Source organism: Mauremys reevesii, linkage group 1 (assembly GCF_016161935.1).
Source record: "Mauremys reevesii isolate NIE-2019 linkage group 1, ASM1616193v1, whole genome shotgun sequence".
Lineage (NCBI taxonomy): Eukaryota > Metazoa > Chordata > Testudines > Geoemydidae > Mauremys > Mauremys reevesii.
Genome location: NC_052623.1, coordinates 99,195,721 through 99,251,666, shown reverse-complemented (window position 1 = coordinate 99,251,666; position 55,946 = coordinate 99,195,721). Strand labels below are relative to the sequence as shown.

General features: G+C 45.1%; 1 protein-coding gene across 1 annotated transcript; it reads left to right on the top strand.

The window, feature by feature from the left end:
• The first annotated feature begins 305 nt into the window (after positions 1-305).
• DCT (dopachrome tautomerase) lies at positions 306-34,618 on the top strand. Its single transcript, XM_039491636.1, has 8 exons — positions 306-618; positions 13,476-13,775; positions 18,681-18,781; positions 19,488-19,654; positions 23,303-23,482; positions 23,599-23,734; positions 31,882-32,083; positions 33,272-34,618. The coding sequence occupies exons 1-8, from the start codon at positions 306-308 to the stop codon at positions 33,451-33,453; spliced, it is 1,581 nt and encodes a 526-aa protein (XP_039347570.1). The 3' UTR covers positions 33,454-34,618.
• The last annotated feature ends 21,328 nt before the right edge of the window (positions 34,619-55,946 follow it).

Below are 55,946 nucleotides of genomic sequence, written 5' to 3'. Positions count from 1 at the left end.
GCTAATCCTCCTAATGAGGGCTTCTCCCACCCTTTATATAAATCCTTCAAATCTTGGCAAGCACCACAGAGCAAAGGCCTTTTGAACCACATTCATGGCAGTTAGAGTCAAGGATTAAACAAACACCCCAAATGCCAACATCATAAGCAGCGAGGGAAATTATCTCAGTCAGTCAGTCAGAGCCCAGTCTGCTGAGAATCTGGGAAAAAGTGCAGTCCTCCTCTTGTCCAGAGGCTGTCCATGAAACACCCTCACTCCTGTCATTGATTGCTGGAAGCCAAAGCCAGAGCATGGTCCCTGCAGCAATGACCTCCCAGCTGCAGTGGGTGAGATGGCTCTGCTCTGCTCTCCTGGGCTACCTGAGCTGCTGCTACGCTCCGCAGGCTGAGGCGCAGTTCCCCCGTGTCTGCATGACAGTAGAGGTGCTGCTGGCCAAGCGCTGCTGCCCAGCCTTGGGGCAAGAGCCAGGCAATGTGTGTGGCTCCCAGCAGGGCAGGGGATCGTGCAGGGAGGTGCAGGTGGACGCCAGGCCATGGAGCGGCCCATACACCCTCCGCAACGTGGATGACCGGGAACGATGGCCCCTGAAGTTCTTCAATCAGAGCTGCCAGTGCACAGGTGAGAGGAGGAGGAAAGGGATGGACTAACTCTGCTCCAGAGAAGAGCAAATCCCTGATTCTGGAAAAGGGATCAGGAAGGGTGATCCCTCCCAGCTGCACTACAAATATGGCCAAGCTGTATTCTACCGGTGAGAGAGGAACATGAGCTGGCCTAGACACCAAACAGGGTTAGAGCATGGCTCCCTCTCATGCTTGAATTTTGTTTTTTCCCTCTGTACTCACAGGTCAGGAACTCCCCGCCATTATTACATGGTTTGGCCATAAGGCTGTTCCATCTCCTCTCTCCCCATATTTAAATCTGTTTTGTTAGGTAGGATAGACAGGGTTTGTGACTGTAGAAATGTGTATGGATGAAGCTGTACACCTGTATGAGCACAGGTTGAGTTGGGATTAATTACTGCCAGAGTAATATTTTGCCCTGTCTGCCCTGAAAATGTCATGGATGTCAGGGATCCCAACTGGTAAACTTAGTCCTGCTTTGCAGTGCTGACAGGACCTAATGTTAAGAATTGTGCTAAAGCCAACAGGACTTAGTAGTGCTTTAATAATAGTGCTAAAATCTGGACACATGCCGGGATTTAGTACAATGCTTACAAGATAACTGAGTCCCGTCAGCATTGCAAAATAGAACAGTGGTTTAACTTTGTGGAGAGAAAAACTGCACGGTAGCAGCCTCCAATGCAGTCAAATTTGCAGTGCAGACAGAACCTTAGATAAGCAGTCCCATTGACTTCAAGTCCTGAGTACGCTATATGAACATCAAGCCCTCAATATCCTATAGCACACTGACTTCAACGGAACGATTCACCTGACTAACGACTGCAGAATTAAGCCTTAATCCTGCAAACACATATGCATGTGCCTAACTAACTGTATGTGCATGCATAAGCTTTTAGAAGACTGGGGCATTTGACGATGAACTCTTGTCTTTTTTCCATGCTATTATATAGAACTATGTGTAAAAGATAATGTTAACAGAACACTATTAAAGTTGAAAAGTCAGACACTCGAAAGTTAGGAAAATGCCAGAATTAAGTTTGCCTGTGCAAACTTAATTTGCCCCTCTTGTGTGTATGCTTTATGATATAGTCTTTAATTATATGATCACATACTAATTTTTCCACAGGACCCCTGCATCATTCTGTGCACAGGATAGATAGTGCTCACTGAATGATCAGATAGTCAATATGTTGGTATATCTTTGTTGTTCAATGTGTGGTCTTAGACCTTATTTACTATACATCATTCAAACCCTTCACTGAAGACAGAATTATTACTTTCCTCATGGGCCTGTCTATGGCACTCATCACTGTAGTATCTGAGTGCTTCAGAAACATTAATTAAAGTTTCTCCCTAACACCCCTGTGAGGTGTGGGGAGTGGTATTATCCCTATTTTACAGATGGGGAACTGAGGCCCAGATCCAAAAAGGTACTTAGGCACCTATGTCTGACTTTTAGGCTTTGCCGTGATCCACAAAACCCCTGCTCACTTGTCGACTAAATTTCTACTGTTGAAGTTCCTTAGGTGCCTAAGTTTGTGCTGCTGAGCACATGCACTGCTGTCTCACTTGTATGTGGATGCCTATTTCCCACCTAAGCCCTAGTGAAGTCCACAAACTGGGGGAAGATAAGCAGAGGAGTGTGTATCTCACCTGTGGGGCTCAATGTGGTAGGTATGCTCAGAGGCTGCCTACTGGACTGGGTTCCATTCAAAATCCAGCCAGTGGAGGGGGCGCCCCCCCCCCCCCATAACTTTTAGCTCACTGGTTAGACTGCTTGCCCAGGATGTGTGAGACCCAGGTTCAATTCCCCCTGTGGCTGATGAGGAGAAAAGTTTTGAAGAGGGGTAACCCACCTCTCAGGAGAGTACTTTAACCACTAAACTATGGGAGATTCTGATGTTTGGGTCTCTCATTATCTCCTGGTGAAGTTGTTCCACTGTAGAAAAATGACAAGTTATTGGAACAGGGAGATTGACCCTAGGTCTCCCTCCTTTTAGGTGAGTACCCTGACCACCAGGCTACAGAGTCATTCCTTCTCTGGCTCCTTTGTTGAGCCAGGCCAGAGAGATTAAGGTTAAAAGTATCCACTAAGTCTGGGTGCCCAGGTTGAGATAATTGAGACCTGATTATTCAGAGTATTTGCATTATGTAGCACTTTATATTTTCAAAGCATAGCTCCCAGTGACTTCAGTTGGAGCTGCCAGTGCTCTGTGCTCCTGCAAATCACACATCCAGAAAATGGAATACACAGTTAGTGACCACCTGTGAACTGTCTGGTTTCTGACTTGCCCAGCATTATCCAGGAACTCTGTGACAGAGGCAGAGATAGACTCCAGTTCTCCAGGACAGCATTCAACTGCCTTAGCCATGAACCTGTCCTTTCTCTTTTTTTGGTTCCCTGCCTCATTCACTGCACACCTTCCACAACAAATGAGACAGAGCTCCTACAAACAACAGCCTCCTTAACTACACAAGCCTGCTCCTTCCCCAGAGCCGGTCCATCCTGAACACTGAATCAGGCAGGGGTACTATGGAAAAGATAGTGTGTGATCATGTTTATAAAGTCTGTATCATAATACACATGCACAGGCAACCTTAACTCTGGCATTTCCTAACTTTTCTAGGTATTTAAAACCCCCCAGCAATTCCATGATGTGGAAACCCACATGGGCCACCAGCAGGAGTAGAACCTTTAGATCCACTGCTCAGCCTCTGCTACTAGAGCTAGCAGAGTAATTTATAGCAGTTGTAGCATGTCATCCTCTATGAGGGCAGCACTAGCGGGTGATGAGAAGCTCACTAGGCCAGTGGAAGCAGCAAAGAATCCTGTGGCACCTTATAGACTAACAGAAGTTTTGCAGCATGAGCTTTCGTGGGTGAATACCCACTTCGTCGGATGCAAGCAGAGGCCAGTGGGTTTCACAGATATTTGCTGACAGCAGAGGAATGGTGAGATTCTGGAATCTTGGGTTCCACTCTAGGCTGTATAGGAGAGTGTTCTCTAGTGGGCACAGACACTTCCACCTGTTCCCCCCAAGCTTGACTCCTGCTGCCCAGCCTCCTTCCCCAGCTAGTCCCAGTTCTTCCCTCATAGCTCCTCATCCAACCTCTCTCTCTCCACTCCAAACTGGTTCCCAGTCTCAGTCATGCTCTGGACTTCTCATCCATTCTCACTGTTCACCCCACTTCTTGCTTCAGTCTCTTTGTCCAAGTTCACCCACTGCACCATAACTCTTTCACAAATCTGTCTTGTCTCCTCTCTGCGCGACCCCATTCAAATTGGAGAATTGATCTGAAACGCACAAGATGAAATTCCATAAAGACAAGTGCAAAGTACTACATTGAGAAAGAAAAAATCAAATGCACAACTACAAAATGCAGAGCACCTGCTAGGTGGTAGCACTGGTGGAAAGGATCTGGGGTTATAGTGGATCACAAATGGAACATGAACCAACAATATGATTCAGTTGCAAAAAACGCTACTATCATTCTGGGGTGTATTAACAGGAGTGTTGCATGTAAGACATGGGAGATAATTGTCCTGCTCTACTTGGACTGATGAGGCCTCAGCTTGAGTACAGTATCCAGTTCCGGCTGTCACACTTTAGGAAAGGCACATCCATGACATAAAGGCCATTCCCCTGCCAAATTTCAGGTCCCTGCTCCAAAGCATGGGGGTGCTAGAGCTGTCCAAAAAAAAAAGGATGGCTGAATTTTTTAACATGAGAAATACAACATTTTTCCCTAGCCTACCCTCATTCTCATTCAAGGCTGAAGCATTTTGTTTGAATATTTAAAAAAAAATTCAGCCTGAGGCAAACATCTGGCATGGAAAATTTGAGTCCAAACAGTTGAAATTTCACAAAGTTATAAGCAACTGAAAACAGAGGCTTGTAATGGGAAGTGTTGAGCAAACTTAATAATTGGTGGCGCTACCAGCCCTGTCTAAAATAATAGAAGGCTTATCAGTATAAATCAGTTTTTGTCTCTTGGTCTTTGGCTAGACTGATAATATTAATCCAAGTATCGGGGGCAGCTGTGTTAGTCTGTATCCACAAAAACAGCAAGGAGTCTGGTGGCACCTTAAAGACTAACAGATTTATTTGGGCATAAGCTTTCGTGGGTAAAAAACCTCACTTCTTCAGATGCATATTAATCTAGCATTTCATATTTTCAAAACACTTTACAATAATAATAATAAATTACATTACTACCTCTCTTTTTATTTTGAGAGATCCCCAGAAGCTTAGCAAACTAAATGCAGGTGTCATAGATAGTCATCTGGATCGTGATTCAGGCAAGCACTTGGGCATGTGTTTGAGTTTAAGCAAGTGCTTAAATACTTTTCTGTACAGGCAGGCTTTCCTGGATCAGGGCCCTGGTGCACAGCATGCTTAATTATATTCAATGTGGGGGGTGCACATGGGGAAATGTGAGAGATTGTCTGTGTGTGTGTGTGTGTGAGAGAGAGAGAGAGAGAGAGAGAATTCTGGCCAAGAATAGCTTTACCAATCTGACTCTTACTGCAAATACCATGGGATTTTAAATGTGCTTGTAGAAAAGAGAGGATCTTGTTTTCTAAGATCTCATGCAAATTATATAATGATTTATCTGCTTTGGTTAGGAGCTTTGTCTTATATAAGCAATTATATCCCCCTGAAAAAAAACTCCCAATTGTTCACACTTGCTATTTGGTCACCCTAGCTGTGATAGAATATCTAAGTTGACTGAAACCTTTAATTCTAAAGAATTTAAGTATTCAAAACCTGATGCTTTAAAGTTTAAGGAATCAAGTCCCCAGTCCTACTCATATGCTTAACATTACGTGTATGAGAAGCCCCATTGAAGTCAAATCCAGTTGATGTTGGACTACTTATGGAAGTAGGATTACCAGATAGCAGCTGTGAAAAAATGGGACACGAGGGGTTTGGGGGGTGGTGGTAATAGGTGCCTATATAAGAAAAAGTCCCCAAAAATGGGACTGTCCCTTTAAAAATGGGACTTGTGGTCACCCTATATGGAAGTAAAGTTAAGCATTGAGTAAGTGTTTGCAGGTTTGCGTCCTAAGCTAGCTGACTTGAACTTGACATCGTTTAATCCTTTGTTCTTTCTTTGGAGCAGTCATTTTCCTCACATCTTTACATCCAGCTTTTCTCTTTGCCTTTATTACTGCACTATTTTGCCTCTCTTTTATCTTAGGTTCCTTTATACTCCTCCTCTTTACAGTTTCCATTCTGTAAATCAGCAGTGATCAAACACAAAAACAGGAGCAACATTTGCTACTCAAGAGATGACTTTAAGAGAAGTCGTCTGGACTCTATTTATCATAGAATCATAGAATTCAAGATCAGAAGGGACCATTATGATCATCTAGTCTGACCTCCTGCAAGATGCAGGCCACATATTTCGATCCACCCACTCCTAGCAGCGCCCCCCCCCCCCCCATGCTTCGGAGGAGAAAAAAAAAACCTCCAGGGCCATTGATCTCTTCCTGGAGAGAAAAATTCCCCCCCCCCCGGTCAGGCGAACCAGCTGAACCAGCCGAGCATGCGGCAAGACTCTCTCTCCAAAAAAAAATAAAAATATCATATACCCATTGCACTATTTACCAGTTACCAGTGTGGCTGAAACTGACTAAGCCTGACTGATCCTCCTATCCTATCATCCCATCATAACATCCTTATTAATCTTATCTTAATTAAGGTTTCTCACCCCCACTGTTTCCTCCAGTGTTTGTTTCCAGTATTGCACTCCCCTGATGGTTAGAAACCTTCCTTTAACTTTCTGACTGAGCCTGCTGACTGACACTGACTTCTAGTTTATCTCCCTCCCCGTGTCCAATTGACACTGCACTGAAATAATTCTTTTATCCCTCTGATATTTCCCTAGATTTATATCATGATATCTAATCTCCTTCTTTTTTTCACCTCTAACCAAGCTCCTCAACAAAAGTCTCCTTCAAGTCTCCTTTCATATTCCTCATACTTCCATTCCTCCATTCATTCTTTCATCTTCTCTTGTTTGAATCTTAGTTTGAATTCATCCTTCAAAAACCATCACAAAATACAAAAAAACAAACACATCAAATGAACTCTCACTTCTCACTAGCATTACCTTATCCCTACTCTAAATACCTACCTTATCCCAAGCCCATGCATCCTAAGGCCCATAACACATATCTTTTTTATAGTCACATTCACCTCACATCATCATGGTCATCCCTCCTCCTCTCTCCCTCTCCTCCTCCCTTCCCCTCCCCCAACTCTTCCTCCCCAGCTTTCTTGTTAGATGCAATCAAATGCATTTTAGACATCCCTAAATTTACACAATACTTGTCTTAATAATACAAATACTCCTACCACTAAAACTCCAGTGGAGAAGGTCATCTAAATCTCCCCCTCTGAATATCCCCCTCTTCATCCATACTCCCAACTACCAATCATCCCCTAAACTTGGTCCCAGGTCTCCTACTATCAGCCCCAATATCAGCAATAAACAAATCAGATAAAATCGACTTGAAAAAAAACTCCCTTCCAGACTCTCTGTCTCCCCTCAATAACCCCCCCCCCAACCCTCCCTCAGTCCCTTTCCCACACCCCTCTGGATTTTTTCTTTATCCCTTTCTTTTTTCCTTTTTAATTCTTTTTTTCCCATCTTCAGCATTCATTTTCATACAAACTATCAAATATCCATTACATATATTCACCTTTAAAGATCCACTCTTTAAAAAAGTACTAAAAAAGAAGGAGATCGAGAGTGAGTGGCACTGGTTGGTTTGTCAATCTCTTTCTTATGCATCCCATCATCCATCCATTCATCATCGTCCTCATGTTTTTCCAACTCTCTTTAGATTTTTTTTTGACTTGCTTTACTACAGATGTAGACCTAACAGGCTTTATAATCCCCGGGTCACTTTTTCCCTTCTTGAAATAAGGAACTACTTTAGCTAATTCCATCCTCAGTTTAACAATATTTATCATTTATATTTATTTAAATTATATCACCAACGGGCTAGCAATATCTCATTAATTCCCTTAATATTCTCTTTATTGAAGATATCCCGTTACCTTTTTACTCCTACTTCAGTTTCAGATTGGCTTCTACCCCTATCTTCATCTTCCTTCCCATATCATCTCTCCCATCCATCCCCCTTCTATTATCATCTTAATTTTAGCTTCATTATATTAAAGACCGAGAGATTGCCTTAGCTCCTCAGATTATCATTCCTCCCAGTCCCTAATTTCCCTTTTTGTCCCAGTTTCTTTTTTCCCCTTTTCTTCTATTTATTTGGCTAAAAATATGTTCTAAAAACCGTTTGCTATTTTTTTAATTTTCTCCACTTGTCCATTGCCTTTCTCACTTGCCTTTCTGTCTCTTTGCCTCCATCTTCTCTCCTCTCCTGCTGGTTGGCCCCCCTTGCATTTCCTGGACACCACTCCTCTTCTGCTCTTCTCTGTTTTTCCTCTAAGTGCTCATCTCCTCCTTCTCCAAACTCTCCTTAAAACGCTTACCGCCCCGCCTTTGCTCCTCCTTACATGCCTCTGCTCTGACAACTCCCTGCAACTTCAACCAACCCCAGGCGTCATCATCTGCCCTAAAAATAATGTTAGCCCAGTCCAAACTAGCTAGTCGCCAATTAGTAAAGTCTAAGTTTTTTAAATCCCTTACTAGTCTAGCATGCCTAGTTGATTATCCCCTTCCATTTCCTTGGACTTATTTTAGCATGATCACTCATGATCACTCAGCCCAAGGTTGTCCTCAACAACAATGTCCTCCCAACCGTCCTAAAAATCAAACAAATCAAATCAAAATCACCTCAATCCTCGTTGGTTCAGAAACCAATTCATTTGCTATCAGGCTATCAGCTGCAGGAAGCTATCATTATTACTTTTTTATTAGCATTAGTTTCCAAATCTATTCTTAGCAAGATTTTCATATCAAGCATCAGCTAGTAGTGCTTACCTCCTAAAACCTTTTTAAATTTATCTATATCTCTCTAGCTCCTCAACTCTCCTCTCTAAGCACCAATCTCTATCCCACTGGTGATCCTCTTGTAGTTTTCCTAATGTGACCACCAATTGCCCTGACTTTTTTTTTAGTTATCTCTCTCACGTTGCAATTGCTATTTATATTCATTATTTTTCATTACATTGCTAGTCACCATTGCTACTTTCACCTCCTTATTTTTACATACTCATACCTAAACAGCACATACCCTTCACCTTGGCTACTGTATACCATTCCTTCCATCCTCTGTACTCCAGTTGTTATCCATTTTCACCTCCGCTCTTTTCACCACCTCCCCATATCCCTTTTTTTCCATACCTAAACAACTTCTCTAATTTTTTCCTAAACTACTCTCTCCTTTTTTTTCACTCCCTCTTTTCACCCACAGTACTCCCAGTATTTACTGTAGAGTATCTGTCTCTTCTCTCTCCTATCTGTCCTTACTCTGTATCTATATCTGTTGTTCTTATATCTGTTTGTCTCCTTGTGTCCAATGTCCTCGTCCCATTGTGAAGGACCTCTCTCTCCCTTCTCCTGACCCCCTCCCCCAGCTCTCTCTTTTGATTTAACCTTTTTGATACTGAATGCAGCGGCTCTTCCAAGGGAATGTTAAAAGGTCTGTGCTGACTCAGGAGTCGGATTGGTTTTAATAGTTTCCACATAGTGATTGTTGGTTGCTGTGTGCATGCTTTTCTTTCATTCTGCAAATTGGTCCAGTTGCTGAGTGTCGAAGTTTGAAAATTTTTGGCGGGCAACATTTTGTGTTGTCTTCATTAAGTCTCTTAGGCAGCTAGGGTGTAACTCCACTTGCTATGTATGTATGATTGTATTGGGCTAGAATATGCCCGTTAGGCACCGCACATCATTAGTGGCAATTTATAAGCAACACTGAAGAAGGATTCTCTAAGAAGCCGTGGCCAAGATTTTCAATGTCCATACAAAGGTCTTGTCTTTAATACACGCTAGAGGGGTGTAAATTGTAGAGCTCTCTAAAGTATTGTGCTCTAACTGCTCTGTGTAGACCCTGCTTCTGACACAGTAAAAGAATCCTAGTATGCAGTAATGTAGTACTGTTTCAAACAGAACTACAGCAATATGCACTAGATACCTTTTAGAGTGCATCTGCAAGATCTACGCTGGGCAATTAGAGTGCAGCACGTTAGACCACTGTACAGTTTACCCCCTCTGGTGTGCTTTTCTTCACAGTGTAGACAAGCCCTTATGTATCCAGATACATTGCTTGATTTTACTAATTGCTGAGTACCCAATGGCTCCCACTGTGTTCACTTTTGGAAATTTGGCCACATCTTTTAGTTGCCTATTGGGGAGTTGAACTCTTTTGAAAGTACACTCTACCTCAATATAACGCTGTCCTTGGGAGCCAAAAAATCTTACCCCATTATAGGTGAAACCACGTTATATCAATCTTGCTTTGACCCCCGGAGCACTGCTTTACCGTGTTGCATCCGAGTTTGTGTTATATTGGGTTGTGTTATTTGGGGGTAGGGGTGTATAACAGTTTTGAGTGCTGAACACTTTTGAGAAACACTAGTCATTGGTTTTGAGAGGCCCAGAGTAAGTAATCTAATAGTCTTCTGAAGTGTGATTGAATTTTTTTGTTGAATCATGCACTTTACTTAATCATATTTTTCTTTCCTCGTTTTAATTCTAAGCAGATATAAAGCTCTAGTTCTACTTTGTTTAATGTGATACTAAACTGTGGTCAGTGAAACCCAATGCCTTTCCCCCTTCTTTCCAAAGAGAATTGTGGTCAAAGAACCTATTGAAAAGCTGCTTTCACAACCTTGCTTTCTGTAAAGGATTGACTTAATATGCTGGTAGATGCAAAAATATCAACTCTTTAAAATGGATGTCAAGTACATTTTGGCATAAGTCTAACTGAAAGATAACATACAAACATTAGTTATTTTCATATGTAAACTTTGAATCAGTTGCATACTTTTTCCAGTTAATTTAAGTGCACGTACTGTACCTAACTTTCACCTCAGCTTTTGCAAATTCTTAAAATGGAAAGGAGTGATTGCAATTCTTGAGACAGTTCCTCCACCAGAGCGGGGAAAGAAGCTCATTCCTATTTGAATAGGCTGTGTGTTTTGAGTGTGTTAGACAAAGCACTTTGCAAGCATGATTTATGAATGGACGTGTTAGTATGTGGCCCCTGTAAATGGCAATTGACACTACGTAATTACACTTACACTTCAATTCAAATTAGAAGGGTTTTGTATTTGGGCTAGATTCTGATCTCAGCTACACAAGTGTAAAGCTGAAGTAATTGACAGCAGAATCTGGTATATGATTGTTTACCCGCTACAAGGGATTATTAGAAAGCGATCACAGCAATTTCTGGCACAGATCTTGACAGTGGTTGGATAAGGAAGTACTTCAGAATCACTGAAAAGCTATAAGGAGTTATCAGCATTCATTTCTCTTGCCTCTTTTTTAGTTTTCTAAGTTAAATTTCTGTATTTTGAATAGTATCAGAGGGGTAGCCGTGTTAGTCTGGATCTGTAAAAGCAGCAAAGAGCCCTGTGGCACCTTATAGACCAGGGGTCAGCAACCTATGGCACGCGTGCCAAAGACGGCACGCGAGCCAATTTTTAATGGCACATTGGAGCCTGCCGAGACTCCAGCATGCCATTAAAAATCCTGCCCAGCCCGGCCTGCTCTCCTCTGCCCTCTGCTCCCCCCACGGGGGCAGGTAGCAGAAGCATAGCCGTGTGCACGGGGGGGGGGGGGCAAATGGCCCCACTCTCCCGGCGCGGCAAGCCGCGGGGTCCGTGCTCCCGGGCCGGAGCACCAGGCCGAGCGCAGCAAGCTGCCGGCTCCTCCCCCGCATTCTCCCCTCCCCTCCCCTGGAGCCCTGCCGCCGCGCATGCAGTGCTCTGGGGGTCGTGGCTGTGCGCTCCCGCGGGGCAGCGTTTGGCTCTGTGGGGAGGGAAAGATGCTCCCCACTCAACCGGAGCTCTGCCACCACGCGCACAGCGCTTTTAGAGGCGGGGCTGTGTGCTCCCATGGGGCAGCGTGTCTGGCTCTGCGTGGAGCCTCATGGTAAGGGGTCCAGGGCTGGGGGGGTGGATAAGGGGTGGGGGCAGTCAGAGGATGGGGAGCAGGGTGGGTTGGATGGGGGTGGGATCTCAGGGTGGTGGTGGTTAGGGGCGGGGTCTCTGGAGGGGGCAGTCAGGGAGCAGGGGGTTGGATGGGCCATGGGAGTCCCGGAGTCTGTCAGGGGTGGGGTGGATAGGAGTCAAGGCAGTCAGGGGACCGGGAGCAAGGAAGGTCCTGGGGAGCAGTTGTGGGGGTCTCTGGAGGGTGGTCAGGGGACAAGGAGCTGGGGCGGTTGTATGAGTTGGGAGTTCTGGGGGGGGTTGTCAGGAGGCAGGGGTGTGGAGAGGGGTTGGGGCAGGCAGGGAGCGGGGTGGGGGGTTGGATGGGTTGGGAGTTCTGGGGTCCTGTCAGGGGCGGGAGTGGTTGGATAGGCATGGGAGTTCCGGGGGTCTGGCTGGGGGCGGGGGTGTGGATAAGGGTCGGGGCAGTCAGGGGACAGGTAGGGGGTAGGGTCCAGTGAGGGGACAAGGAGCAAGGAGGTTTAGATAGGGGGTGAGGTCCTGGGGGGCATTTAGGGGGTGGGGTCCCAGGAGGGGGTAGTCAGGAGACAAGGAGCAGGGGGGTTGGGAGTTCTTAGGGGGGCAGTCACCCAGCCCTCTCCCCTGAGCCCTGATCCCCCCACACAGCCCTTTGCCCTGAGCCCCGCACCCCCGCACACCCCCCAGACCCATGCCCTGAGCCCTGTACCTCCCTCATACACACCCAGCCCTCTACTTGACTCCTTCATCCCCCTCCACAACCCTAGCCCTGACTCTGGCACCCCCACCCATACCCAGCCCCCCCCACTGCCCTGACACCTGCACACCCCCACATTCCCAGACTCCCCACACCCCATGCACCCACCACATCCCCATCCCCACCCGGAGCACCAAACGGGAGCTCCTGCACCACTCGCATCAAATGGGAGCTGCCCAGGTAAGTGCCCCACACCTGAACCTCCTGCCCCAACCCTGAGCCCCCTCTCTCATTTTAGCTCCTGGCCCGATCCTTCACCCCCAGCCCTGTGCTCAGTGCACTCCCACCCTCAGCTCAGTGCAGAAAGAGGAAGAGAATGGCCAGAACCAGGGAGAAAATAGGTACCCACTGTATGTGGGGAGGGCCAGGACCCCAGACCGGCAGCGGGCTGAGTGGATCCGGCAGCCGGGATCCCAGCTGGCAGGAGCAGGCGGATGGAACCCCTGAGTGGCAGTGGGCTGAGCTGCTCAGTCCACTGCTGGTCTGGGGTCCCAGCAGCCGGCCCTGCACAGCCTGCTGCTGGTCTGGGGTTCTGGCAGTTGGATCCTTGCCAGCCGGGGTCCCGGCCGCAGGCCTCGTTCAGCTCTCTGCTGGCCTAAGTGAACAGAACCCCAGACCAGCAGCGGGCTGAGCAGGCTGGCAGTGTAAGATCAACATTTTAATTTCATTTTAAATGAAGCTTCTTAAACATTTTGAAAACCTTGTTTATTTTGCAGGATCAAGCCCTTTATCTGGCACTTTATCTTGATAACCAGCCTTCTATGAATCTTGGCCCTGCTGCGTTTCTGGGAAATGAGACATCATTTTAATTAAGCAATTGACAAAGCTGCCAGTATTCTCAGCTGCTGAACCTTGCCAGAATAGAAATCTCTAGGGAAAAGACAAACTAGCAAACTCAATTCCTTTGCATTTCAGTCTCAGTTTCTTTTGTGTATTGATTAATATAGGCACATTTTCCTAACCCCAAACTCTCTCTTAACATAGGAAACTTTGCTGGCTATAACTGTGGTGACTGCAAGTTTGGCTGGACTGGCCCCAGCTGCGATGAAAGAAAGCCACTTCTTGTCCGGAAAAATGTCCATGCCTTGACTGCAGCGGAGAGAGAGCAGTTCTTAGATGCTTTAGACCGTGCAAAGAATACCACTCATCCAGACTATGTGATTACTACACAGCACTGGCTGAGTCTCCTTGGGCCCAATGGAACTGAACCACAAGTTACAAACTGCAGTATTTATAACTACTTTGTGTGGCTTCATTACTACTCAGTCAGGGACACCCTATTAGGTTGGTACTTTTCTTTACTAAGGCATTTGGAATGTAAAGAAGGTGGTAAAAATGCAATCATTGAACAAAGGTAAGTAAGTTGAAAACTGATCAAGTCATGCTGAAAGGAAGGATGGTCCAGTGGTTAGGGTGCTAGGGCTTATCTACACTGGCAAGTTTTGTCACAAAAAACTAGCTTTTGGCGACAAAACAGCGAAAGCGTACACACTGCAAGGTCACTTTTTTCAGGGAAAAAAACAACCTCCTAGTTTTGGTGACAAAAAACTTCCACCCCTGCGAGAGACTTTTGTCTTTCCCCCTCCCTTTATTGTTGACAAATAGCCAGGGTTTTTTTTTTTTAATTTTATTGGCCTCCAGAAAGTATCCCACAATTCCCATGCTGCCGCTCTGGTCAGCGGTTTGAAATCTGCTGCCCTGCAGCCAACCCGCCCCTCCCTCTTGCAAGCCCTGGGAATTTTAAATCTCATTTCTTGTTTGCTGGCTTCCCAGAGGAGCTTCCCAGGTGGCCTACCAGGTGAGTATGGCTGGCTATCACACCAAACGTGCTTCTGCTTGGACCACCGCTGAGTCGTTGGATCTGATCAGTATATGGGGAGAGGAGTCTGTTCAGTCGCAGCTGCGAGTGACCCATAGGGATTGGGACACATATGGGCAAATTTCTTGAGGCTTGTGCGAAAAGGGCTATGACACGCAACAGTGCAGAGCAAAGATAAAGGAGCTGAGGCAGGTGTACCATAAGGTGTGGGAGGCGAACCATCAATCCAGTGGAGCACCTAAGACCTGCTGATTCTATAAGGAGCTGAATGCTATCCTCGGTGGTGACCCCGCCTCCATTGCCGATTGCCCCGTGGATACTTCACATGCAGCAGAAAGAAGGGGGGACATGGAGGCTGAAATTGTGGATGAAGAAGTTGAGCTAGAAGAAGATATGGTGCTCCCAGTGGGGTCGCCCAGTGGGGCAGGCAGCCAGGAACTTTTTTCCACTCCAGAAGTGCTCAATGGGGAGCAGAAAGCAGATGCGACTCTGGGTAAGTTGCTGTGGCTTGTGTAGAGAATCAAAAAGTGGAAGGCAGGTAGTGTTTTCTGTGAGCTAGACATTGCCCTGTGTAGCTAATCTGCATGGCCAAGCAGGGTGTCGATGGACATCGAGACCTGCAGGGAATCCTCCAGAGAGAGGCTCTGGAAAGTTTCTGAGAGGTACTTGTTAATCCTCTGCCGCAGATTCCAAGGGATTGCAGCCTTGTTAGTTCCCCCATTGTAGGAAACTGTACCGTGCCATTTCGCAGTCACTGGAGCTGGGACCAAAGCGGCACATAGCTGAGCTGCATATAGACCGGGGTGGAAGCCGCAACCATTTGGCAGCTGAGCCCTGGTTTCTCTGGTCACCCGCAGCAGCGAGATGTAAGCCAGCAAGTTGGCCACCTATGAAAAAGTGTGGGATAATTTTAGAATGAGTTCCCTGCAAAGCTGCCCTGCAAGCCATGACCTTTTGTCAATACAGACAACCGCCTTCTCCCCACTCCCGAAACTCACCATTATTGGGGTGCTCGCGGAGCTGTGTGCCTGCTTAGAATCTCAGAGAGAAAGTGATTTCTACTAGCAAAATGCCCTTTTTACTAAAATGTTTCAGTCATTTGCTGGAATGTAACAATCCCTCTTCTGTTCAGCACAGACCTTGAAGAACACATCATGCACCCCCGCGGACTGGCTGCGGCAGATAAGAAAAAAACCTCGGCGCAGCAAAGAAGACATGTTCTGCAAGGTGCTGCAGCACGATGAGAGACAGACCAGGGAATGGAAAGAGTGCTGGGAAGCCAAAAGGCAGGACAAAAAAGAGAGTGCTGCTTTTGCTAGGCAAGCGACAGAGCGGATGATAAAAGTTATGGAGAATCAGAGATGCTCAAGCCCTTGATACAGCTGCAGACTGAGCAGATCCGAGTTTGAGCGCCACCGCAGCAGATGCACAATTCTTTGCCAACCCCACCCCCCTCTATGCCCACACATTCCTTTTCATTTCACAGTACTCCTGAGTTTCCCTATCACTCCACCCCCTCTCACAGCTTGCACAATGATAGCTGGAGCTACACACAGTTGTGAGGTTTTACCCTTTTTAACAATAAATAAAGGCTAAGGTATTTAATGGCATAGCATTTTTATTTTGTTTTCTACAAAAGTGTATAGCAATCAATTCACTCCCAGGAACAGGCTTCTAAAGCATTGTGTTGCACGGATCTTGGGCCCCAAAATTGTACGTGAAAGCAACAGAGAAGCAACTCCAAAGCAGACGTGTTACTGCCCCTCATTGTCAAAGTGGTTTCTCAAAGCCTCTCTGATGTTAATAGCAGCCCTCTGGGCTCCTCTGACAGCCCTAGCATCTGGCTGTTCAAACTGTGGAGCCAAGCGCTATGCCTCAGTGCTCCAGATCTGAGCAAACATTTCACCCTTAGATTCACACAGATTATGCAAAGTGCAGCACACGGCTATGACCATGGTAATATTATCCTCTGTATGGTCTAGCCTGCCATTTAAACACCTCCAGCGAGCTTTCAAATGGCCAAAGGCCCATTCGACTACCATGCGGCACCTGCTTAGCCTGTTGTTAAAACGCTCCTTGCTGCTGTCCAGGTGCCCTGTGTAAGGTTTCATGAGCCAGGGCTGTACAGGGTAAGCCAGGTCTCCCAGGATTACTATAGGCATTTCCACATCCCCCACTGTGAACTTGTGACCTGGAAAGAGAGTCCCTGCCTGCAGCTTTCTGTACAGGCCACAGTACCTGAAGATGTGTGCATCATGCACCTTTTCAGATCAGCCTGCACTGATGTCCATGAAACACCCCCGGTGATCCACAAGGGCCTCCAACACCATGGAGAAGTATCCCTTCCTATTGATGTGTTCAGAGGCAAGGTGGTCTGGCGCTAAAATTGGAATGTGGGTGCCATCCATCGCCGTGCCACAGTTAGAGAAACCCATCTCTGCAAAGCCATTCACTATTTCATGCACATTACCCAGAGTCATGATCCTATGCAGCAGGATGCGATTTATTGCCCTGCACACTTGGAGTAATACAACCCCAACAGTGGACTTTCCTACTCCAAATTGATTTGCTACTGACCGGTAGCAGTCTGGATTCGCCAGCTTCCACACAGTGATTGCAACACGCTTCTCTACCGGAAGGGCAGCTCTCAATCTGGTGTCCTTGCGCCACAGGTCGGGGGCCAGCACAGCACATAGCTCCATGAAGGTTGCTTTACGCATCCTAAAGTTCTGTAGCCACTGGTCGTCATCCCACACCTGCATGACAATGCGATCCCACCAATCAGTGCTTGTTTCCCTAGCCCAAAAGCGATGGTCTACCGTAAGCAGCTGCTTTGTGAATGCACAAAGCACTGCTAAGTTGCTGCCATCCTTACCACACTTGGGTACCTGTGATTCATCCTGTGCTAACTTTGCGAGTAACTCTGAGAGTAACTGTGCTGCCATGCGCGATGTCCTCACGACAGCTAACAGTGCATAGGAGAGAAGTGCGGGATCCATCCTCTCTCACTGCAGATTCTGTCGTGCACTACAAAAGAATGACAGTTGGGAAAATGGCGCAAAAGGAAGCCAGAGACCTTTAGAGGGGTGGGACACAAAGCGGTGCATGACGGTACATTTTGCACATCCCAGGATGCACCGCTCTCCGTTTCCGCATTCCCACAACACCTAGCAGTGGATGGTGTCGCCAGGCACTGTGGGATACATACCCACAGTCCATTGCTCTCCCTGTTGACAAAGGTGCCCCAAATGTGGACATGATCTGTCGACACAGGGAGAAAATGTAGACACACTTTGGTGACTTTGCTTTTGTCTTTTTTTCCTTGGCAACATTAGTTTAATCGAAAAAACTCGCCAGTGTAGACAAGCCCCTAGTCTGATATCTGGATTCAAGTCCTTGCTCTGCCATAGATTTCCTCTGTGACCTTGTGTAAGTCGCTTAGTTCCAGATCCTCATAGGTATTTAGGCATCTAACTCCCATTGGCTTAATTAATTTCAGAGGGAGTTAGGCACCTAAACATTTTGGAGGCTCTAGGCCTGTGGTGGGCAACCTGCAGCCCAGGGGCTGCTTGTAGCCCATCAGGGTAATCCTCTGGTGGGCCGCCAGACAGTTTGTTTGCATTTGTACAGCCGCCCGCAGCTCCCAGTAGCTGCGGTTCACTGTTCCCAGCCAATGGGAGCTTCAGGAAGCTGCACTATGTTACCATTGAATAACATAGCGATACCATGTTGTACATACGAGACAATAACTATGATTTATGACACAATGAAGATTAATGAAGGGATTCCTCTCAAATTATAGCTGGTCAAACATGGGAAAAATGTGCAAAATGTTGTCTAACTGCCTCCCTTTTTTGGAATGTGACATTTTGGTGAACATTTTAATCAATTTCAAAATTTTAAAAAATTCCCACCAACCCTTTAAAAATGTTTATATTTCTGATGGATACCATTCTAGCATGAACTCCATTTAATGGAGCTTTACACTCATAAAGCCAGTTATGTTAAGTACTCTTTGGCCTGGTCTACACTAGGGTGGGGGGTCGAACTAAGGTACGCGACTTCAGCTACGTGAATAGCATAGCTGAAGTCGAACTACCTTAGTTCGAACTTCTTACCTGTCCAGACGCTGCGGTATTGAAGTCCACGGCTCCCCCGTCGACTCTGCCACCGCCGTTCACGGTGGTGGAGTTCCGGAGTCGACGGGAGTGCGTTCGGAGTTCGAACTATCGCGTCTAGATTAGACGCGATAGTTCGAACTCCGAGAAGTCGAACACTACCCGTCGACCTGGCCGTAAGTATGGACGTACCCTTTGTCTATTAAACATTAATTGGATGCTGTAGTTCTTACTGTGCCTTCCTTTTTGTAGGACCTGGTCTCCCATTCACGGCTATAGATTTCTCCCACCAAGGACCTGCCTTTGTTACTTGGCATAGGTACCATTTGCTGCTGCTGGAAAGAGATCTCCAGGTTAGCAACATGTTCTATATTGGCACATTCAAAGATGCTTGGATGACTCTTACTATTGTGATTTTCCCATATTACATTGAATCTCTATTATGTCAACACAGAGTTCCCAGGCATAACTGAATGTCTGGGCTACATTCCCTAGACAATGAAATTTCAGGAATGGTCATTCACGAACTCTGTTTTAAAAGTTAATTTAGTGCTCAGGAGGTGCTGATTGGTTTGAAGACTCCAGTCTTCTATTCCCTGTCTCCACACCCCCTTTAAAAGAAAAGAACAGGTATTACAAAAGCAGGTGCAATATAATTTTTTTACATAGCCAGCATGCCTCAGAGTTCATCAGAAGGTGGTTCAGCCTCTACATTTATTCAGGTTATTTCTGTCGTCATGCTGGGCCCCTCTGTGCCCTTGGTCTCTTTGCTGACTCCCAAGAATGTCAGAATCATGACTTTTTGGGCCATCAGCACTTCCAGTAGGAATCAGAACAAGGAACCACTTAACATACGAGGCCATCAGATGGTACAGTGTTTAGTTGAGGTACTGATTTGAATCAGTGACCTAATAGTCTGAAGGAAATTGAAACAGTATTCTGAAAAAACTGCAGTGTGGTTTCAAATATTAAAATATAGATGAGCCAGGTATGAGTAACCTCTCTCTCTTTCTCTTTTTAAAGAATGATTTCTTGCTAATAAGTTTCTTTTCATTATAGAGACTGATTGGCAATGAATCCTTTGCATTGCCCTATTGGAATTTTGCCACAGGTAGAAATGAGTGCGATGTGTGTACAGATCAGCTTTTTGGAGCATCAAGACCAGAAGATCCAAGCCTAATAAGTCAGAATTCAAGGTTCTCACGCTGGGCAATAGTGTGCAATAGGTAATAGAATGTGTAGGGGAAACTAGCATTCTAACTAATGCTTTTTTTCATTAGCCACTAACAGCATGAACTGCTCTTTCAGCTTGCACGAACTGCAAGAAAAAGAACCTAGATTTCCTTGTAAAAATTGTGAAACTTAGTGGATGGGCTAAAGGCGGGTGTCATTCAAGATTTTCTCAGATATAGTCTGCATTTTTATACTGTTTTTTTTTAATTTGATACAGGACTTTACTTAAAGACAGTAATGTTAAGACTGGCTAAGGTGTTAGAAGTGTTTGCCATACTAGAGACTAATTATTTAGAGGAGCAATACTAGTATGTTAGCTCACTTTGCCAACCAAGAAGTCTTGAAAATTCTGTCAATAGGAATTTTTCTGTGTGTTTAATAGTGAACTCATATTAGACTGAAAAATCTGTGCCTCTTCAATTGGACAGGAAAATACCAGACATGAGATTCTAGCCCTATTGCAATCAGTGGGAATTTTTGCATTAACTTCAATGCGGCCAGGATGTCACCTCAGATTTAGAAATAGTTTTTAAAAATGAGATTGAACTGTTTTTTGCAAAATAAGGCTGTGATCTTGCAAATGACTATAGTTAGGCATTTCCTATTTGGAGTCAATGGGGCTTTGTGTGAGTGCAGGGACTCGACTGTGGATTCACATGCAGGATTGGGACCTTAAGATGTACAAGTGGACATTGAGTAAGACAGCAAAATATAATACTCGTGTAGCACTTTTCATCCAAGCTTGGAGCAGCATGAAAGCCTTGGGAGCTGCTCAGCACAGGGGTGAGAGATTCTCCCTAAAAGTGCGGTTGCCACGAGGCCCCACCCTGTCTGTGGCCCTACCCCATCCCCCTTCTCTGGTCCATGAAGCCCTGCCCCATGGCCAAGTTGGAAGCTGGAGCTAGACTGGGGAGCCTGGGCCCCTCCACCTGCCCACAACTGCCCGCATGGCTCTTACTCGACTCTGGCTTCTGGCCTGGCCAGGAGGCGGGGCCTTGGAGGCTGAAGAGTCACCTGAACAGCTGTGAGGAGCTGTGTACCCTCCATCTGCCCTAGGCTTGGGGTGGGGGCGGGGACATGGGCCAGGGACTGACCTCAGGCCCGCCCCTCCCAGGCAGGTGGACGATCCACAGCTCCCCACAGCTGCCTGGGCTCCCTGGACCACTCTTATCCAGCCCGGGCTTCAGCTTCCGGCCTGGCCAGGGAGCGGGGCTTTAGGGGCAGGGAGCCAGGCCCATGGCAAAAAGTGGAAGGGCTATGGTCCCTTGGCACGCCCTGTTCCGACACCCCGGGGTCAGCATTTTTAGAAATCAGGCCACTTATATGAGTACCTAAATATCTACTCTGAAGCCTAACTTTAGGCACTGATTTTTTGAAAATCTTGGCCTTTTCATATAGCTGCTGCCTCATCTTGTCAGTAACATGAAGAATGGTATGGGGTTTTTCCTTGAATACTGAAATTTCTAAACTCTTCCTTCACCAGTGTTACAGGAGAGCAATTTTACTCTTTTATTTCAGTAGTCTGTGAATATGCATTTTAATTTAAAATTAAATAGAATCTTCTGGATTCTTTGCCACTGTCATATGAGACTTGTGCTTCACTTCACATTTCCCATGGGGCACGGGTCACTTGCAGGTTTAAACTAGTGTAAATGGTGAATTCTCTGTAACTTGAAGTCTTTAAACCATGATTTTAGGACTTTAGTAACTCAACCAGAGGTTAGGGGTCTATTGCAGGTTCTGTGGCCTGCAATGTGGAGGAGATCAGACTAGATGATCACAATGGTCCCTTCTGACCCTAAAGTCTCTTCACCTCTTCTATCCCTGGTGTTACAGGACTCCTCACACTAATTGATATACAAACAACACGTGATGCTAGCGGATAACAGCATGCCTGATAAAATAGGATGCAATGCTGTTCATATTCCATCTCTCTCCCCCTAAAAAGGGTGAAGTCTGGAACACCGAATAACTGTTTACCCATCAGCCAGTTCCTGCATTTCCACAGCCCACCACCATCCTTACTGCATTGGTCTGGGCCAAGGGCGCCAAGTGAGACCGTGTCTACTTTAAGGAAATTTGTGCCAGTGTAAAGATGTAGTTACACTGGTGCAACCCCCTGATGTTTACATGCTGCACCCGTGCAAAGCAGAGCTTATATCAGTGCATTACCAGCATCAGCATAACCCTCACTTTGCACAGTGCAGTACTTCTGCATTAGGGGTTTGCACTAGTGTAACTACAGTCTATATAGTCAGGCTGCTGTGATATTTCAGCCCAAACGATTAAATTTGCAGACGTATCTAAGCAACTGAAAATCAACCATAATGGAAGCCCTGCTGTAACTTCAACTGCCATATAGCAGGTGGAAGACAGAGCTTCCTCAGGGCAAGTCTGTGAACTCTGCAAGAGGGGAGAGCCTTGTAAGCTCATCTACTGGAACTTAAATCGCTGGATTTTCCTTTTAACTTCTTGGGAAGAAAACAAGAAAATCAAAATACAAAAACGTATGTACACTTAATGGTAAAGCTATATACTGAAACCTCAAATGACAGGAAATGAGAAAGCTAAGGTTGAACGTGTGACCATAATACTGCCCTCTGTATAATATAGTCTTTAATTACATGATCATACGTGTGTCAAAGAATACAATATCATAGACCATCCTCTAAATCTTAACCACATCCATGTGGCAGCTGGTAATATAGTTCTCATTTTTGATGTACATAGACAATTCTTTTGTCATATTAGCAAAAGACCCAATCCTGCATCTGACTTCATGTGGACAGACACCTGCCCCTGCCTGGAGTACAGTGCAGTTTTATATTAAGTGTTTGGGGCTTTGTGAAGGTGCAGGTATCCACACACATGGAATCCCGTTGCATTTGATATGAATGGGAGTTTTGCCATTGACTTCAATGGGAGAAGAATATTCCCATATCCAATGGCCTGTTGATGGGGCCACCAGTTGGGGTACAGTGTGGAAGAAACAAGCACAAATACTGTCCCAAGCTTGGGTTGAACAGTGAACAAAGAAAGAAGTGGTGCATAATTTCCTTCCCAACTCAAAGTGCTGGGTAGCAGCAGTAAAGACTCTGGCTTATGCTACAATAACTCTCTCCGTCCCTGCCAAATAGCAGGTGGGGAAGTGTAGGAGGGGCTGCTATGACATGGGCCAGCAGTAATTGTTTTTGGTTGGGCAGCTATGCTACATGTCAGCTAAGGAAGCATAATTGCCAGTAAATTAGTGGAACCACTGACATTTAATTAGCCACATTATCCTGTTGAAAGATGTGGCACCCACTTGCTAACATCCATATCAATCTCCTTCATGAGATTTTTAAAGGCGGAAATGTGAAAGTTGGAGCCAGTTCAAAGATGATTCATTTACAAGCAGACTTACAATTCCAGCTCAGATTAGCGGTATGACCATTTGCTTTTCTGGTACAAGACTTCTGTAGCCATCTGAGGTTCTGATCCTGCAAACACTTGCATGTGTGTTTAACATCAGGGTCGTGAGCCGTCCCAGAGGTTTTCATGGGGGACTGAGTGTACAGCGTCTATTGACTCTGTCAGAGTGAACCCCCTCCCCTCCAACATCCTATTCTAATTGTTCCATGCAACTTTGATTTTAATCTAAGCTTGGATGATTACAACCGTCTGGTTACACTGTGTAATGGGACTAATGAAGGGATTCTACGGAGGAACCCACCAGGGAAGTCTGGCGAGCAGCTGCCAACCATGGAAGATATCCAGAACTGCCTGTCACTTCAAGAGTTTGATAATCCTCCTTTTTTCCGGAATTCTAATTTCAGCTTCAGGTTTGTGCCTCAACTCCTATAACTTGCTCAGCCCAACGATAGCCTTTTATACATACATTTGGAGGTAGTGCTGGTCAATAAGAGGTTACTTAACTCTTGTCTTATCGCACACACAGGAATGCCCTGGAAGGGTTTGGTAAACCAGATGGAACTTTTGTCTCCCCAGTGGTGAGCCTGCATAACTTGGTTCACGCTTTCCTGAATGGAACCAGTGCTTCCCCTCATGCTGCAGCCAATGATCCAATTTTTGTGGTATGTCATTTTCCTAATGTAATTGCAACTGAATATACCTCTGCTGTGTTAATTTAGATGGACTATATGGGCCAATGGTGTTCAAATAACCCAGTCACTGTCCAACATTAAACAGTCTTAAACAAGGCCTGGGGTTTGGCATACAGAGATCCCAATATACTTTGGCCCATGGCAAATAAACCATTAAAAATCCTTCTAACCTTTTATTAAAGATACAGAAAAGAAGGAAAACAGTGATAGCCTTTGAAATGTTAAGTATTAAGTAAACCTCTAATTTTAAAAGCAGCAAAGAGTCCTGTGGCACCTTATAGACTAACAGACGTATTGGAGCATGAGCTTTCGTGGGTGAATACCCACTTCGTCGGATGCATGTCATCCAACGAAGTGGGTATTCACCCACAAAAGCTCATGCTCCAACACGTCTGTTAGTCTATAAGGTGCCACAAGACTCTTTGCTGCTTTTACAGATCCAGACTAACACGGCTACCCCTCTGATACTCTAATTTTAACAATGTCCCTTGTTCCTTTGCACTGTTAGCTGGAGTGAGTTTTCAGAAGGAAACCCCACCCGTGCCTGTTAGATGTTATCAAAGATGGTAATAATGGTCTTTTTGGGGAAAAGAGAAGAAGTTAGTTGAAATGGGCTAGAGATGTTGTGTTGCTGCTGTTGCTAAAGTCTGATCCAGTTTCATCCCAGATGGTTTTGGGATTCAGCTGGAGCCATAGAGGTGGTAGTGTCATCTAGATCCCCCTCTCTGGCCTGGACATCTCTGAGGATTAGGAGGATGAAGGCTAAGTGCCCCAGAGATGGTGGGGGTGGCAACCATGATGATGAAGCTTTGCTCCAATAGCCAATTTTTCTCCCTAAAGTCTATTTCTTTAAGGACCTATCAAGAGAATGGTGGGTAGAATAGCTCATCCCCTCATTACTATGTCCACCAATTAAGTCTAGTTTATGACACACAAATGTTGGTTCATTGATTTTTGGTCCCACACTTTACCTGTTTGCCAAGCATGACCGCCCTTGATTAGATCAGTAGGTCATTTTGTTTTGACTAATCCAGTCTTTCTGTCACACTTTTGCATCTTGTCCCATCAACATTTATTGTTACAGGTTATGGTGCCATCTTATGAACTTATACTCACGTTTTACAGCTGAACTCACAATTAGGGTAAATTTGAAGGCCCAATTGTCACAACACCTCTAAGGCAGTTTTCTCACCAAGAATTTGGAGGATAGAAGTGAAGGCTAAAAATGACTACTTCAAATACAAAATAAAAGTTTCTCCTCTTGTATTTTATATTGCCACCTCTACTAGTAGTTAAATAAAGTGGGAAGAATTGTCAAGACAGTTAGTGCAATCCAAAGTCATAGAATCATAGAAGATTAGGGTTGGAAGAGACCTCAAGAGGTTATCTAGTCCAATCCCCTGCTCAAAGCAGGACTAACACAACTAAATCATCCCAGCCAGGGCTTTGTCAAGCCAGGCCTTAAAAACCTCTAAGGATGGAGATTCCACCACCTCCCTAGGTAACCCATTCTAGTGCTTCACCACACTCCTAGTGAAATAGTGTTTCCTAATATCCGACCTAGACCTCCCACACTGCAACTTGAGACCATTGCTTCTTGTTCTGTCATCTGCCACCACTGAGAACAGCCAAGCTCCATCCTCTTCGGAAAACCCCTTCAAGTAGTTGAAGGCTGCTATCAAATTCCCCCTCACTCTTCTCTTCTGCAGACTAAATAACCCCAGTTCCCTCAGCCTCTCCTCGTGAGTCATGTGCCCCAACCCCCTAATCATTTTTGTTGTCCTCTGCTGGATTCTCTCCAATTTGCCTACATCCTTTCTGTAGTGGGGGGACCAAAACTGGACACAATATTCCAGGTGTGGCCTCACCAGTGCCGAATAGAGGGGAATAATCACTTCCCTTGATCTGCTGGCAGTGCTCCTACTAATACAGCCCAATATGCCTTTGGCCTTCTTGGCAACAAGGGCACACTGCTGACTCATATCCAGCTTCTGTCCACAGTTATCCGCAGCTCCTTTTCTGCAGGCCTGCTAAGTCATCTTTTAGGGAAGAACAGCAGCCATTCAAAGTGGAAAAGCGACTGGTCTGACACAGCTTGAATTTTAATTTTACATTTAGCTCATCTTATTCCTGCCAATATCTCAGCAGAAGGAGATTTTGAGCGTAGGACTGTATATTTTAGGATATGAAGCCCAGATCCACACCTAACTTTCACTGAAATCAGATTTAGCCTGGCTTTGTGTCAGTAGTTTATTTGTTTATTTAAAACTCAGCTCACTGGGATAGGCTGAGGAGCTACATCTCATTTTCGGAGTGTTCTGGGGGATAAAAATCATATAATTTTACTGGTACTTCAGTACAACACAGAACTCTAAAAATGAAGCAGACAGCAGTGAGCAAATGTAATTTCAGTAGCGGAGCCTGTTACACATTTCGGTCTTCACACAGCTACTTGCCAAATTAACTGAAAAGCTTTTTAACATTACATGTTTCTAGAGCTGGCTGCCTTTGGTAGATGAAGTCATAATTATTGTGTGTAGGTATTAGCCCAAATGACCATGTAGTAGCTCTCCAATTTATTTCCTTCAGAGTTTTTATATCCCTCAGTGACATTCACGTCTTACTCCTAAGCCTCTTTTTGAAAACACATTTAGATTTTTAATGCACAAGGGTCAGCAGTGAGCTGTGATTGCTAGTTCAGATACCAGCTGAAATGAGATGCCTGCTGGGTAGCTGTGTTTTAAAATAAAAGAAACACAATTTTAAAAAATTGAAACAGGAAAAATCTTTATTTCATGATATCATTATTTTATACAGTGGCTTACTTTTCATCAGGTGGTTTGTGGCTCAAAGTTTTCTAGTGTGGATATTGAAGACAATAGTTACACCAGTAATGAATTTGGCCCCCTGTCTTGGTACTGGATAGTTGTCCGAAATGGATTTAGCTACAACTTTTTCTAGCAGGTGCTTTGTAGTACGAACAGCACAATTCTGGAAAACTCTGGACCAAATCCAGGGGTGCTGTGGCATGGTGTAAATGGTCTGTTATCAGGTGGATGGAAAGGAGTTTAATTTGGTGTGGTATGTTGTATACAGTAAGGGGAGTGGAAGAGAATGGTTTATATACAAGAGTTAGACCCTGGTCCTGCAATCTCAGGGTGACCTCAGAGGAGCTTCATGTGAGCAAAAGGACCTGCCCTCTCCAATCCACTTGCGAGATCAGAATCTTAAATTCATGAGGAGAGGCAAAATGGAGGGGGAGAGGCTCCATCCTATTTTATATGGTATATGACTTATATGGTGATGAGGGATATTTGTACAAAAATGGTGAACCTTATTATGGTATTTGGATGCTATCTGCACCCTTACGCTGCTTGTAACATTGTAAAGACTAAAGAGCAGCAAGGATATTCTTTTCAGCAGGGATTGTGCTCCTCTCTGTTTGGAAAGCACCGAGTACCTTTTGGGCCTTATCACAGGCCAAAAAATATTTTTCTTCAATGTTGTTTTTAAAATTGTCGCACCATCCCAACCCTCTGGCCACTTTTTTCAGATATTTAAAATATATAGGTGCCGATTCCCTGGGTACTTTGGGGCTGGAGCAGCGACTGCTCAGCACCCACTGTTAGTGCCATGGGTCAGAGCCTCCCCCTCCCACCCAGCCCTCCCGCCCACAGTGGATCAGCTGTTCTGCGGCATGGAGGAGGTGCTGGGGGGGAGGGGAAGAGCGGGGGCAGGAAGAGGCAGGGGAGGGAGCAGAAAGAGGTGGGCAGGGGCAAGGGCAGGAGCAGGGGGCTGGAAGAGGTGGGGTGGGGGCAGGGGTGGGGGATTGAAGGAAGGAGTGGAGTGGGGGCCAGGCCTGGGTGGAGTGGGGGTTGAGCTTCTCCTGGCGACTCAGTAAATTGGCGCCTGTGACAAAATCAATGAACTCCTTCCCACCCCATGTTGCTTAACCCAACCCACCACAGAAGCCTACGATAGTAGATGAGGCTTGCAGGTTCTTTTGGACCAACAAGAGGAATGAGTTCCAGAATCAAAGAGCTTATTGGAAAATGTGCTGCCATTCCCTGTCCTTCTAATCTAAACTGTGGCAGAGGGGATAGAGACTGCATCTCACCCATTTTGGTCCTAAACCACTTGGGGCTTTATAAACCAAACCCAACATCTTACACATCACTGGACAATGGCAAAGAAGCACTAGTGCAACATTCTCTCAGCATGAAGCACGGCTCAGTGAGTGGGGAATCGCATTCTGAACTAGTTTAAGGTTTTGAATGATAAAGGGTAACCCCATACAGATCACAGTACAATAGTTTAACCTTGAGAAGACGCAAGCGTGGAAAACTGTAGCAAGGTCTTCATCTGTAAGAGAAGGTTACACTCTTCTCACCAGAGGCTCGATTCACACAGAAACTTAGGAGTGGTGACACTTAGGTGCCTAGAAAATCACTGGGATTCACAAAGCCTGAGTTTGGCATCGAGGCTCCCTATACAATGAATGGGGTTCACAACAGCCAGCATGCTAAGTGGCTCCTCACGTAAGCTAGTCACTGGGCGATGGGTGTGTGCTAAGGGGTGTGTGCTAAGCCCTGCCCTCTCTCAGAGATAGGTGCCCAAGTCTGGGGTGCAGGAAGGCAGCTCTCTCTGCTTAGTATTCTCAGCTGCAAATCCTCTCTTGGCATTAGGTGACTACACCATTTTAGCAAGAAGCAGGGGTGGGAGGAGAAGCAGGAGCTCCCTCATAACTTTCAACCCAGTGGTGAGGGTACTCACCTGGGATGTGGGACACCCCTCTCCCCAGTTAAAGTCTCCTCTTCATGTGAGGGGAGAAGGCATTTCAACAAGGATCTGTTACCTCACAGGTGAGTGCACTAGCCACTGGGCTGTGGGATATTCTGATGTGAGGCTCCCCAAGTCTCTCCTGTTGATGCTTTGGATAACTAATTTTAAAAAGTTACTACAGCAGGGGGCTGGAACCTGGGCCTCCCAGGTGAGTGTGCTAATCACCAGCCTACAGAGTCATTCTCCCACTTGCTCTTTCTGTCCTAATTTGAAGCTGTTCCACTGTGGATAAATAATGGAAGAATCATGGGGCCAGCAAGTGAGAGAGAGCGAGCAAGTGTGAGAAGGACTCTGTTGCCAATTGGCTATAACACTCACCTGGGAGACCCAGGATCCAGGCCCCCTGCTCCCATTGCTCTTTCATGATTTAGCCAAAGTAGAGCAGCTTCAAAAGGAGAAGGCTGAGGGAGATTCCCATCAGAATATCCCATCGCTCAGTAGTTACAGCACTTCCTGAGAGGAGGCAGAGGCGAGGTCAAATCCCTGTTCCCCTCAGGTGAAGTGGGGACACCCCAGATTAATACCCTAACCACTGGGCTAAAAGTTAAGAGGGAAGGTCTCCTCCTCCACAGGGCCCTGGTCTAATAGGTGAGCTCTGAGCATGCTTACTTGCTTGGGATCTGCAGGCAAAATAGGTGGATGAATTAATCTGCCCCGGTTACTGCACCATCTGGGGCTTAGGCAGGCCTTCTCAGAGGTCCAGAGAGGCCCGGGTCACTTCCAGCTTTGAGGCCCCTAGCCACAATAAAAATAAAAAATGACCACACATGAAAACAAAATAAGGCACCAAAAAAAGAGTGAGACATAATTTGAATACTTTTTTATTTAACAAATGCTTTTCTGGTCCAATAGGGATGCACATAAAAACGAGTTGTCAAACTTATCAAATGCCAAAAAATTAACAAGTGTCTAAATCTGAGGCCCCCTTTGAGCTTGAGGCCCAGGCCAAATGGCCTTCCTGCTCTCTCCCGATTGGCCCTGGGCTTAGGCATGTACTAGTGTGGGGTTGCAGTGCATGTGCTCAGAGCCAGAACCATGGTGTTTAAGGAACTTTAATTACAAAAATAGGGGTGCTTGCAGACTTTGGGGGCAGCCGAGTCAGGCCTTTGTGAATTCCAGTGAGGCCTAATTCTGGGACACCTAAGTCCTTTTGTGAATCTAGTCCAAAGAGTCTTGCTACCGTTGCTATCTGAGCAGCCGGAACAGCCAAGGATGAAGTACTTCTCTATAGCTAGCTCGGCTTAAGGAACATGAGAATTGTCATTATGTTGAAAAGGACTGGATGTTGTAAACGTTTCTATAAACTTTGTTCTAAACCCCTCTTCCTCCCTGCTATATGTCCATTTTGAGAGTCTCTCTTTCTCTGGAGTGTATGGGCTCCCTCTGGTGGCAAACCAAAAACTTACTCTCTGAAGAAATACTTGCATTTGAAAGGCTGAGTTCAGCCCGTTTTAACCCAAAGTCATAAATTCCTAGGCCAAGCTTTGCAAAAGTGAGTGCCTAGATTTAAGGTTTTTTAGGCACCTAAATAAGTGGTCTGATTTTCAAATGTGCTGAGCACCCAGAGAGAAAATTAGTGAGGAGGGAAAACAGGAAAAGCGAATGGAAAACTATGTATTTCAAAAATTGCAGTGTAGAGAAAATAGCTCACATTAAACAATACTGGAAAACGCTTTTTTTCTCTGTAAGCTCCTAAATCTTTTGTACCATAGCTGAAGTGTTTTGAACTTGGCATTATCGATTTGACAGACCACTTTCCAGATCTTCTTCTTGCCCACATACAGAGATTACCTTAGCTCTTTTCCAGGTCATCGGGACCTTCTGTTTCCAGAGAATTTTTTTAAAAGTGCAGAACAATTTGTTTTTGTGTCTTTGCTGCTTCGGAGTTCTGGGAGGGTTAGTAATGCTAATTGGAAGACTGTTTCCTGAAGACTAAAGCCAAAAGAGTGAGGACTCCTATGGCCAAATTCAGAAGCGAGTTTAAGTTGAGAAAGAGAATAAGTTGATGTAGTTGACACCCTCACTGGCCCCTAAAACGTGTATGTTACACCCACTTAGATTTCATAGAGACTCTCCTAGACTTGGTTTTTAACTCATATCCATTTACCAAGGTGTAACTGGCACCCTCCACCCTTTACACATCGCCTCAGAATTTGGTCCACTTAGTATGAGTCTCCGCAAGCCTAGGAGTACGTCTACATTTGAGCTGAAAGGTGCGATTCCCAGCTTGTGGAGACATATCCATGCTAGCGCTACTTGAGCTAGTGCCTAGAAGTAGCAGCGTGGCTGCCATAACACAGCTGGCAGCTCAGGGTATCTGCCTGACTATGTACGCAGGGGGCCGGGTGGGATTATACTTGGAGTGGCCAGGCTGAGCTGCCACCTGTGCCACTGCAGATACATTTTGAAATGCAGAGCTAGCTCGGATATGTCGGCATGAGCTGGGAATCACACCTTCCAGACGCACCCTAAGAAAGTCCAGTTTGGTGTAACGCAGACTTCCAGGGTCAGAGGGAGCAGTGTAGCAAGAAACACGCCTGAGTAGAATAAAACGGCCCCCATTCTACTTCAATTGACATCTTGGTAACACCTTTTACTGGCTCCATGGCATGTAAACTAGACCAACGTAGCTTCCCTGCCCTTACCAGTGAAAGGCTGATCCAATGGGCTGGAAAGTCTGGCCCTCATTTCTCTTAATTCTTTGTCTTAGATTAGGGCTCAATTTTAAACTGTTTTATGAGCCCATGTAGGGGAATATACATCCCCTACTCAATGCATGGGCTACTTGCATTGCAGGTTACATTATATGGTGCTAACAGTTGCCACCAGGTTGCTACTCTACAGCCAGCACAGGTGGGCAGGGAGTGGGCTGGCATGGTGAGGGAGCCAGCAGAACCAAGGCTCTGCTTTCTCAGTACACTGGTCAACACGTCTGACCCACCACCTTGGGAAACGTTGGTGCACGAGGAGAAGGAATGGCCAAGCTTCCTTCCCCGGTGGGACTGAATTGTGACACTTGGCGAGTCATATCTTGGGCCTTGCTGGGCTCCCAAGGCAGTGCAGCAAAGTGAACAGCAGATGACAAGGGGCCAATCCAGCTTCTAGGGAGTTCAGCACTCTTCAGTGAGCCAGCGTCCGCATGCCTAATTTGTAATATCTACTGCTATTTCCTACTTCCAAACTGATCCTGTCCTGGGATTTTTTTAAAAGCACAAAATGTTGGAAGCTGTTGGAACCAGAAAGGTATTTATGTGTGTGTGTAATTGAATTGACAGGTCCTTCATTCTTTTACGGATGCCATCTTTGATGAGTGGATGAAACAATTTAACCCCTCTGCCAGTGCTTGGCCTCTGGAGCTGGCCCCTATTGGGCACAACAGGATGTTCAACATGGTCCCTTTCTTCCCTCCTGTGACCAACGCTCAACTCTTTCTAGCTGCAGAACAACTTGGCTACAGCTATGCCATTGACCTGCCAGGTAACTAACAGAAGTGCTAAAGAAATTGCAGAGTAAGAGACCGGGCCACTCAACTTTTCACATAAAGGTCTTCAGATAACTGAGTATTAAGAGCAACATTTTCATAAGCACCTAAGTCACATTTTTCAAAAAGGGCTTAGGGAACCAAGGTGCCCAAGTCTCACTGAAAGTCAGTGTAGGGAGAAGATGGCAGTAACTGACATCAGGAATACATAGGGTAAAATTGTCAGAAATGCATAAGTGACTTAGAAGCCTAAGTCCCCATTTTCAAAAGAGTCGTAGGCACTTAAGGAGCTTACTTTTGAAAATGAGACTTAGGGTACGGCTACACTGCAAAAAAATCAACCCCCCAAAAACAAGAGCAGCAAGTCTCAGAGCATGGGTCAGGCTCACACTGTAGGGGATAAAACTAGCAGTGTAGCTATTCGGGCTTAGACTGGAGCCCAGATTCTGAAATGAAGGGAGCTGGGAGGGTCTTAGAGGCTGGACTCCAGCCTGAGCCCCAATATCTACACTGCTATTTTTCAGCCCCACGGCAGAGCCCTACAAGGCCGAGTCAGGTGACTTGGGTTCTGCAACTTGCTGCTGCAGGTCTTTTTCTGCTGTATAGACGTACCCTTCGGCTTCTAAATCACTGAGATGCTTCTGAATATTTTACCCAAAATAATCTTCTGAAAGGGACAGTGAAAAGACCAAGTAAAGATGTTCTGCCATGTGGGGGTGGGATGGACAGATTGATAAGAACATATTGTGTTCTAGCACTTCACACTAGTGAGTATTGCTGAGATCATTCATTTTTCCTTATTTATCTCAGAGCTATCTAAATAAATAAAATCCTGGCCTGAAACTTGCCAACTGTGCATCGCGAGGCTTTTTAACTCTGTGCTCCTGTCCCTCTTTCCATTGTCCCTCCTGTCTCATTCCCTTTATTTGTTACACTCCCTTCTTGTATCTAGTCTTCAATTAGATAAATGCTTGCAGCAAGGACTGTGTTTTATTGTATGTTTGCACGTTGCCTACACAATGGGGCCCTGACCCTGACTGTGGCCTTTGGTTGCTACGGCAATACCAGTAATAATAGTCCTACTGTTGTTAAAGCAGAGTCTAGTATTTGCTCCTCCTCCTTTGTGAATTTACAAGCAAAATTATTTCCATTCTATAGCTCAGACGTTGTTTCTGTATTTACAGATTCACTTGAAGAAACACATGCTTGGGCTATTACGGTTGGATCCGCTATTGGAGGAGCACTGATAGCTCTAGTTGTACCAGTTATGTTGCTTGCGCTCTTTCAGCACAGAAGATACAAGAAAGGTTTTGAACCACTGCTGAATGCAAGATTCAGCAAAAAAAATTATACAGAGGAGGCCTAGTGCTGTAGCATTGCGTCATCAGATTTACCTGTAGGAAACTAACCTGATTAGTTGTTCAACTCTTAGCCAAGTGCTGAACTAACAGCTTGACCCACATTCCTTTGCTAGACAGCTAGCTACATTGTTCTCACCTCAGTGGCCCTGTACTTTTCCTGTCATTTGGGACATCAGTCTCATGTCTTCAGACATTTTGAAACAACATATGAGGTACATGTGCAGCCTAAGACAGGACAGAGTTTTCCTTTTGCCAAAGATTGATTGTAGTTTGTGATGCCCAGGTTTGGGTCACGTCATCTGAGAATCCTGAAGCCCGAAAAAAGAAAAACAAGGACAAATGCAAATCTTTTTCCTAAACGTGTTTCTAAACTAACAATACTGTGATAGGCAGAATTTCACTGACTATATATCTTTGGATAGTAGATTATATACAGGGATAAAACAATATTGCAAGTAAGTGATGTTGCTTTAAAAAAAGTACTCAAATATTCCACATACGATTCCTCAAATGCTCTTCTGGGGGTGTGGCTGGATGGAATATTGTAAGGAATATGCGGGAACAGTTTAAGCCACAGAATTGGCCCTTAATTTAAATTGCATAAGAAATAAAATAAACACCAGGAAACTCCCTAATTCAAATTCCCCATGTCAAAGTAAGTAATGAATGAGCAGGAATTAATTTCTAACTAAACAGATACACCAGGGCCCTGTGGCAGAGCCTGAATCCTGCCCCTGCCCTTCTGCACATGGAAACTTCTCAGACTATACTGAGAGGAAAGAGGTGAGTCGGGGGGTCAGACACAGCTGAAGTGGTTGAGGATTTCAGGAAATTGTCAGGAGATGGCAGTGTTGTGAGTACCAGAGAAGCAGAGATGAATGTGTGTTTGTGTATGGAGGGCAGAAATTAGATCATAGATATGTAGGACCCCATGTGGTCCTTTCCAAATGGCCTCACAAAACCTTTAAGGCCAATCCCAGCAGACAGAGGCGACACCTGGGGGTGAGGTGGGAATGCAGGATTCCTCCCCCCAGATTTGCTGCTTAGCTTTTACTGAGCATGCTAACTAGGGTTGCCAACTTTCTAATTGCACAAAACTGAACACACTTTTCTCCACCCTGCCCCGTCCTTTCCCTGAGGCCCCACCCCTGCGCCACTCTACCTCCTCCCTGTCGCTCACTCTCCCCCATCCTCACTCACTTGCTCATTTTTACCAGGCTGGAGCAGGGAACTGGGGTGAGGGCTCCGACTGGGGGTGCGGGCTCTGGGATGGGACCAGAAATGAGTGGTTCAGGGTGTGGGAGGGGGTTCTGAGCTGGGACAGGGGGTTGGTGAGTGGGAGGGGGTTCGGGGTGCGGGCTCTGGGTGGTGCTTACCTCAGGTGGCTCCATGGAAGCGGCGACATGTCCCTCAGCTCCGAGGCGGAGGCAAAGCCAGGCAGCTCTGTGCAGTGCACACTGCTTCTGCCCACAGGCACCACCCCTCCAGCTCCAATTGGCCATGGTTCCTGGCCAATGGACGCTGTGGAGCCGGCGCTCGGGGTGAGGGCAGTGCATGGAGCCACCCCTGCTGTGCCTCTGCCTAGGAACCAAGGGACATGTCATCACTTCCGAGGAGCTGAGGTAGGGAGCCTGCCTTAGCCCTACTGCGCCGCCAACCGGACTTTTAACGGTCTGGTCAGCAGTGCTGACCGAAGCCACCGGGGTCCCTTTTCAGTCAAAAACTGGACATCTGGCAACCCTAATGCTCACATGGACTGAACATGCTCAGGTTTCAGAGTAGCAGCCATATTAGTCTGTATCCGCAAAAAGAACAGGATTTCTTTGTTAGTCTTTAAGATGCCACAAGTACTCCTGTTCTTTTTGAACATGCTCAGTTACACTGCTGAACCTGGCTGCCCTCACTCTGCCCCCTGCCCCCCTGTCCCCCATTGGCAGACATAGGTCCTCTCTACGGACAGCAGTAGAGAGCAAAAATCATTTTCAGTCATTTGCTCTAGCTACCTCTTACTCAGGGGTGAAAGTAATTTACAGGACTTATCAGTACTGCTGGAGTCCTAAGGGGGGCGTGGCCTCATCCGGAAGAGGCGTGGCTTCTCAAGATTTAAAGGCCCTGGGGAACCAGCTGTGGCTGGAAGACCCAGAGCCTTTAAATCAACCAGGGGCTCCCAGCTGCAGAGGTGGCTGGGAGACCCCCGGGCCTCAGGGGCAAATTAAAGGGCCCGGGGCTCTGGCCGCCAGGGGGAACCCCGAGCTTTGCGGGGCTGGTGCAGGGATTTAAAGGGCCCAGAGCTCCTGCCACTGAGAGAAGCCCGGAGCCCTTTAAATCCTGGCCCCAGCCCGGCCACCAGAGCCGCCCTGGTGTAGCAGTGTAGCTATGTAGGCTGGGATTCAAAGGGCTCTGGGCTGCTGCAGCCGCAGGGAGCTCTAAGCCCTTTAAATCCCGGCCCCAGCCCAGCCGCCAGAGCCACAGCCGGGATTTAAAGGGCTCTGGGCTGCCCGCCGTGGCAGCCCAGAGCCCTTTCAATCCCCGCCGTGGAAGTCGATGCGGTCTGGTACGGCGTTCTGGCTCTTGCCGGTATGCCGTACCGGACTGTACCGGCTTACTTTCACCTCTGCTCTTACTCCAGCTGCTGCTCTTCCCTACCCGTGTCACTGGCACTTTATACATTCATTCACATTATGGAATAGCATGTTATTTTACAGCCTCAACAGCTAAATCCTCACACCAGAAAGAATTTAGCTCTAGAAAGTTCTCTGATAGGCTTCCTCTACTGAACAATCTCAGCTAGAGAAGGAGTCTGGTATTTCAAATTTCCCTCTAAATTTTGTAGTCTCTTGTCATTTCAACCTATACAGATTCTCCTACATTAATGACTTGAAAAAATGTTAGTCTGAGTATTGAACAAATTAGTCCTAAAACATTTTTCAAAGTGTGTGATGCAGAAATTAAGCCTCTCACCTGGAATGTCTGAAATGCTCTTTAGTTTTCTTAGCCTTTGGGTATGGGAAGAGGATTAAAACAGGATTTGGTGTTCCCCACTCTTCCCTCTTGCTTTCTTCACTAATCTGTAAGTAGCTTGGCTTAATATTGCATTTGTATCAGGGTTTTGCCATGTGTTCTTGACATCACCTGTGTTCCCATAATTTATTATGTCCTGGCTGGATCTTGTAGGCTTCAGTGGATAGTACGTTATAGTGTTGGAACTACTCACTGCTATTTACCTATGGTATCTTTTATGGTACAATTTACTGTGTTGATTTCTAGAAAAATTAAGCTCTGTTTTAACTATCTGAATAAACATTTAGCATATTAAAGGACGTAGCATTTTGACAGTGATAGTATAAATCTAACTGTAAAGCACACTAGTCATGGAAGATATGTGCAAATCTTGTTATATACTTAGCTTTCTTTGCATACATATGGCCCTATTGTCATTTCTGCTAAGTGCAAAATTTATTCCTAAAATACTGACTTTGAGGATACGGGGATGATGTATATGATACATTAAATATATGTCATTACATGCAATGAGTCATATTTTAAAGTATATCAGCTTTGATTACATAAGTAAAATATCCTAACTCAACATATATCATTCAGTCACATGATGCATTGTAAATGTGGGGGTTTTTGGATCTCCAATAGCTCTTTGTGCTCTGACTTACTAGTACATTTTTCTTAATCAGTACATATAGCATTCCAACTTCCATTGAAAGTTCTAATGTGCTGGAGTGTCTGTAGTAAAAAATACAAAGTTGTTGGTAGATTGTTTATTACCTATCTCTTCATCATTTAATGTGAACTACAACTGGCCTCACAAACAGGGCAAAGAGAACCAATGCTGCAATGAGAGTTGAGCCAAAGTAAATATGTGAACCATTCAGTTGTACTTTCATAGGTTAGACTTAGATTCCATTTCTCTGTAAAGAGCTCTTGCTGATTTGTTTTAAATTCCTGTCGTGCTGAGTGGAGTTTAAGTGTTGATGCTACAGTGTACAATCATCAGCACCAGCACAGGTCAGTGAGTAACATATTCTAGCTGCTGTGGACTCAAAAAAAGTAGTGAACATAAAACTCCAGTAACCAATTGACCTACCTTTACTGGAAACTAAATACCTATGAGTGTAGAACATTAAGGGCGACATTTTGTCCACTCCTGGGAAAGGATTTCTTCGGCCAGACCACTCTTTTCTCTTTCTTCCTTGCTGTCCAACCACTGGGGCTGAATTCTGGCTGGTGCAGTGCATAAACCTACAGCAAAAAAACCTACTATCAGGAATTCAGGTTGGAGTCTGGCGCCTCTGAAACATGGTGAAGAGACTATCTGCCCTATGACAGGAGCTGTGGATGGTCATTCTGGGGCATGGCTTAAGTGCCAATGGGATGGTCAATGTGCTTTATGTACATACACGCCCGATCTGGCAATGATCTATATACACAGCCTCTCAGCCAAATTATTCCTATTCTTAATGGGATTTAAGCCCAAACTGGGGAGGTTGATGCCATCACCCATTCTTCGGGTTTTCTGCTGTATGGGGAGCAACTTTAATTGCTGCTGAGTATTTCACAGAAGCCCTGACTTCGTAGGAGACTGCTAGAGGGAATGCACTCAATCATTGTGCTCCCTGGCTACTTTCAATTCTTAGCTAAGGCCACCAGTTCTTGAGCTGTGAGCTTGCTTCCCACAGGCTCCTCAGCCAGGGGAGGTGGCAGTCACTTTATAGCACCACCCTTGTTTCCCACCAGCAGCCTTTTTACTCCCACAGGCCTCTGTAAGTTCTAGACTGGCAGAATGCTGAGAATGTTGTCCCACGATGGACTGTACTACCTCCTGCCACCTGTGCGAGATGGAGCATAAGGTGCATGAGCAGCAATCTCACAGTGGTGGTGAACTGGGGAGCTACTTTCAAATTAAAATGTCATTTTCTCTCCTGGATGCAGGCCACCCAGTTTACAAGATAGTGCCTTCCCACTGTGCTAGCCTGGTGGGCTTTCTAATGGCACAAGCTGAAAAAAAAATGCCACAAGCATTCATTCCCATTCTGCTTTTCTTCTTAGCAACCTGCGGCTCGACTGAAGGGCAGTGATAGGATGCAGTCAGGAAAAGGGCTAAACATTTGACACACTAGAAAAGGTTTTTAGAAGAGACCTTCACTAAGGGCAAGGGAGTAAATCCGGCAAATGTCTGTGCTCTTTCAGTCCTTGTCTGTCTGCTGAGAAAACCCACTGTGATGGTGTTTTTTGTGATCTGGACTCTAGTCTCTCAGGAGTGCAATTAATGCATAAGACTTAAGTTCTGCCCATTAAGTAATAAAAAAAAAACCCTTATGCCAAGCAATCCAGTTTCAATCCCTCTTTGCCTGTGTCCTTGGCATCATAGCTGCAGCTTTAAAGCAGTTCTTATTGTCACAGTTACTCATACTAATAGTGAAAGCATGGCATAATCTGCTGTACATAAAAGCACTACATGCCCTCTTGTGGCTTACTTGAAAACCACCTGGAGACATTGTAAAGTTCTCTGCCTCATTTTTCTTTAAAGTAGTTTCCCAGTATAGCAGCTGAGGAAGGATTGAAAGGCAGTGGCTCTCAACCTTTTCAGACTACCGTACCCCTTTCAGGCATCTGATTTGTCGTGCATATCCCCAAATTATACCTCACTTAAAATCAGACATAAAAATACAAAATCAGACATAAAAATACAAGTGTCACAGCACACTATTACTGAAAAATTGCTTACTTTCTCATTTTTACCATATAATTATCAAATAAATCAATCGGACTATAAATATTGTAGTTACATTTCAGTGTATAGTCTATAGAGCTGTATAAACAAGTTATTGCCTGTATGAATTTTTAGTTTGTACTTATTTCAGGCTACATAAAAAGCATGAGTGTTGCAAAACAAGGCAGTTATTTAGATGAGTTGATGTACCACCTGGAAGACCTCTGCATACCCCAGTTGAGAACCACTGTTGTAAGGAATAACATTGCATTTGGCTCAGGAACAGGGCTGTATTGGATTAAAAAGTTTGACCAGACAAAATTTACATGAAGCTCTTTCAGGAACAAAGCACGATTCATATGCAAATAAAAAGTGATGCAGTGAGTCTGTAACCATTTTGATTTTCATGCATGGTTGAGAGGGTTTAGCTTGATGACTAGATCAAACTATAAAAAAAGAGAAGAACATTTTATGCCACAAGACCGAAATATTGGCAAATGTCTATAGGTTTTTTAAGTTAATGATGGCATAATTACCTTGCAGCTCCAAGTGGCTAAATCCTTCTGTACGAAAGTTGATAGTGAAAATGGAAGCTCTGAAAGAATCTGTGAGAACTTGCCTGGTAAATTAAACCCCAACCCACTAGTTGGATAGGAATGGTCAGGGTTCTGTTGGGACCTTCTGGGAAAGCAGCAGCAGCCATGGAACAGCTCCACTTCAGAATGTTAGTTATGACTTTGACTGGAGAAGTTGCAAAACAATTCTCAACCACCTGCTTTCGTTAACTTCTGCTGAATTTTCTTTGGGGCAGAGGTTTTCCAGCCACTACAGTCATGGAACCAAATGAGGAGGGACACACACACACACACACACACACACACACACACACACACACACACACACACACACACACACACACACACACACACACACACACACACACATATTCTTCTCAGTTGACAGGTGATTGTTTAAATGGAAAAATATGATTAAAATCCATGCAATTATTTTTGAGTTATGCCGACTGAAAAATACCTTCCTTACTTTAAAAAAAAAGGGGCTATGTTCTTATTATCCATTTATTTTACTGAGTGACACAGCATGCTGGCAATTTTCACAGACAGGCAACAGCCCTGCCCTGAAGAGCTAAGGCCTTGCAATGAACTTCACACAGGTAGGCTGCTGGGCCTACGTGAAACCCATTGCAGAATCAGGGTGACAGAGCTCAATCTTGCAAACAGTTCCTCCTGTGAATACTATTACCAACATGCAGTCATGTTATGCCAATGGGAATTCCCAGGGAACCAGCAAACCTTTACTGGACAGCACACAATCAGAGAAGGAGAATGGTGAAAGCAATGGGCTCAAGTGGCATTATTAAGCAGATATTTTTGTTAGTTTCATGACTGTATGTTGTGAGCACATACATCTAATTCAATAGGCTTTACAAAGACTTGCTATTTCTACAATGCTCTCAACCACAGTAATGCACAAGTAGAATTAATAAAAGACAAGAAAACAAACAACTAACTTATCCTTTCCTTTGAGTTTCCCAGAGCATCCTTCTTGTCTCTGCCAATGTCTTTTAGAACTGGGATTTGCAAACTTGTCATCCGGGGGGGGGGGGGGAGAGGACGGGGCACATCTAAAGAGAGAAATGTTCTCACAGAGACTGCCCCCGCAAGCACACAGACTATTTCCCTCTCCCAGATGACTGTGTCATATTGCTGTGGCAGGTATAGCAATTATTTACATAGAAAAGTCAGATGGGAAAACGATTTAGGCCTTTTTAGCTGCCTTTAATACAGTACTCAGACAGCTACCAGAACAACTGGAAACCAGGAGAGCTGGAACCATCTGATCTGAAAGACCTCTGCACAACCTGGCTGAAGGGCAACCAGCCAGCCTCTAAGAGGCATCTAAGTTTGTAAGGGCACTGAAAGTGTTAAGATCAGCTTAGAATGCATTTTGCTTTTATTTCATTTGACCAAATCTGACTTCTTGTGCTTTGACTTATAATCACTTAAAATCTATCTTCGTAGTTAATACATTTGTTTGTTAATTCTACCTGAAGCAGTTGATTTGAAGTGTGTCAGAGACTCTCCTTGGGATAACAAGTCTGGTACATATCAACTTCCTTGTTAAATTGACGAACTCATATAAGCTTGCAGTGTCCAGTGGGCATAACTGGACACTGCAAGATGGAGGTTCCTAGGGCTGTGTCTGGGACCAGAGATATTGGCTAGTGTCATTTGGTTGCACAATCCAAGAAGCGGCTGACCAAAAGTGCTCACTCACATAGCTGGGAGCAGCTTACATGCTAGAGGCTGTGCATGAACAGCCCAGGAGGGGGGTTCTCACAACAGAGCAGGGTAAGGCTGGCTCCCAGAGTCAAGGATTGGAGTGACCTAGCAGATCACTGGTCCAGATAACACCAGGGGAACATCACAACCAGCTTTTCTGGAAACAAGAAAATGTGGGATTTTGAACAGAATGACAATTTATCCTTTCATTAAGACCAAATGTATCTTCTCTGCCCTATGGTGAAATGCAATCGCAGGAAGACAAACTTCACAATTCTGCAAATAAATATCCCCTTTTATGAATTTTTCCATTTTTAGAACTCATCATTTTTCAAATTAAACAATCTGAGATGGGGCATTTGCAGAGAGATAACATAACTCAAATGTTCAGTTGCACTGTCTCTTATCTGCTGGCAGAGAGGAACTGTCCCCTGGGGGGGTGGGGCTGGACTGCAATAGTAGAGCAGAGAAAGAGAAATACATTTCTATTAAAAACCAGAAAAAGCTTCCTGGAAGAAAAAAAGATGTTTTTTTCCCACCCTTGCTCCTTCCCTGCCCTATTATAACAGGTCTGCAGATTGACTACATCCAGTTTAGATGTATGCCTCATACTATTATATTGGCAGGTGAAACTGACTAGCTTTCAGTCAACACCTTTATACTGTCTGCCTACTACTTCACTCCTTGGTGTTTCTGCCTCACTGGCCATCAATCATTTGACAGCAGCCTAGCTCCTATCGATATAATCCATTTCAGTGTAGCAGCATACAAAAACATGCTCTCTGCCTCTCTTTAATATAACACAATTCATTTTACACAGAAGCAAAGTAGGGTCAGGTTGTACTGAGTATTATGAATGTGCATGTTATTGCATAAACAAAATAACTACTCAAAATCCTGACTGACAAATTGCTGTAAACTCACCCGGCAGTCAGGAAACAGCAAGCTTCTTTCCCCCTCCTCCTCCCCGCCAGTCAATTCTGCAGAACAGAAATCTGTTCGTTTTTGTTGTGGCTGTCACCCAGATAAGGACATTTTAAATTGTTGGGTTCTTCTGGAACAGTTCAGTGCACTGTAATGTACATCAGCCAATTATTATTGTGTGGGGGAAACAAAGACATCACAGAAGTCAGAGAAGGAAAAGGCCTATTAGAACTTTGAGTACATCTCCCTCACAAGGCAGAACTGTTTCAACAATGCATTTTCTAGTGCTTTAGGCAGACTAGTTTGAAAAGTACCCCATGATTATGATTCTACAACTTCCCATGTAGACTAATCTACAGCTTTGTGCGTTTCACTGGCAGAAAATGTTTACTGTGAGTCAGCCCAAATGTCCCCTCTTTGTTCCATGCTGTTAATGCTGTTAGACCAGTGTTTCTCAAACAGGGGTCGCTGCTTGTGTAGGGCAAGCCCTTGGCGGGCCGGGCCAGTTTGTTTACCTGATCCGTCCACAGTTCCGGCCAATTGCGGCTCCCACTGGTCACGGTTCGCTGCTCCGGACCAATGGGAGCTGCTGGAAGCGGCGGCCAGTAAGTCCCTTGGCCCTCGCCGCTTCCAGCAGCTCTCATTGGCCCAGAGCAGCGAACCGTGACCAGTGAGAGCTGCGATCGGCCGGACCTGCGGACGGGGCAGGTAAACAAACCGGCCTGGCCCGCCAGGAGCTTTCCCTACACAAGTGGCGACTCCAGTTTGAGAAACACTGTGTTAGACCTAAATAGACCCTCCCTTTACCAGCCCTTCTTCCTCGCTATAATATTTACAAATATCAAGTATTTGAAGATTTTCTCCCTCTCAGTGAGTCCTTCACCGAGCTATTCAGAATTTACTCTCTTTATTTTTTCTTCATAAATCAGTCACTTCAGCCCTCAGGTCATTTTTATTGCTGGTGCCTGAACTCTCTCCAATTCGTCAATAGCACTGTGGTAACATCATGTCCAGAACTGAAAAAATGATATGCCCAGTGCCACCCACCACCCTGCTTGATGTTGACCCAGACTGATTAGCACATTAAACTGGGTGGTCTAAAAGGGTTTGTATTTAACTGAAACCCATGTAGGCCAAGGGTGCTTCAGTAGCAGCCGTGGGAACTACAAGTTGTGGACCTCAAACTGCTCCATGCAGGGCGATCTGCTTGGTTCCTGCCAGGAAGTAGCCTCTCCTGAGGCCCAGCAGGAAGTTTCAGCACTGAAGGTGGGAGTCTGAGGCAGGCAGAGAGGAGGCTGCTGGAGTGTAAACCTGGTCTATATTTCCTTACAGAATACAACTTTGTTCCTCGTGGGTTGGCCAGGGGCGTCTGCTCTGAGGTGAATCCGCACTGGTGCACAATGCAGAGCACACTGAGGAATCTCAAGCCCAGTCCCCCAGTGTTGCATGAAAAATCACATGGCAGCAGGGGTGCCATTTAGGGAGGGTGGGGAGGCACCTGCCTCCCCCAAGTTTTGTACAGGAGGGTTGCTCACAGGACATGCACCAGGAGTCGGGGTTCTCTGGCTATAGCTCTTGTGGTCAGTTTCCTCTGCTGCTCTAGCTCATCCACCCCACTCCCTTGTCTGCCTCCACCAGTCATCTGCCTCTGGGGCGGGGCAGGGAAGGAATCAGTCAGGGTGGGAGGGGGGAGCACAGAGTCCCCAGTGGCGGGAGCATACAGTACCCCGTTGGGGGTGTGTGCAAAGGACAGGGGAAGCTGCCAGTGGTGGAAGGGGTGTGTTGGAGCCGGGGGAGAGGGCTGTGGGGGGGGAAGGGGAGTCAATCTCCAGGGAAGGGAGAGGTGAGGGCATAGGGCTGTGCCCTGATGGAGGGGGCAGTGAGTGTGGGAAGAGCCGCTGAGGGGGAACAGTCCCTGGGCGAGGATCCTGAGGGAGGGGGAGCTGAAGTAGGGTGGGGGGCTAGGAGCAGGTAAGTCGATCTTGGGCCCCATTTGCCCTCACAGAAGCAGGGAGCCCCCTCACCTCTGCCTGCAAATTGACCAGGGACAGACCTTTCTGGTCCAGAGTCATCATGTCCACTAGCAGTTGCAGATTTAAGGGCAGGTATGTGTCCGTGCTGTGCTGCAAACTCTGCCAGCAGGCGCTGAGCTCACAGGGGATGAGGGCTGTGCTGCCGGCCAACACAGAGAGTTACCTGTACTCCACCGACATCCCACTTCAGTGACTTGCCACAAGATGTCAGAACGTGTTTGTATTAGAGCTGGAAATGTATTGCAGCTCTGATCCCCATGCCGCTACACTACCCTCAAGACTGCACATGTGCCTAGCTAATATCTTAGATGATGAGTAATGAGATTGTTCAATGGCATATCTTGGATGTACAGCCTGACAAAAATAAATGTTTTTCTTTAAAGTCCAGTTGTGGTAAGAAAAGTAGCTCTGTAAAAATGTCACCACAATCAAATACGCTTTCTTTCTCTGTTTCAAGTCAGATCTGTTTATTTTATGTATACAAATATGTTTTTATTCTTAATGGTGCAGGAACCAACATCAGTCAAGGAAAGCAAGCTGTATTCTTTTTGGCCTCATACATCAACAGAATTGTTGAATTCATTACTGGTGAAGATGAAAGAAGCAGAAAGAACCCAATTTGGCATTCAGGGTTAAGCAAGGGCAGGACTTAAAAAATCTTTCTTGTACATTGATCATATTTAATCTGGAGTCAGAGGATGAGTAATGTGCGTTTCTGAAATCTGTGTTAAAGTGCCAAAACTGATACCTCAAGGCTTGGGATTGGGAATATTTTGCTGTATTATCTCCTGATTGTTCTAAATTTACATATAAACTTAAAATATGGCTTCAATTGGTGTCTGTATATTTTTCTCTCTTTATATAGGTATTACATACATTGCACCTAGCAGCTAATTTCTAAGTTATTATCTGCCAAAATATAAGAGTTTTCAGGGGTCTAAGTAGCTCTTGGAATCATGGCTAAAGTTGACTCCCCCAAAAGTCTGAAATGGCGCCCTAAGGCAGATGTTTTCTACCTTGAACAACTTCATTCTTAGGATTGCCAGTTTTGGTTGGATATATTCCTGAAGGTTTCATCACATGACATAATCGTTAATTAAAGATTCATCTCTTATTCCTGGAGGGTTGGCAACTACCAGGCTAGTGAACAAGATTGGGGGTGGTTACGCCTCAGAGTGATGTTATTGCCTTTTAAGAAGCTTTTGTGACAGTTAATATTAGTCATGGTAGCAAAGTCATTAGCAATAGTGCAGAGGCTGCCTGCTGCGTCACAAAGTGTGTGATAGGAACATTTGTGAACAGTCCCTCTGCTCAGTCCTGTAATGATGTGCTGGACAGCATGCACCTTCAGCATATGCTTTGCATGTGAGGATTCAAAAATCTGGTTTGAAAACAGCTTCTCTAGGCAGTTTATGGCAGCCAAATTCATAGACAGATCATGTCTAGACTTGTAACTACCTTACACTGGGCATTGGCGGCTGCTGAGAGTGCCTAAATGATGTGTTTGACTTTCTGGGCTGGGAAGCCAGGATTGCTGCTATTGGTAGTTGTAATACTTACAAAAAAGAACAGTCGTACTGAGCCATTACACACATTGAATCTATTTCCCCATGTTACCTATCCTCACACTTTCTTGTCAAGCTGTCTTAAATGGGTCATCTTGATTATCACTACAAAGGTTTTTTTTCCTCCTGCTGACAATAGCTCATCTTAATTAATTAGCCTCTTAGAGTTGGTAGGGAAACTCCCACCTTTTCATGTTCTCTGTATGCGTATATATATCTCCTCACTATATATTCCATTCTATGCATCCGATGAAGTGGGCTGTAGCCCACGAAAGCTTATGCTCAAATAAATTTGTTAGTCTCTAAGGTGCCACAAGTACTCCTGTTCTTTTTACGGATACAGACTAACACGGCTGCGACTCTGAAACCTGTAATACTTACAGTCACATCCAGAGCATTTTATAGTATCTGCAAAGAACATTTTCAAACAGTAATGAATGCATTAATTACTTCTTACAACCTCGCTGCCAGAGAGGGGAGTGTGATTTGATCTGGTTGATGCCATTCTACAGAGTTGTTCTTTGTGTGATCCACATTAAAACAAAACCCCTATAGGCTTCTGTAGTAATAGTGTTTTGGGTCTCGGGTGGAGCGCTAATGACCTAACAGTCAGAGGGATGCTTGTGAATGCTATGTCAAATAAGGATGGACAAGGAAACACAGGTCTCTTACTCCCTTGGCCAAAGGCTGGATATGATAATTGTGGCTAGTAGCAAAAAGATAGCGTTGTGACGGCAGAAAAAATAAAAATGAGTCTTTCTTGAAAGGCAGTAGCTGTTATTATGTTAGAGTCAAATGCAGTAACTGAAATGGGGCAAAAAAATAAAAGACCAGAATTTTGGATTATGATAGAGTCTGCTTAATGGCCACATTCCCACATTCCTTAAAGAATCAAGCCCTAACTTATAATTAAAATTCTACTGTTGTTCTACTGTATATACCCAGATAAAAGCTGATGACCCATGTATAGTAGACTTATGAACAAACTATCATACGCTTGCCAAGACAGGTATTTATTAAAAGGCACAAAAGACAAACTAAAATATCAACATAAAATGAGTCCTCAAATTCTTTGATTCAGAATGTAACTGGAAATCTAGTTTTTTGATGGTATCATTATAAAAGTGTCTTCTTAGTTGTAGTCAGAGGCAGCTGTCTTCATTATTTTCAGTGGCAGCAGTCCCTTGTAATAATCCCTTAAATAAGCGGAACCTGCAAACTCTGACTGAAATTTTAGACCTGATATCTTGGTTTATGTCAATATAGATTGTATATTTTGGAATGGGGGCATGGGGCATCAGGGCACCTCCATAGTTCTTCATTTCCCTAACATACTTTAGAGTAACATACCTTAGAGTAACATACCTTACTCATGAATATAACTCATCCATCGCAGCGGATACTGTAGAAAGAGACAAAGAGTCCTGCGGCACCTTATAGACTAACAGATGTATTGGAGCATAAGCTTTCGTGGGTGAATACCCACTTCATCGGATGTAGAAAGAGATCATGAAGGATTTGGAAGATTCGTCTTACCTCATCACTCTTCCACTGGCTGTGAATCATGGGCTTGGTCGACTGTAGAGAACACCTTTCTTATTCAGCTAAGAAGAAACCACAAGACACAAGCCACATACTTACTTTAGATATTTATTGTAGTCCATCAGAGGGTACTGAAAGCCCTGTTTTCAACCCACCAGAATACATTTCCTTCATGGAGTGAAATGAAGGTGATAAGATGAAGAATGGGGAGAGCTGATGAACATGGACAGCTTTGTATTAAATAGAAATGAATAGGACAATTGTAATGTCAGAGCAGTTACAGTTTTATTCTTTTTATGGTAAAGCAAACTAACAAAACCATACCATAAAAATAGCTAGAATGAATAAGGCATGTCAAAGTCTTCACTGAGGTGTCAAGTATATATACATACAGTACTGAATATATTAGCAACAGTGTAAAAGATTGCCCCACACTTTATTACTGTTGTTATTAGGAGCTAATAAAATAAGCATCATATATGTAGTTCTGCAAATGGACACTGAGGAAATAAGCACAGAACTTGCTAGCATCAACTCACTGGGCCCACTTCTCCCCACCTTGGAGTCAACCGCAACATTCACATGGGCTTCAATGGAAGCAGGACTGGAAGCCCATTCAGCTTCGCTAACAAAGATAGAAAAGGAAAGTGCATATTTCTTTGTGAACCCACCATTTAACTGAAACTTCCACTGAGAGGTGGTGTCACAGGTTTTCTGATCCTCCACCACTTGGCAACCCCAGACTGGGAGCCCATTGTCTCCATTTCGGTAAATCATTTGGCCATGGATTGTAGCATTGTTTTCTAAAATGATCATCATGGCTGAAGGAGCTCACGGAGGGAGTTGCCCAATGGGGTCTCAGTCAGCTGGTGGGGAATGGTTTTCCCTTGGTCTATGTCATCCTCATACCCCTAAAACCATCTCTGATCAGAGACTACTTCAATATTTGGAACTTATGACTGTCTTTTCCCAGTAAAACCTTTTCATAATAGCAATAAGGACTTTTCAGCTGAGTTCCTGATACCTCTGGATTTAGAGGTACTTAACAATGTTTCCCACCTTTTAATGCTTTAGAGATCTGATTATCTCAAGATAACATCACCCTCCACTGCACCTTATTACTTACGTGAGAAAAGTCCCACCATTTCTCCTAATCAGATTCAGGCCAACTGGAAAAAAAAATCTTTTAAAACATGTGCGAAAGTGTCTTTGTGGCAATACACTGCTAGAGAGTGTTTAGTATCTGTTCTGAAATGTGCCTTCTGGGGTCTTACATTACTTAATGTTGTCTTCACAAAAGATAGGCCTCTGATAGTGGTCAGGTGACTATTGACTTGGCTCTCCAACAAGTCATTACAATTGGTTATCTTTTAAAATATGCACACACATAGTCATTAGAGTAAGACTATGGCAGAAATAATTTTGCCTTACACTGTTGTCAATGAAAACACATATCCATGAATATATGTATAGTATGAAGCAGGACAACTAACAAGGTACGATCTGTCTGACAAGCATTATACTGGCAAAGTTGCAGGCAAAAGGCAGGGCAAATCAAATTATTCTTTGGGAACATTAGTTATTGGCTCCATCTGTTGCTGAATTTTTGAATTGGACCTTAACTCTCAAACTGGCTTTCCCAAAGGCAACAAAATAAAGTATTGGTTTTGCAAATAAAATGTGTAGCCTCTTCCAAATGCCTTTGTCTAACAACATGACATTGCACCAGGCTTGGCTGCCTTGCCTGGAAAGCAAGATCGAATAGTACATGCCTATATTTTAGGAAGATGCCCAGTTACAGACATGAGTTTGTGTTAACAAGATGTTAATGTTAAGGTGCATGAAAAAAGCAGGCTCAGCAAGAAAAATATAATGAATGTAAATACACCTCCTCCCCCCTCCCAAAAGATCCCTGCAGTCAAACTCTTACTAATGGACAGGAGCACAGCATTTCAGGGTCTAGCTGCTTTGTGATTCCCAAATATACTGGCTTGAACATATTTGACATGACAAATCATGAGACAAACAGGCTTGAGAAGCACAACATTAATAATATGCCTTGAGGGAAGAAATGATTCTTACATTACTGAACACAGCCTTGTGAAACCCTTATAAACTTTCCTGTGCTGGACTTACAGGTAAATGGAAAAATAATGGGCCAAACAGTGCCCATCTGAGGATATCTAGAAAATGTCAAGTGCTTCCTTTCCTTGTATTTGCTGAGGATTCTGAATTCATTTTTACTAGTCAAACCTCCCTGGAGCAGAATGTTAGGTAAGGGGGAAAACTGTGATTAAGAAAATCTGGTAGCTGCAGAGGTAATTTATTGTGTAGCTTTTCTGTAATGTAGTTCAGGCTCTTGGATAATGGATAGGGAGAGTATGATTATAAAGCTGTAATTCAGTTGAGGGGTCAGATGCTATCATAAGCAGTGAGAGCAAACCTCATGTGGATTATGCATGCTATCATCAGAATCCCAAAACAGAACGAGAGCTTTGATCATCAATATCTCACTCTATTCACTTTCTGGGAACATATTTTCTAAAAATAGGTCATTTGAACAATTGTTCCAGCATGAAAATGGAGATTTTTTTTGGAGGGGTTGGTGAACTTTTACATTTTTTTGTTCAAATTGAGAGCAAGAAATTACAGACTTTATAATGGCAAAGCACAAAGATGTACAAGAATGGGATGATTGCTAGGTGGTTGTTTCCTTTTTTCTTTTCTTTGTGTGTGTGCGGGGGGGGGGGGGGACAGCATACTTAACAGCACTGCAGATACTATTAATATCTGCAGTCTTATTATTTTCCACAATTATTCTACAGTTGCTGTGAGAACTCTGTCAGAGACCCAAGCTCTAAACACCTATAAACATCAAATTCCAGTCCAAGCTTCTATTGAACTATTAGGTCTCTGTCAGGAAAGTGGTGGCAAAATAAAATCCTTTCAGTGACCCTTTTCTAGTGCAGACTGGGTTTTGTGTGTGTGTATGTAAACAGGAATGTGCCCTCTCCTCAGGAATAAGAAATGGAGAACATAACAGGCACAAAGAACACTTACTTGCTGGAAAAGGAGGAGCTACAGCAAGCATCAGTCAGATGCAGAATGGACATATTAAGGGTACAGCTGTTGGTTCTGACTAATTTAAAAGGCCAGCTGCACAAAGGCATGTTGGAAACAGAGGATAACCCCACTGAGGGGGCTCCATAGGAAGCAATCTGTTACAAAGGAATAATTGTTACTACGAGTCACCTCTACAAAACTAGTGAAAATCAGATATGTTCAATTTGTGTGACTGTGAAATTTCTAGTGGCTATAAACCCGACTGACTGGCTAGCTAATGGATATTTTCCTGTAGCTGAAGCAGCAGAGACCGTTTTTTTGACAAATGAGCAGAATTTACTTGTAACAAACAAATTAAAACGTAACTGTGTCGTTATCTGAGTGCCAGTGCTCTCACTCTCCGGGTGCTACATTAATCCCCCTCTTTAGCGTCTCTGCCTCTTATTGATTGGCCCCTTTGTCACATTAGCACCTCGTTAAGGCAGCCACCTGTAGGGACTGTGCTTCAGCCCACTGCACTGCAGCCCTTGACCTACCTCTTGGCAGCTGCCATTTCAGGACAGCTGGTCTTGAGAGCCGTTCTTCATGCCACGTGGTAAGTGTTGGTGGCCAGGAATTCATTATGTAGTTAGCCAGTAAAAAAGAAAAGTTCACAGCTGCATGAGTCTGGATGTACTGGCTGATGGGTGAGTGTCTAAGGATAGCAGGGACCTGACCCTGCCTTGCACCTTGTGTAATCATTTACATCTGGGCGAACCAGGGTCAATTTGTCAGCACTTTACACTCAGCATACAAAGGGGTATGGCCCAGATCCACAAAGGTACTTAGGCACCCAAACCCCAGATTTGGGTGCTCAAATCTGGGGTTTAGATGCTTAAGTCCTAGTTTGGCTCCACTCTGAGCCACAGAACCTTCATTAAACCTTGTAGGCACCTGAACCCACTCGGTGTCTATGTTTTTGAGGTAAAAGTTCTCTAAGTGCCTCTGTTTCAGCCTCTGGGCATGTGCACCGCTGCAGCCCTCTCATCTAAGTCCCAGAGTGAGTCACAAACTGGAGGAAGATAGATGCTTGGCTACCTAAACTGTGAGGGGGTCCCAATCTGGTAGGCAGTCTCTGAGCATACCTATCAACTCAGGCCCTATCTGAAATCTGGTGATAGCAGTGCCCACCTTATAACTCTTAGCCCAGTGGTCAGAGCATTCTCCCAGCACATGGGAGATCCAGACTCAGTTCCCCCTCAGGAGTGTACCCCTCCATTGAGCTATGGGATAGCCTGATTTGGGACTCCCTCATTCTCTGTTGAAGCTGTTCCATTATGGATAACTAATGACAGAGTGATTGGTGCAGGGAGACTGGGCCCCCTGGCTTCTTCCGCCTGCTGGATGGGTGCACTAACCACTGCCCTACTGAGTCGTTCTCTCCGTCTCATGCTCTCTCCTTGGCTCAATGGCTGTTTAAGTACTTAGCCACAGTGGAAAAGCTTCAACAGGAAAGACAGGGATTCTCCCACACTGGAATATCCCATTGCTCAGTGGTTAGTGCACTGTCCTGAGAGGTTGGAACTCCCTGATCAAATCCTTTCTTCCCCATCTTTGGCAAAGAATGTGGGTTTCCCATATCCCGGGGCAGCGCTCTAACCACTAGACTAAAAATGATAAGGTGGGGCATCGCACCTCCTCTGCCTGTTTTGTGTGGAGGTATCTAACTCATTCCTATAAGAAGTGCCTAAGGTGCCAGATTCCAGTTGGGGAGGTTACCCTTTGTTGATCGCTAAGCAGAGACAGGCACCTCCCTGAACCTATCTCCATGACGGGGAGGGGCTTAGGGCACATCCCTCTCATCAGCATCTCCCACTGGGTAGCTTAGGTGGCTCCTCACCTCACATGCTGGTTTTTGTGGATTGCAGTCTAAAGTGCCTATCTCTTCCCCTCTCCTTGTAAGTTAGGCATTGTGATGCTCAGTGTTGCAATGCCTACATCTCTTTGTCGATGTGGGCCTGGCTGCTGAGCACTATTGAATAGTTAGTCCTGCCATGAGTGCAGGGGACTGGACTAGATGACCTCTCGAGGTTCCCTTCCAGTCCTATGATTCTATCTGGCTGCCTCATTTAAGTGCCTAATGACCCATAGAGGTATGTATAATGTATCATAACGCTCACACAGTTGATATAAATATAAAAGGACAGACACTCAGGATGAAACCCTAAAAACAACCCCAAAGAGAAAACCAAAACATATCACACAGTATTGACTGCAAACTTCTGCTGATGTGGCATTTTGAGCTAACTCTGGTTTCAGCAAATTGGAAAATTCTCTGCTGTTGGTTTTGCTGGATGACTAGAACAACAGGACAGTCCAAAACACAAGGCAAGAGAAAGAAACAATATTTTGCCACAGTGGAACCACTGATGCAGAGTGTTTTCTGACAGCTATAGTACTACACCCAGCTGTCTGAGCTTGGAAAATAAGGGGTGAAGGTGGAGGTGGAATAGATCCTGTCAAGAAGAAAAAGATGTGAACAGGATTTTAACTGTTATTATCTCTTCTGGCTGCAGCATGTTGCTAAATTAAACATTGATGCAGAGCTCTCCAGAGGCTATTTAGAAGGAAGATAGAAAGTCACCTCTGTGCTGTTCTGTGAAGTGGATATGACCAGCATATGCACTAGTCTTCATTCTAGATGAGATGATGGGTTCAGGAAAATTGGCCATTCAAGCCAGACAAGATTAGGTGACACTGAGAAGCGAGTGAAACAAGGTGGAGAGAAATTGATAGCTGCCTTCTCTCTCTCTCTAATAGCCCGCAAACCTTGCTAAAGTGGGCACAAGAAATACACCATTTGTTGGGCAAAGCTTGTTTTTGTATTTCAGTTGACCTATATTGAACTACAGAGTGACAACGGGCAAATGGTGCTCAGCGTATTTCCTTAACAGACATTCATATAATTAGTCTTTAGTTTCCAAACACACATCTCCAGGGGTTTTCTCTGTAACTCACATTTCTCTCAGTTACCTGGGGTGAGGTCAGTACTACCTTCAGCTACCAGTTTGAGCAACAGCTGGGAAGACGCAACACCTTCTCATCCACTGCATTAGGGTAGCAAGGACGTGTAAATAAGGTCCACTGTGGGCTTTAGAAGCCAGCTCACTGGACACACTTTGGAAATGAGTCATTCAAATAAACTTGTCAGAAATGATGGGCTTTGGGGCTTACATTATTTATGTTTCTTAGAACAGAGACTTGGGAATCATATCGTTCTGTTTCAGAGAGCAGAGCTACTGCCAGGGACAGAAAGATACAGGACCAGAAAGTGTGCCTGCAAGGCCTAGCATCAGTCTAGCAAACTTCTCTGAGCTAGGAACCCTTCAACTTTTTGCATGTGGGGGATCTGCCAGTTAGGCTGTAAGACCAAGTGTGAAATGAAAGCTACCCAGCCAGGAGAAGCAAAGCAAAAGCTGGACAGTGGTGTTGTATCTGCCTTACTCCTCATGCAATCCTGTTGATTCTAACTCCTTTCCCTCTGTACATCACAAACTTGCTGCGTTTCATTCTGAAATCACTGCTTCTCCCAATTAGCCACCGACTATCCCTCCAGCCTCTTTGGAAGAACAGAATACGGATACACTACAAGGATTCCTGTCTCACATGATTTGAGTGGGAGTGCCAAGGTCAGCAGAAACATAAGAGCAGCTCATGGGGTGACACCCGCACAGCTGTCTAAATGACTGGCCTCTAAGGCCTAGTTTACACTACCGCTTAAGTAGATCTGACTTACATTGGTCAGGGGTGTGAAAAAGACACTCCCCTGAGCGATGCAAGTTACATCGATTTAAATGCTGTCTACACTGGCACTATGCTGGCGGGAGACACTCTCCCGCTGACATAGCCTCCGCCTCTCACAGAGGTGGAGAAAAGATGCCACCGGGAGAGTGCTCTCCCATTGGCATAGTGCGTTGTCACCAGCAGGGGGGCTGGAACAATTTTTATAGTGGGGCTCCTGAGAGCCATTGAACCAAACTGTAAACCCTGTATTTCATGGAAACCACCTCAAGCCAGGTGTGCGGTAGCACCCCCAGCACCCGTAGTTCCGGTACCTATGGTCACCAGACAAGCTACAGCGGCACAGCTGCATCGGTGCTGCTGGGCTGATGTAGCGCTGTAGTGTAGCCTTGCCCCAATTTTTGAGAAGTTACATTTCTTCTCTTCTCTGCTACTCCTTTCTCAGGTCAAACGCTTACTGACTTTTAGGGAGACTGGATTGGTCTTCCCTGGGTGTTTTGCCTAAGTAAGGTCCAAGGAAAGTCCGGTAGATTGCAGCTTAATGTATTTTAGCTGAAAGGAAAGAGAAAGAACTGTCCTTCCATTACCTCTTTCCCCCTCAGTGATGAATGAAAACAGAAAAGAGCCAACTTCTGATCCCTTAGTAACAGAAAACCCCCTTCACCACTAGATGCTGCCTGCTTCCTGAAAGATGTAGCCTGACAGATTTACTAGGGCTGGAATAGGACTAAGGGAATGGAGAGAGAGGGAGCGAGAGAGAGAGAGAGCACTTCCAGTGCACTATGAGACAAAAATCGCTCATGCATCTGTGACTCAGCATAAAGCTCCGTGCACTCTGCAGCACGGTATGGGGAGGAGGTGACCAGCTCTCTGTGGAGAAAGAAGTAGTTCGGGACTATTTAGAACAGCTGGACAAACACAAGTCCATGGGGCTGGATACGCTGCATCCGGGGGTGCTACAGGAGTTGGCCGATGAGATTGCAGAGCCATTGGCCATTATCTTTGAAAAATCATGGCGATCGGGGGAGGTCCCGGATGACTGGAAAAAAGCTAATGTGGTGCCCATCTTTAAAAAAGGGAAGAAGGAAGATCCAGGGAACTACAGGCCAGTCAGTCTCACCTCAGCTCCTGGAAAAATCATGGAACAGGTCCTCAAGGAATCAATTCTGAACCACTTAAAGTAGGGGAAAGTGATCAGGAACAGTCAGCATGGATTCACCAAGGGCAAGTCATGCCTGACTAATCTAATTGCCTTCTATGATGAGATAACCGGCTCTGTGGATGAGGGGAAAGCAGTGGATGTGCTATTTCTGGACTTTGGCAAAGCTTTTGATACAGTCTCCCACAGTATTCTTGCCAGCAAGTTAAAGAAGTATGGGCTGGAAGAATGGACGGTAAGGTGGATAGAAAACTGTCTAGCTGGTCGGGCTCAACGGGTAGTGATCAATGGTTCCATGTCTAGTTGGCAGCCGGTATCAAGTGGAGTGCCGCAAGGGTTGGTGCTGGGGCCGGTTTTGTTCAATATCTTCATTAACGATCTGGAGGATGGTGTGGACTGCACCC

Excerpts from the sequence above, each read along its gene's own strand:
- DCT (XM_039491636.1), top strand. The coding sequence starts at position 306 with ATGACCTCCCAGCTGCAGTGGGTGAGATGGCTCTGCTCTGCTCTCCTG. Across the intron at positions 19,655-23,302 it reads TGGGCAATAGTGTGCAATAG|CTTGGATGATTACAACCGTC; the intron begins GTAATAGAATGT and ends TTTTAATCTAAG. Across the intron at positions 23,735-31,881 it reads CCAATGATCCAATTTTTGTG|GTCCTTCATTCTTTTACGGA; the intron begins GTATGTCATTTT and ends TTGAATTGACAG.